At 37.0% G+C, this 72,089-nt stretch overlaps 2 protein-coding genes across 2 annotated transcripts in view; both read right to left on the reverse strand.

Moving 5' to 3' along the window:
* rp9 (RP9 pre-mRNA splicing factor) overlaps positions 1 to 2,517 on the reverse strand; it is an 18,041-nt gene extending 15,524 nt beyond the window's left edge. The window contains exons 1-2 of the mRNA XM_056480323.1: positions 2,253 to 2,517; positions 2,065 to 2,095 (exon numbers count right to left, since the gene is read on the reverse strand). Of these exons, the coding sequence (XP_056336298.1) occupies positions 2,065 to 2,095; positions 2,253 to 2,401 (180 nt within the window). The 5' untranslated portion in view covers positions 2,402 to 2,517. The remainder of the gene's footprint in view (positions 1 to 2,064; positions 2,096 to 2,252) is intronic.
* A 4,177-nt stretch (positions 2,518 to 6,694) lies between these two features.
* Positions 6,695 to 45,648, reverse strand: c19h18orf21 (chromosome 19 C18orf21 homolog). The gene is made up of 5 exons (XM_056480431.1): positions 45,427 to 45,648; positions 35,429 to 35,448; positions 33,190 to 33,389; positions 9,966 to 10,147; positions 6,695 to 8,209 (listed from the first exon to the last, which is right to left on the reverse strand). The coding sequence occupies exons 1-5, from the start codon at positions 45,498 to 45,500 to the stop codon at positions 8,059 to 8,061; spliced, it is 627 nt and encodes a 208-aa protein (XP_056336406.1). The 5' UTR covers positions 45,501 to 45,648; the 3' UTR covers positions 6,695 to 8,058.
* Between the last annotated feature and the right edge of the window lie 26,441 nt (positions 45,649 to 72,089).

Below are 72,089 nucleotides of genomic sequence, written 5' to 3' on the forward strand. Positions count from 1 at the left end.
GAAAAATTTTAACCAACAATTGCACCAGTTTTTGCACATTTGTATAGTTTTTAGTTTGTAAATTAATAGCTTTAAACTTTTAAAGCATTTATGAAGTGAGCCTCACACAGGTGAGGGGGCTTGACAATCCACCATTAGAAACACTCTCTTTCTATTTATAAACATGTCCCTGTGTTGAGCTTCTTTCCGAGAGTCATGTTTTTTCTGAATGCTACCTTAATGTACAAGTAGCTCAAACTCGTTTATTTAGAGGCAGAAACAGGTGGATGTGCAACAAATTTAATCATAAAGTAAACACGAAACAAAAGTTTCCATATAGAGCTCGACAGTTATGGGACTCCATATCGGAGACAACAGTTGTTAAACACTCGCTCCAATTGGCTTGCTGCTCTCCCCACTCTCTGCAATGCTACCAAGCCGATCAATAACAGAGCTTGTGTCGTCGCAACTTGTAGTTACATTTTTTGAGAGGTGCGCGACAGCGAGGGGTATATGACCATGCGAAGGCTGCGCCGGACCATGACACAGAAGTATAAATCAGCCTTAACTCTAGCACTTAATTCTCTGAGAACTAAGAGTTCCTTTATATAATTAGCACTTCATGTTTATATTGCCTCCTCTTGTTGAATCGCTGAATGCCTCCTCAATTGTAAAATGCTTTAAACAAAGTGTCTGCTGAATGACTACATGTAAATGTAATCTCTGTGGACACCAGTGTGTCTTTCCTCAATTAATCACTTTTTTAATAAATCATTTGAGAAAATGATTAAATTATTTATTTATAAATGCCATTCATAATCTCTAACATTCACGTGACATTCACTTTGAACAAATTGTTTGATTCAGAATTGTTAAAAATAAGATGATTAAAAATTGTTTGTGCAGAAGCATATTATACAGTGCTAGGCATGGGACGATAACCATTTTAAGGTATATCGCGGTTTGGAAAAGTCAAGGTTTCAAAAAAACACCAAATTTTTCTGTAATACCATTCTTAAGGTGTGTGTAGGATTTTTTTTTTCCTTTTTTTTTTTTTTAGCACAACAGTATATTCAGCAGAAATAATATCCAAAGATGCTGTTTTAAATAGTAAAGAAGTCTGTGTTTTGGAAACTAATAAACACAGCAGAAGTCAATGATTCATTTGAATTATTTAGCCTGACATGTTTACTGCTCGGCAACGCAGTAGGTTGTGCTGTCGCCTCACAGCAAGAAGGTCGCTTCGAGCCTCGGCTGGGTCAGTTGGTGTTTCTGTGTGGAGTTTGCATGTTGTCCCTGTGTTCGCGTGGGTTTCCTTCGGGTGCTCCAGTTTCCCCCACAGTCCAAAGACATGCGGTACAGGTGAATTGGGTAGGCTAAATTGTCCGTAGTGTATGAGTGTGAGTGAGTGTGTATGGATGTTTCCCAGAGATGGGCTGCGGCTCGAAGGGCATCCGCTGTGTAAAAATGTGCTGGATAAGTTGGCAGTTCATTCCGCTGTAGCGACCCCGGATTAATAAAAGGACTAAACCAAAAAGAAAATGAATGAATGAATGTTTACTGCTCCAAAATATTTTAAATCTTTCAAAAAATAAAATATATTGTTTTCAAAGGGGAAAAAGGTTTTTGTTTTTTTTTACCCAGACATTTTAAAAGGATATATTTTAGAGTAGTAATTAATACAGTGAAACCGTGATATTTTTATCCAAGAATCTTATACCATCAGAAACTTATACCGGCCCATGCCTATACATTGAACTAATAGGCATGTTTAAAAAAAACAACAGAAGACTAGAGGACCATATGCACAGTATTACAAAATTTTGATATGATATTGCTGATCTGGCATGCGTAACATTGCGATTTAAGTTTTTTGTTCCTGAATGAATATGTTTTGAATTATCTTGTGTTGCTTAGTTTTCTAAACGAGTCAGACATCTTAAACAAATCATCTGAATGAATGAATAATGAATCACTCATAAACTATATATCGATTTTTAGTAAATATCGCACACCCCAGTGTTGTAAGAGGTTTAAATTATCATTAACTTTAATTAATGACAACACTTGAAGAGATAACCAAACCTTTATAAAACCAGGAGGAGCATTTTCATAGCTGAAAGGGAAAGGGAAAAAATAATCAGAGTTATACAAGAGAAAACAAGTAAAACTTGTGTCATAACAGAACATTTGAGCAGTTTAGATCGTAAAAAGCTCTTTTCATAAGCATTACTGATGATGCCAAACTAATATGGTAAAAGTAAGTTACTCACAAAGTCTCCACATGCTTGAGTTTCTGCACCTCATGGATCAGTTTTTTGGTTTGGTGCTTGTATTTGTCTTCATCTTGTTTTGTCTCCTTGTGTTTCTTTCGTTCACGTTTGTCCTCGCTGTGCTCTCGTCTTCGTTTGCGGTCCGACATTGTACATTTATTGAGGGTTGCTACTTTTGAATGTATAACCACATCTTAGGTTGAAAAACTTAGGATTTTGTATAGTTGTGACTGCAAAGGCACATATGAAAGTCCGTTTGACCACTTCCGGGTGGCGGGGAACGTTGCTAATGTCAAAATAAGAGTCCGCTAAACACTCGCATATAAAATCTAAACATTTAAAAGAACATGAAGATACACTGAGTGTGTATGGATATTTCCCAGTAATGGGTTGCAGCTGGAAGGGTATCCGCTGTGTAAAATAAATGCTGGATAAATAAAACAATGCGACCCCTCACGAATAAAAGGATAAAGCCGAATGGAAATGAAATGAAATAAAGATATATTGTGATGTGACATACAAAAATGTTTCAATAAAAACATTCAGTGTTCAAGAGCTCTTTGACTTCATCGAACATTCTAAAGAGAAAAAGGTTTAACCACGTTTAACATTCATAAATGTAAGTTTACTCGTTAAAATCATTTTGTTGACTGAAATAAGGTTGTACATACACTGTAAACAATTCCGGGTCCCACAAAATTTTTGTGCTGTTCTATCGCAAGACATTTGACTTAATTGTTTTTACAAATGTAAGTGAATAGAACTTAAAACAATGAAGTTGTCCACCCAGAAAACTCAAGAATTGTGTTGATTCAGCTCATTTTAAATAAGTAGTTTGAACAAGTAGCAAAAATCATTTTTTTATTTAGTATAGGCAGTGTTAGAGACTTTTATTTTATTGATTTTTTTACATGATTCTTTTTTTTACATGCATAATTGTAAATGTTCAATATTTTAATTTACAGCAACATTTTACATGTATGTCGTCAATGTTTATTAAGCAAAATATCCTAATTATACGAAGCCAGAAGGAAAGTAAAACTAGAAAAGTAAAGTTTGTCGATGGCTTGAGAAAGCCTCGTCTGAATGTTGAAGTAGCTTTAAAAATTAAATAATTGAAGTAGTTTTGAAGAAGTTTGAAACAGTTGGCATAGACAGAGAACTACATATACGTTAGCACAGGGATGTCAAAGTCAAATATCACAGAGGGCCAAAAAAACAAATTTGCTACAAGCCGAGGGCCGGACTGGTTAAATTTTTATTAAAACATATCGAAATTATTGCATATAACCTATTGAACCAAGATCTAACACAGTGCATATTATTTAATGCTTAAATGAATAAAGCACTATTTTCTTGGCTCCGTCAGTAATTTCAAGAGATAACATTTTAAACAGGCAAATAGCAAAAAAGTAAATGTCCTTCAAAAACAAAATATGTTCCTTAATATCAAGATAAATGCATAAATGAAATTGCATGCATTATAAACGGAAAATGCACTATTGTGCTGCTCTATGATCCTACCAATCACTGCTTTCAAATAATAAAATGAAAAAATAAAATAATAAATCAAATCCGTTGTATTCTTTCTCATGGCTCTTATCTGCAATTTTCCATTCAACTGAAAAATGCATATAAATAAATAAAACAATACAATAAACTACAAAAATCTAAGGCACACATACAAAACAATACTTACTTCAAAGAAAAATCACGTCTTGTAGAATTTTAAATTTTTTTTAATTTTACTGAATTAAAAACTGAAAATGCATTACTGCTCTGTGACGCTCACTTGTCTGAGGCTGAGGCTGAGACTGATACTTGGTGGTGTCTCATCTTTTGTACAAGTTCATCAATGTTCGGGGTCAGGATCTATGCTGAGGAAATCCTCAGGATTGAGTGAAGGTGCTCGTCGGAAAGACGGCTCCTGTGTGATGTTTTGTTTAGGTTCATTAAAGAGAACAGTTGTTCACACAGGTATGTGCTGCCAAACATAAAGAACGTCTGAGCAGCTTGGATGCGCAGCTGGGGCATTGTGTCACTGCGGTCAAGTCAGCCGCGGTTCGGAAAAACACAAGCCAGCCGCGATTTATATTTCGGTGCGCGCGTATTATTATGAATACGGTAATGTCAGCAGCCACACAGAGAGCGCTCCATAGAACACCTATTTCGCCCAGAATAGAAAGATTATAACGAAATATCAGTTTCTCCCTCTTTCCTACCACGTATGCTTTATTAAACAATTTATTAGCTCTTTATTTGACAGTGTTGTTATTCTAAGAAATGGGTTTCTGGGCTATTCTGTAATTTCTTTAAGTTTATCTTTTTGCTGAGGCCCGCTTGCTGCGCTGTAGTGAGTGCGCGGGCTACCGTTGCATTGTGGGGAATGTAGTGTTGGTGCGTGCAAAACACCAGCAGGCGGCTGCGGCCTGCGGGCAAGTTTCAATAGTAATTAAATATCATCCAGGGGGCCATAGATAATTCATTCGCGGGCCGGATGTGGCCCGCGGGCCTTGACTTTGACATATGTGCGTTAGCAGGTTTCTAGTATGGATTGGCATGTTTCTTGCTAGGTGGTTGCTAGGGTGTTCTGAGTGGTTACTAAGGTGTTGCTAGGGTGTTCTGAGCCATTGCTAAGGTGTTGCTAGGGGGTTGCTAGGGTGTTTTGACTGTTAAGGTGTTGCTAGGCAGTTGCTTTGGTGTTCTGAGTGGTTGCTGAGCGGTTTCTAAGGCATTGCTAGGGTGTTCCAGGTAGTTGTTAAGGTGTTGCTAGGTGGTTGTAAGGTATTCTGAGTGGTTGCTAGGTTGACCACTGAGCGGTTGCTAAGGCATTGCTAGACGTTTGCTAGGTTGTTCTGAGTGGTTGCTAAGGCATTGATAGGTGGTTGCTAGGGTGTTCTGAGTGGTTGATAAGCGGTTGCTAAGATTTTGCTAGGTGGTTGCTAGGGTGTTCTGAGTGGTTGCTAAGCGGTTGCTAAGATTTTGCTAGGTGGTTGCTAGGGTGTTCTGAGTGGTTGCTTAGGTGTTGCTAGGATGTTCTGAGTGATTGCTAAGGTGTAGCTAGGCAGTTGCTAAGGCATTGCTAGGTGGTTGCAAAGATGTTACTAGGTGGTTGCTAGGGTGTTCTGAGTGGTTGTTAAGCAGTTGCTAAAATATTGCTGGGTGGTTGCTAGGCAGTTGCTATGGTGTTCTGATTGGTTGCTAAGGTGTTGCTAGGCGATTTCTCAGGCATTGCTAGGTGGTTGCTAAGATGCTGCTAGGTGGTTGCTATGATGTTCTGAGTGGTTGCTAAGGCGTTGCTAGGGTGTTTTAAGCAGTTGCCAAGGTGTTACTAGGCGGTTGTTAAGGTGTTCTGATTGGTTGCTAGGTGGTCGCTAAGGTGTTCTGATTGGTTGCTAGGTGGTTGCTAAGGTGTTCTAGGTCATCGCTAAGGTGTTGCTAGAGTGTGTTGAATGGTTTCTAGGCAGTTGCTAAGGTGTTGCTAGGTTCTTCTGAGTGATTGCTAAGGTGTTGCTATGGTGTTCTGAGTGGTTGCTAAGACATTGCTAGGCGGTTGCTAGGGTGTTCTGAGTGGTTGCTAAGCAGTTGCTAAGGCATTGCTAGGTGGTGGCTAAGCTGGTGCTAGGCGGTTGCTAGTGTGTTCTGATTGGTTGCTAGGTGGTTGCTAAGTGGTTGCTAGGCGGTTGCTAATGTGTTGGTAGGCAGTTGCTAAGGTGTTCTGAGTGGTTGCTAAGCAGTTGCTAACATAAATTACCATGGTTCTAGCATGAATTAGCATGTTTCTAGCATAAATTAGAATGCTATTAGCATGGTTCCAGTATGAATTAGCATGTCGCTAGCATGTTTCCATATTGTTATTATGAATTGGTTTGTTGTTAGTATGTCCAATGTAAAGTCAATGGCAGTTTTTTATAATGGAAGTCTATGGGACAGTTGCTAGGGTGCTGTAAGTGGTTGCTAGGGTGTGGTTAGTAAGTTGAAAGATTGGTAATCTGAGTTAAATGAGTCCAACTTTGAGTCTTTATGACAGTCTGGCGCAAAGTTATGGGGTCATAAAATTTGATCCAATGTTAAGTCAATGGGACTTTGGTGAATTTTCCGGGTCAGTTTTTTGGAAAACCATAAGTGAGATCAGTTGGAAAAGATATATCAACCTGAGTCAGACCAGTTTGGAGGTTTGGTGTTAGTTTGGTGGTTGTAGTATGAACACTCTAGGAGGAGATGCATATAGAAATTAGTCTCAGAATAGACAAGAATAATAAGTTTATGTAGTATAACAGTATGTTGGCTTTCTCAATCCACCATAATAAATGAATAAAAATTCTCCATATGGAATATATGGTATAATCAAATATACAGTATAATAAATACACAGTAAATCTAGGAAATCATCAAAATCTATACATAGATGTCATTTAAGAGAACCAAGTAAACAGACAGACTTAATTAATTGACCTTTTTTATTGCAAAAAAGAGAAAAAAGACAAGTATAACCATCTCGATTTTGGTCTTCACTATATAGTTTGAAGGTCAATAGGCCATCAAATGTAAACAACCCTCCACATATTTGTTTATGAATATTAAAAAATAAGAAAGTCAGGTGTAAATACAATCCTTCTTTTAATATCAGTGATCCAAATGTAAGAGTTGTGGATACAAATGTGTGAATTCAAAACATAAAATAAAGATGAAACACACCACATATAAAAGTGAATCTTTCTGGTAGAAAAATGAATGTGCAGTATTGTGAAAAATAATCAGCAAATAACATGTAAAAAGTCACAGCATGGTTCTGTAGCACAAGTTACACTCTACTGTACAAAAGGATGTTTTTTAGGACACTTACACAGTCGAAAAAGAGGGAATCGGTAAGCTTTTTCAAATAAATCTAAAGGGGTGAATTTATTTGATCAAAAATACAGTAAAATGGTTAAATTGTGAAATATTGCAGTATAGTAATGGTTTACATTTTTATTTATTGCTGGAATTTAAAGCTGAATTTTCAACATCACTTAGCCAGTACTCAGTGCCATTTTTAATGACATTCTTTTTTCATTTTGGATTAGAAATCAATTATTATTTGTACTAAATTATTAATAATAACTCATCACAATTACTATTTGCAGTACATCATTAGCAATGACTCTTCAAATGATCAAAATCTAATTCACAGTTCAGTAGAAATTATTATTTTTGGGGATTTTATGATGAAAAAACAACATTTATTTGAATGATCTGATCCTTTTTCTTGCATTATGCATGTCTTACAGTGTCCTGGATTAATAAAAGACAGTACAAGTGTAATAATACTCGCATTTATAGTTTAAGATATGAAGAATGATAATAATATAATATTCTTTTTCAGAGCAGATCATCATATTAGAATTATTTCTGAAAGATCACGTGACGCTGAAGACTACAGTACTGATACAGTATACCTTATAAACCTGTAAACCATATTATTCAGTAAGAAATCAGTTATTTTAAATTGTAATAATACACCAAAATATTACAGCTTTTCTATATTTTTTATCAAATAAATGCAGTTTTGGATGGTGAGCAGAATAGATTTCTTTTAAACATGGAAAAAACTATCCCACACCTCTGAATGGCAGTGTAAAAGTCCACAAGGATCCACAAACAGATGAAAGGAAAGGAGACGTTCTGTTCCAGATGATCCAGTCTCTAATGACTCCTCCACTAGATGGCATTGTAACCCATGAAGTGAAGTGATCAACCTCTGAATTTCAGCAGCTTCCCTCAAAGTAAACCAGTCTTTCTTTTTTCAGCGGCAGCTTTGAGGTCTTCAGAGAGAAGACAGAAAGTCTTTTAGTCCACCTTTCTTGCCCTGCTGTTTGTTTTCCAGCGTGAGGATCTTCTTTAGACGAGCAAAAGGTGATGATTTCACACTGCTGGACTTTGATGATGACGATGAGCTGGTGTTTGAAGATGCTGACCTGCACCCAAAAAAAAAGTAATGTTGTTACAATACTGGAATTTCCAACGTTGACATAACATCTTAAAAATACTGATGCTAGACACCATTATGCACCAGGAGGATATATTGCATTAATTATAATTACAATATTTATAAACTTCTTAATTTATTATAAACAAAAGTAAAAATCTCAATCAAGGTCCAGTATCCTCTTAAGGCCCAAGCTGTTTTTTTTACATGCATTTTTTATTTCTCTTTGCTATTTGGGCTTATTGGAACCTAATTAGAGTATCATCTAAGTATGATCTTTTGATATGATGTACTTTTAGAGAAAAATGATGTCCATATATGTGGACTCGTGGACTGTTTTTAATGCATATATAACATTTAACTTTTTTTAACTTGCTTTGATTATCAGAGAGTAAAAATAAAATTTGTTCCCATTTTGGACAGTTAAAAATAGAGTTTGGGACGTTTCATATGCTGCAAAACAGTTGCAGGATGACACTGTATGTCTGTAACAAAATATAAAACATTCAAAGTACTTTAAATAGCCACTTATGAGCTGTCCACGTATGTGGCCACTAAGCCCTAGGAGAGCATTCAGGATATTTACTACCAGCATTTTAATCTGCCCAGCTATTTAAATAAATAATTTAATTAATTAATTAATAATAAAAAAAAAATCAAACATAATATAAATGTTAATCAAATAAAATGCCAAAAACAAAACAAACAAATCTAAAAAATTCAATTCAATTCAATTATTACGCTAATTATTTTCTTTATTCTCCATTTCCACCTGGGGATACTCTTCCCGAGGCCCTCAGACTATGCAGAGTCACAAATTCAATCCAAGACCAACGACGAGATGATCCCAAGGTTTCCATATCCTGGACCTGGCCGAATCCTGAGCAGCTACTGTGATGGTCATGGAAGAGTGGAGAACATGAGACTGATTCCTGTGACGCTCCAGAGACAGACGAGTCTTCGCGGAGGCCTGCTTCCAGCCTCCGCCACTGAGACTGCAGCTCTGCACAAGACGTTTGGCCAGCGGAGAAATTAAAATGGTCGTGCCCAACTGAGCCTGGTTTCTCTCAAGGTTTTTTTTCTTCACTTCCGCCTTTAGTGAAGTTTTTTTTCCCTCTCCGCTGTCGCCACTGGCTTGCATGGTTCGGGATCTGTAGAGCTGCGCATCGTTGGATTTGCTCTTCAGTGTTTGGACTCTCAGTAGTGATTATTAAACCACACTGAACTGAGCTCAACTGAACTGAACTTAAACACTACAAACTGAACTACACTGTTCCTATTTACTGTGACCTTTTATGTGAAGCTGCTTTGACACAATCTACATTGTATAAGCGCTATACAAATAAAGGTGAATTGAATTGAATTGAATTGATGTTTAACAGAGCAAGCACATTTTCACAGTATTTCCTATAATATTTTTTCTTCTGGAGAAAGTTCTATTTGTTTTATTTCTGCTAGGACAAAATTATTAGCAATATAACAATATACCCCCTTTAGCAATATTTATTTCGATAGTCTACAGAACAAACCATTCTTATACGATGATTTGGTTAATTACCCTAACCTGCCTAATTAACCCAATATTTAAATGTCACTTTAAGCTGTATAGAAGTGTCTTGAAAAATATCTAGTAAAATATTATTTACTGTCATCATGGCAAAGATAAAATAAATCAGTTATTAGAAATGAGTTATTAAAACTGTTGTGTTTAGAAATGTGTTGAAAAAAATCTTCTTTCCGTTTACCTCGGTGTGCTGCTGGGTGTTCTGTTCGCTACAGATTTGGGAGTGGCCCAGTTGACTGTCTGTGGTGTTCTGTGTTTGCTTGCGCTTCCAGGCGTACTTCTGTGTTTTGACAGGGACACCAGAAGCTCCCGGTTCATTCCAGGTTGTCTGGACACTTTATTACAGGTGTGACAGGTTGCCATCTAAAAAAAGAAAGCAGCTTGGTTAAAAATTAAATTAAGTCAAAATTATTGGCCCCCTTAAAAAATAAATATATCATAAATTAATATGTTCACAGTTGAAGTCAGAATTATTAGCCCTCCTTTCCCCCCCCAATTTTTGTTTAGCTGAGATTTTTTCGTCACATTTCTAAACATAATAGTTTTCAATTTTTAATAACTGATTTCTTTTATTTTTGTCATGATGGCAGTAAATATTTTACTAGATATTTTTCAAGACACTTCTATACAGCTTAAAGTGACATTTAAAGGCTGAACTAGGTTAATTAGGTTAACTAGGCAGGGTAGGGTAATTAGGCAAGTTATTGTATAACGATGGTTTGTTCTGTAGACTATCAAAAAAAAAATGCTTTAAGGGGATAATAATTTTGACCATAAAATGGTTAATAAAAAATTTAAAACTGCTTTTATTCCAGCCGAAATAAAACAAATAAGACATTCTCCAGATGAAAAAATATTATCGGACATACTCTGAAAATTTCCTTGCTCTGTTAAACATCATTTAGGAAATATGTAAAAAAATAATAATAATAAATAAATAAATAAATCAAAGGGGGGCTAATAATTTTGACTTCAACTGTATATATGTCATTGTTTTAATTTGATTGTTTTTGAACAAACAGTTTTTGTCCAATGACTTGCATAATTAGTTTCCTAGTTAACCTAAATAACCTAGTTAAGTCTTTAAATTGCACTTTAAGTGCTTTTATTCTAGTATCTTGCAAAATTACTAATATTACATACTGCCATAGTAGCACAGAAAATACACATTTATTAAAATGTTTAAGAATTAGTTGTAAAACAAATCTCTTTTAAACACCACCTGGTAAATATTTGAAAAAGAATGAAAAATTCCCATCATGGAAGAAAAAAATACTACACTAATACATAAAAATGATACAATTGTAACATTTTAAAAGTGTAAATTTCACACAAAAAACACGCAAATAATAGAACACGCAAACTATTAAAATGTGAAGAAAAGACAAAGGATGTCTGACATCAGATTAATTGACAACATCAGATGTAAAACAGGAATTTAAAACATGGAACTGAATTAACTTTGATGGTCTTAATCTTTCTGAATGAATAGTGTTGACAGAGAATAGTGTGTCAAATTTCCATCTCTCAGCTAACAGAATGAGTGGTTTGCCCAATCCATCCACGTCAACTATACAGCCCCACACAAAAGCCAAATACAACAGCAACACAATTCATTCTTCAACGCTAGTAAAACCAACATGTACGTTTTTTATGTGGTTAAACTTCCGTCCAAACTAGTTTTTCTTGATAGTCATGACTGTGAAAACACTCATCTGAAGTATTTCACACACTCTATGTGAACGTGAGCTCTATATAAAGCAAAGCACAGGCCAAAAGAACACTCAACACATGCCTGAAGGCCAGAAACTGACAAAAGCCACAACTAAATAAAGCTGACCAACCACTGCCTCTTACAAACTTCAGCTTCAATAACAAATGAACACTTATAATCACCAACAAAAAATAAATAATAATAATAAATAAATTCAATTAATAAATCAAACAATTAATAAATTAAACAAATCAAAACTGACAGACATTTTCCATATATAAAAACAAGTCAATAAAGAATACTACTTCTCTTTTGAACTAGTCAAATAAACGTGTAAAATATATCACAACAGCAGTGAAACAATCAGCATAATACATCACATCTTAAAAATAATACAACAGAAAATATTGTTGATCATTTTTGAAAATATTACCGTATTTTTGATCAATAAATGTAGACTTTTTACATCTTACAGACACCAAAAAATCTGAATATCTAAACGTATGATCAGAAAGAACTGCGCCAAGTAAGTCATTTAACATAACTCATTCTGTTTGGACTCACCGACACGAAGGCAGCCATAGTTTGTTGATGTAAAAAGAGGCTAAGTTGAAATGTAGATGATTTGAGATGATCCAGGCATGTGTGTGTGTCTGTGTGAAAGCAGCTGTGTTTACTACAACAGCCTTCATGTCTGGAGATATAAAGAGCAGGAAGAGCCAATCAGCTGCAGTGAGAGGTGGAGTCTGCATGAATGACTCTGGACTCTAATTGGCTACTGAAGGAACAATGTGTAACATCTGAACAATTATTTATGGAATGTCTCAGGAGCCTGGAAGAGCTCTTTCAAAAATTGACATGACTATTAGTAAATAAGGGGATAAACAATTTAATAATGCTGCATATTTTGTACCTAATATTTAATGTGAATTGAGAACTGAGAACAAATAATTTATATGATCATTAATTTATAAGATCATTATGATTTATATTAGATATGCCATAAATTTCATTATAATTATTTTCTTTTCAATCAAGAAACCACTAAGTGCTTGTTCCTGAATTTAAATTTTGTAGTTATGTTTGTGTAATCTTTATTTGTTTGTTTGTTTGGGGTGGGTTTGTTGTTTGTTTGGGTTTGTTGGTTGTTTGTTTGTTTGTTTGTTTGGGTTGATTGAGTTGGTTGGTTGCTTGTTTGTTTGGGTTGCTTGTTTTTTGTTTGTTTGCTTGCTTGGGTTGTTTGTTAGGGTTGGTTGCTTGTTTGTTAGGGTTGTTTGTTTTTTGTTTGTTCATTTGCTTGACTTGTCTGTTTGGGTTGGTTGGTTGCTTGTTTGTTTGGGTTTGTTGTTTGGGTTGGTTGGTTGTTTGCTTATTTTAGGTTGTTTTTTGTTTGTTCATTTGCTTGGGTTGTCTGTTTGGGTTGGTTGGTTGTTTGAGTTGGTTGTTTGTTTGGGTTGGTTGCTTGTTTGTTTGTTTGAGTTGTTTGTTTTTTTGTTCATTTGCTTGGGTTGTCTACTTGGGTTGGTTGTTTGTTTGTTTGTTTGGGTCTTTGGTTGTTTGCTTGGTTGGGTAGATTGTTTGTTTGCTTGGGTTGTTTGGGTTGGTTGGTTAAGTTGGTTGCTTGTTTGTTTGAGTTTGTTGTTTGTTTGGGTTGTTTGTTTTTAGTTTGTTCATTTGCTTGGGTTGTCTGTTTGGGTTGGTTAGTTGTTTGAGTTAGTTGCTTGTTTGTTAGTGTTTGTTGGTTGTTTGTTTGGGTTGGTTGTTTGTTTGTTTGGGTTGGTTGCTTGTTTGTTAGCTTAGGTTGTCTGTTTGGGTTGGTTGGGTTTTGGTTGTTTGGGTTGATTGTTTGTTTGCTTGGGTTGTTTGTTTTGGTTGGTTGGTTAAGTTGGTTGCTTGTTCATTTGTTTGAGTTTGTTGGTTGTTTGTTAGATTGGGTTGTTTGTTTTTGGTTTGCTCATTTGCGTGGGTTGTCTGTTTGGGCTGGTTAGTTGTTTGAGTTGGTTGCTTGTTTGTTAGGGTTTGTTGGTTGTTTGTTTGGGATGGTTGCTTGTTTGTTTTTTGTTTGTTCATTTGCTTGGGTTGTCTGTTTGGGTTTGTTGGTTGTTTGTTTGGGTTGGTTGTTGTTTGTTTGGGTTGTTTGATTTTTGTTTGTTCGTTTGCTTGGGTTGGTTGGTTGTTTGGGTTTGTTGGTTGTTTGTTTGTTTCGGTTGATTGTTTGCTTGGGTTGGTCATTTGAGTTGGTTGGTTGTTTGGATTGTTTGTTTGCTTGGGTTGGTTAGTTGTTTGGGTTGGTTGTTTGTTTGGGACTATTGGTTGTTTGTTTGTTTGCTTGCTTGGGTTGTTTGTTTGTTTTTTTGTTTGTTTGGGATGATTGCTTGGGTTTTTTGTTTGTTTTGGTAGGTTGGTGACATTTCCTTCTGAATTTAAAAATTAAAATGTCGTTAAAAAGCATTTTTGCCTTAAAATAAATAAAAGGTGCCATGCTTTAGACATGTTTCTGTTCATTTTTTACAAACAAAATTAGCATTTTACCTTTATGAAAGTTAAAAAAATTAAAGAATAACCCTGATTTTAATCTCAAAAAATACAACTTTTGTTATTCTGATTTTTATGTCCTAAAAAAAGCTCTAAAATCACCATGTTTATTCAAAATGTATAGCCCATTATAGAATAAAGACCAGACCTATTAAATCTAATGAGGTATATTTAAAATATATAAATAAATGCATGAATCCTTGGCATTCGACCACAATGCTGACCAAACTAAACAAAGAGCTTCAGAAGAACATGAGATCAAGATTACAGATAAAATAGAAAACACCACGACTAAATATTAGTTAACCACAGCTATATAAAAGTTGTCCAGTTGTCCATATAAAGACAGCTGAGTCTGTCGTATCCTTTAATCTCCATCATACAGCTCAGGCCCAAAATAGATTTTATCCATGATCAAAATCTGCCCATTAAGCAGGGTCATAAACACAATACTCAAAACAGAGACATTCAACAAAGCTGGCAAAGAAATGAATCCTTAGGATAAACACAGTGAATAATAAGCAACGATTCAGACGGGGATGAGAGATGGACATAGTTTCTTCTGCTTTGATGTTAAAAGCTTATCTAACTAAATTAAAGTATGATGAAACGTTGGTGTATTTCACAAAAAAATAAAAATAAATCAAGCTGGTTAATTCACAGTGTCAATTTCTTCTGACATCTGTTGGTTAAGGAATTCTTGCTGGGTAAACATATTTTAAGAATTGAAAATGTGAGAGCAATAATTCATATTTATAATGGCGAAAACCCCAAAGCTCCATTCTGAGAAGTTGAAGTAATTAGTTTGCTGATGTCAAGAGAGCAGTAACTAATAGAAAAAGCAACACTGAGAGAGGATGACTGCATATAGATTAATCCAGTGAATGTAATAATTGTTCGGGGTTTTTTTTCCTTACTTAAACCTTCCAATCTGCCCAAATGAACATGTACGTTGTGGTCTAAAAGTTTGAGAACATTTTCCCATTTAACAGTGACAAGGTCATTCAAAGATAAAGGGCACCTATGATGCATAATCAACTTTTGGAAGCTGTTTTAACAGAACTGTGTGTAGGAATAGTGTGTCCATAGCATATTGGAGTCATTTAAACACAAGTCTCTGTTTTAACATTTCCTGACATTAAATTAGGAACCAAATCCCAGTGATTTTGAGGCTCGCCGCAGTGTGATGAATAGGAGTGCGTTTTCCCCACCCACTGAGTTGACTGACAGGAGCGTATTAACATGCCTCCATAGTAACACGTATACGTATATCCACAGAATAGGATTTGCTAAGAAACTAGCATTAAAAGATCTGTTCCAACTCTCTGTGATCAGCTGCCCCTCAAGATGTGTTTTACAAGTTTAAAACATTTTTTAAAACAGTGCATGTTTGCAATAATAAGACGTAATTTTTTATTATTGTTTTATTCTAAATAGTTGATTGCTAAATAAACTGTTAATTATTGTTTTTATTTTCCATCACTACTACGATGTCATTTGTATTAATATGTTATGTGTCATGGATTGGTCAGGCTCTCACGACCCCCACTCACGAAGATCACCATCACCTGACTTCTAATGAGCACACAGCTGCATCACATTCACGAGCACCAGATATAAGCACAGCACTCCAGTCGCTCATTGTCCGGGCTCGTCTCGACGAAAGCGGACAACTGAGCGACCACTCAGCGTAGTCATCCTCAGCTAAACAAACGATTTACTTACCTGTTCTCTTTGTATTCCTCCTAGTCTTCCTGGTCCTCCCGAATCGTCCTGTCTTCCAGTCCTTCCAAGTCTGTGTCATCCTCTGTCAGCTGTATCTGGTGTGTGCTGTCCATCCTCGTGTATTCCTGTTACCCAGCCACGGAGGAAAAGACCCCAACATCATTCCTGATCCTCCTGGCTATCCTTCATGTGCTCCTTGTTGTCATTCAATAAACACCCTAACGTTTCCTTACCTCTGTCTCCTGTCCGCTTCATAACAGAAGCCCGGACCCATAACGACGACAACATGAGCACCCTCGATCACTTTCAAGAGCTGGTGGACCAGTTGAAGCGGATTCTACAGCCACCAGCTCCACTTTCCAACGCACCACCAGCACCGAGCACTTCCGCCTCCACAGTTTCTTCTTCGGCCCTTCCTTCCAGTCCCATGGCCCGACCAGCGCCCTACTCAGGCGGAGCGGGGGAGTGCAATGGTTTTCTGTTACAATGTTCCCTCATATTCGAAATGCAACCTTCTCTATATCCCACAGATAAGTCAAAGATCGCCTACATCGTATCACTACTCTCTGGACCTGCACTTAAATGGGCTGAGACGATCTGGAACCAAGCCGGGCCGGTCATGAATTCCATCACTACCTTCACGGAGTATTTCAAAGAGGTGTTTGGACGTTCTGATGGGGAAGTAGCCGCTGGAGAGCAGCTGTATCATCTAAAGCAAGGTACTCTATCTACACAGGAATATGCTCTCCGGTTTCGCACTCTAGCAGCTGCAAGTGGATGGAATGAGAGATCGTTGTTGACCACGTACCGGCTCGGCTTGGAACCCACTCTCCGAATCCAGCTGGCCACATTAGATGATACAATGGGTCTGGAGAGATTCATCCAACATTCTCTCCGATGTTCCGATCGTCTCCGTTCCTATCAACAGGACACCATCACCCCCTCGTCTGCACTCCTCCAATCGCCTGAGTCAACAGCCTCTCCAGAACCAGAACCCATGATAATAGAGTCTGGAAGACTGACATCAGCGGAACGACAGAGGAGGCTGACCCGGGGTCTGTGTCTATACTGCGGTGTCAGTGGACACACCCGTATGGAGTGTCCCCTTCGTCCCATTCGGACTTCAGTGAGTGTATTCAGTACGAATATTGAACAATGTAAACCACTTACTACCACCGTACAAATAACTACTGCCTCTATTTCTCTCCTTGTCACAGCCCTCATCGACTCCGGGTCAGCAGGGAACTTCATCTCCCAATCCCTCTGTCGTCAACTCCACCTCCGTACTGAGGCGTCCTCGCATATATACCAGATACAACCGATAACCCAGTGCACTCGATCTTCGACCCGTATCCATCGACAATGCGAAGACATCCTTCTTCAAGTGGGGCTGTTACATCAAGAGAGGATTCAATTTCTGGTTCTGGAGGGTGCAAATATGGACATCATTCTAGGGCGCCCGTGGCTGGTGAAGCACGATCCCATCATCTCTTGGGGCACAGGAGAGATAAAGAAATGGGGATCTGGATGTACACCTACCTGTTTTCCAAATCTCCCTCTTCAAGGTCGGAACCCCCATTTCTTTGTTTGCAACATCGGTCGAGAGCCCTCCTGAGAAGCAGTCTATCCACATTCCTAAGGAGTACAGCTCCTTTCATGATGTCTTCTGCCCCAAGAGAGCTTCCCAGCTACCGCCGCATCGGCCATGGGACTGCGCGATCGACCTAGTTCCAGATGCCCAGTTGCCAAGAGGTAGGATCTACCCGCTCTCGCTTCCAGAGAATCAGGCAATGGAAGATTACATAAGGGAGGCTCTGAGTCAGGGGTACATACGTCACTCAAAATCACCAGCCGCCTCAAGCTTCTTCTTTGTGGCCAAGAAGGACGGAGGGCTGCGTCCATGCATCGACTACAGGGTCCTAAATAACGGTACAGTAAAATACCGATATCCCCTTCCTCTGGTACCAGCCGCTTTGGAACAGCTCCGAGAAGCTAAAGTCTTCACTAAATTGGACCTCCGCAGCGCGTATAATCTGATAAGAATACGTGAGGGGGACCAATGGAAGACAGCATTCGTGACCCCTACTGGCCACTATGAATATGAGGTCATGCCTTACGGTCTGGTCAACGCCCCCTCCGTATTCCAAAACTTCATTCATGAAGTCCTCCGGGAGTTTCTTCACCACTTTGTAATAGTGTACATAGATGACATCCTCATTTACTCCCGGAGTGAGGCCGAACATCGCCAACACGTTGCGGAGGTCCTACACACATTGAGAGAACATCACCTCTACCTCAAAGCGGAGAAATGCTCATTCCACCAGAAGTCGATTCATTTCTTGGGATACATCATTGATCAAACCGGTATACGTATGGATGGGAAGAAAATTGAGGCTGTTCTATCCTGGTCAGAACCCACTTCCATTAAGGAGCTCCAGAGGTTTCTTGGGTTTGCTAACTTTTATAGACGGTTTATCAAGGACTACAGCAGGATTACATCACCTCTCACTAATCTCCTCAAGGGTAAACCCAAAGGACTGGAGTGGACCAAAGAAGCAGCCGCAGCCTTCCGCCTTCTTAAGAAGGAGTTCACAAGGGCCCCACTCCTGACTCATCCTGACCCAAATCTTCCTTTCGTGGTGGAAGTGGACGCATCCACCACCGGCGTCGGGGCAGTATTATCTCAACATCATGATACACCGCCCCGACTGCATCCCTGTGCCTATTTCTCTCGGAAGTTGAGCCCGGCGGAGCAGAATTACAGCATAGGAGACAGGGAGCTGCTAGCAATCAAGCTAGCCTTGGAGGAGTGGCGTCACTGGTTGGAGGGAGCCAAACATCCGTTCCAGGTGATCACAGATCACAAAAACCTCCAATATATCAAAGAGGCCAAGAGACTATGTCCACGTCAAGCCAGATGGTCACTTTTCTTCTCACGTTTTGATTTCTCCATTTCCTATCGTCCAGGACCCAAGAATCTAAGAGCAGACGCTCTCTCTCGTTTACACGAGCATCACGATCATGAAGAACTCCCAACGAAGATTCTTCCCGAACACATCTCCATTTGTCCGATCACCTGGAACGCTCCTCCAGTCGTTGCCACTCCGGAAGCCCCTGCTCCGCCGGGATGCCCTCCTCATCGGCAGTTCATACCACCTGAACACCGGGTAGATCTGATCCACTCCTTACATACCTCGCTAGGCACTGGACATCCAGGGATCAACAATACTCTCTCGCTAGTATCCCAACGATTCTGGTGGCCAAACATGGCAAGGGATGTGAGGCAATATGTTCAGGGCTGTAAGGACTGTGCCCAATCCAAGAGCCCACGTCATCTACCCGCTGGAAAGCTCCATCCCTTGCCGATTCCGAACCGTCCCTGGTCACACCTAGGAGTGGACTTTATCACTGATCTCCCTTCGTCAGAAGGTAATACCTGTATTCTAGTCATAGTAGATAGATTCTCAAAGTTTGTCAAACTAATCCCTCTGAAAGGTCTTCCCACAGCCTTTGAAACAGCCGACAATATCTTTAATCAAGTCTTCAGGTCATTTGGTATTCCAGAAGATATTGTGTCGGACAGAGGTCCACAGTTCATCTCACGTCTATGGAAAGCCTTCTTCAAGCTCCTAGGTGTGGCCGTCAGCCTCTCTTCTGGATATCATCCCCAAACCAACGGGCAGACAGAGAGGAAGATTCAGGAGGTGGGACGGTTCCTGAGGACCTTCTGCAGTGGTCACCAGAGCTCCTGGAGCCAGTATTTGGGCTGGGCAGAATATGCCCAAAATTCACTGCGGCAACCCTCCACCGGACTCACGCCATTCCAGTGCGTCCTGGGCTTCCAACCACCGCTCTTTCCCTGGGATGGCGAACCATCTGATGTCCCCGCAGTGGATCACTGGTTCCGGGAGAGCGAGAGAGTCTGGGACGAGGCTCATCAACATCTGCAGAGGGCAGTCCGTCGAAGCAAGGTAACCGCCGATAGAAGAAGGTCTGAAGAACCCAGATACACACCCGGACAAAAGGTGTGGCTATCCACCCGGGACATACGCATGCGACTGCCCTCTCGCAAGTTAAGTCCCCGATTTGTTGGTCCCTTCACCATCGTGGAACAGGTTAACCCCGTCACCTACAAACTACAATTACCCTCTCACTACCGTATTCACCCTACATTCCACGTATCACTCCTGAAACCCTATCACGATCCTGTTCTTCCCTCCACAGAGCCTGACCACGAAGAGGAACCCCCTCCTCCACTGCTCCTAGAAGAAGGAGCCGTCTACGCAGTGAAGGAGATCTTGCGTTCCCGACGTCGTGGTGGCCAGTTGGAGTACCTGGTGGACTGGGAAGGGTACGGCCCCGAAGAAAGGACATGGGTTCCCAGAGCTGATATTCTCGATCCTAGTCTCATGGTGGAGTTTCATGAGAGCCACCCTGAGTTCCCAGCGCCTAGAGGCAGAGGGAGACCACCACGGCGTCGGAGGTGTCGGCCCTCAGGAGCGGGCCCTGGGGAGGGGGGTACTGTCATGGATTGGTCAGGCTCTCACGACCCCCACTCACGAAGATCACCATCACCTGACTTCTAATGAGCACACAGCTGCATCACATTCACGAGCACCAGATATAAGCACAGCACTCCAGTCGCTCATTGTCCGGGCTCGTCTCGACGAAAGCGGACAACTGAGCGACCACTCAGCGTAGTCATCCTCAGCTAAACAAACGATTTACTTACCTGTTCTCTTTGTATTCCTCCTAGTCTTCCTGGTCCTCCCGAATCGTCCTGTCTTCCAGTCCTTCCAAGTCTGTGTCATCCTCTGTCAGCTGTATCTGGTGTGTGCTGTCCATCCTCGTGTATTCCTGTTACCCAGCCACGGAGGAAAAGACCCCAACATCATTCCTGATCCTCCTGGCTATCCTTCATGTGCTCCTTGTTGTCATTCAATAAACACCCTAACGTTTCCTTACCTCTGTCTCCTGTCCGCTTCATAACATTATGTTTAAATGTAAACATCACAATTGTTTTGGCAATACAAATGTCATTTTTGTCATGCCAATAAAGCAAGTTTGAGAGAAAGAGACAGAGAATAAAATCTTTATATTGTTTCATTCTATAAAGCTCAGACAATTATTTTTTTATTTTAAATAAAACATTGTCATTTAGAGCATTTTTATTTATTTATTATTTTTTTTAGAAAATGACAGTTGGTCAAAATTTTCCCATTGTTGTGATAGAAAATGCCACCAACTATAGCTATTGTAACTTTGCAGAACAGTGGTATTGTGTTGTCTAAAAATAAATATAAACATATGTAAATGAAAACATTGCATCTTTTTTTATTGCATGCAAAAAGTCTCTTAGGCAGTGAGCGGATACGTACTGCAGCTGCACTTCAGGCTTCCCAAATTTGAAATCCGATCTTTCCTTTTTACATCAGTTACAATACAGTGTTTCCTCAAAATTTGTGGCAGTTATGTTCTAAAAATAATCTGCAATAGGCGAAATAATGTAATGGTGCCCTACAGCCCCGTAACATCCACCTTTTTTTTAGCATGTCCAGAAATTCAACTTTTTGTCCTATGGTTAGCTACTTCCTCTGCCTTTTGAGTGCTACCGCAGGTGCCTTTGACTGTGCAGAACGTTTCGTCAACATTGTGGGGAGAAAACTTGCAAACATACAGTACAGAACTCCAGAGTAACACTGTAGCAGTCAGGACGCAGAACACAATGTGCTAATCAGGACGCAGAAAAAAATGCGATGTAGAAAAAAGCATGTCAAATTGCACAAGAAAAAAAAATCAGCAAAACTGCGAGACCATGAAAGGTGAACTGTGTTATAGCGAGGGATCGTTGTATTGCATTTTAAATGTCATCACAAGCCTTCAAATTACAGATTACTCCATATTATCTATAGATAGCTCATACATAATATCTAACTGATATGAGATGAACAGAAGGGTTTAAGTGTTCTATTAATAGTCCAAAATCCTGAAATACCCTCAGCCCAGAAGCTACAAGCCGGACTAGACTGTCGGTCTGGTCTGACCTTGTGCTGAGTCTCTAGATGCCACAGCTGCCCTTGATATGCAAGCCTGACCAAGTAATATAGTGTGTGTGTGTGTGTGAGAGAGAGAGAGAGAGAGAGAGAGAGTTTAGCTATTGATATGTGGAGGCCCATCTGCTTTCCAGAGCGATCGATAGATCTGTGGTTCACCCTTCCCCTTTGACCAAATATGGAAATAGCTGCATCACTGATTCTTTCCCTGAGGGGAAAACAGGATGTCACACACATCAAGCATAACCTGCATCAAGCGCTGGCTGGAAAAAGCCAAGGCTGCTGGCACAGATGCTTCGCAAAATGTTGAAAGATCCGCAAGCACCATCTGAGCTTTCAGTTGGAGGTGTGAAAACTTTCCAACCCGGAGGTGACAACAACATATAGAGTGGAAATGCATGTGCGCTACAAATTTGCATATTATTTATCTTACTTTTGACGTGAAATTAGAGCATTGCAAATCACGGTGTGTTGCAAATATACGCAGCCTAAAAATCTTTTAACAAACATTCGGCGGTGCACTACTCCAAATGGATTTTCAATCTGTGACCCACAAAGCCTTTAGAACCAGAAAATGAATTAAGAAAATCATTCAACTTTCTGACAGAAATAAAAAGCAGCAAGAATAAGATGCGTTCCTAAAATACATGAAAGATTTAGCAAATTCATAATCATTCATTTTCCGTCAGCTTAGTGTCTATTCCAGCATATGTTTTACGCAGCGGATGCCCTTCCAGCTGCAACTCAGTACTGGGAAACACTCATACACACACACACTCATACACACACACACACACACACACACACACACACACACACACACACACACACACACACACACACACACACACACACGCACACACACACACGCACACACACACACACACACACACACACACACACACACACACACACACACACACACGTTATTTTATTCTCCTATAGCGCATGTCTTTGGACTGTGGGGAAAACTGGAGCACCCGGAGGAAACCCACACCAACATGGGGAGAACATGCAAACTCCAAACAGAAATGCCAACTGGCCCAGCCGGGACTCGAACCAGTGGCCTTCTTGCTGTGAGGGGACAGTGCCCCGGTCATAATGATTTGCAAGCTAATTCAGTGAAATAAATGAAACTGTGGTGTAATAGAATTTCCATTACATTAAATGACAAAACCTAACTTAGTATGACAGTACCAATGATATAACAGAAGGGTTTAAAAATCTATATTTGGTGAAATGAACATGATTTTTCAACCACAACAAACACAAACATTTGTTATACTAGAAATGTCATTTACTGGAAAAAAATATGTAAACACTTTTAATTAAAACTCAGAAATAATGTTATAAAACCTTTACAGACTAAAACACATATGACCATTTTATTCAAATCCATGGCTAATAAATGCAGTAAATTCTGAGAATTTAAGAGGTCTCCTAGTTTTGTTTTTCCTTCGCTGTATATTTAAACATGGTTTTTTGTTTGTTTGTCTAAAAACGCAAATCAACAACACTGACTGACAAAATGGAAGAACAGAACTTATATTTTGACACGTGCATTAAATATGTTTTCTACACAGTAAAAATGCTGGGTTCCACACAATCGATTTGTGTTGGGACATCATGAAAAAATTAAGTTAACTCAGTTCTTACAAATTTAGGTGGATTGAATATAAAACAATTAAAGGTGCAGTAGGTGATCTGCTAAAATGCTAACTGGCCAGCATAATACTGTATCTTTGAAACACATCCCTCCCCTGCCATCCAAAGCCACGCCTGAAACACGAACTTGCGCACCAGATGACAGCAGACAACCCACTAGTTCATGTCATGCACCAGCTAGAAATGTAGTTAGTGGTTGGCTGGCAGCGAGCAGAAATTACACTTATTACTAAGCCATACTTACATGCTATTTCAGACCGAACATTCAGAGTATTATGGTGAACAATATAGGGAGCGTCACAGGTTGTCACCTTTCAAAAATGAACCAATGTGAATATAAAAGCAACTTTCCCTCAGTAAAGCAGGCTAGGCAGAATAGCACTGTTTACTGATGTTTTGTTGTTAAACTAATTACAAATCTACATTATCGATGCTGTTAAATGTCCCTTATGAAACTGAAAATAGTCACATCAATCATTCGCCGGAAGATTTCAGTGGCTGAACAACACTTCTGTGCATATAACCCATTCATAAGACAACAAAATCAGCTTTGCATAACTAAAATACTTAAAACATAACAGTAACAGTCTAAAAGAAATACTTCAGCCATGACGTCATCCTTCCTTCAGCATGCAAAAGTAACTCCAATATTCATTCAGGATTTTAAAACGTTGATTCAGCATTTGATTTTACCGCGACTGTGATTGTCTCATGTGCACATGAACTTGTGGTGCAATGGCGGATCTGCGTGAAGAGAGATGTGCAGTTGTACAAATCTACATTTGCTGACAGAGCGTTTGGGCTACTTAACAGAATTATGGGAAATGTCAGCCCGCACTATTTAATTGGATGAACATTTTTTCGTTTTATGCCTTATCCAGAATATAAAAATACATTTAGATCATTTACGTTAATCATTACTATTGGAATGTGAAGAGACTTTCAACCAGCACAACAAAAAAAGTTTCTGAAGACAATCACCTACTGCACCTTTAAGTTATACCCCCCAAAAAATCAAGAATTGTGTCGTTTCATCTCAATATGAATAAGTAGTTTGAACAAACAGCAAATGTCATATTTTAATTGTATGTAAAAAAAAAACAACATTTTTGAACACACCAAAATAAGTAGTCTCATGTTTAAAGCAACTTTAACCCACACACTAGGACTAATTTCATAACGTTTATTCTTTGTATATAGATTACATTTATCTAGTCATTTGTTAATAATGTAAATGCTATTATAGTTTAAAAAAAGGGTTTCTGTTGTATTTCTTTAAAATCTGTTTACTATTATTTTGTGCTCACCCATTGCCAGCTGAGCACTTCAAATACATTTGTTTATATTAGTAGTAAGTACAGGTAATAGTGATGCTGAAGACTTTACTTCATGTTTTTTTATTTTAGACTAAAAAATCCATTCACATAGTCAGGTTTTACCAAATCCACATACTGCATACTGTATTTGCAAAGATTAAATAGGCATTAATCCAACGAAGATATAAAAGGCTACTTAAAATAACTCGCTAAAGACCATGGCAGAGCTGTCACAAGCCACAGCATGTCAAGAATTTCACTGCGAGAGACTGACTGGCTCTGACTGACTGACAAATTCAAGACTGAGAGTTTCAAGAGCCCTAATTCAACAGGGGCCATGAGCTGGACTCAACTCATTTACACTCACTGACACAACCAGTCAAGGGTATAGGAAGGAATCCTAAAGGTAATTTCAATACCCTTTTAAGACAGAACATTTTAAGACCCCATGGCTACTTCAAGTTCTAATCAGTATCAAACCTTTACCTTAATAAACAGTTGTAGTTAAATAAATCAATGGAGCACAACCATGCAACAGAACTCAGATAAGCTCGGAAGAAACAAAGCTTGAGAGAATAAATTATGAAGTTGTTTTCAGCGACAGACTTCAGCCATTGTTTAAACTTACATTTTCCCATTTTGCCTTTATTATAACCTTAAAATATGGCATTAACATAGAATGACAGATCCTCCAATTTAAAATAGACATGAGGCTATTTTTAAGCTCTACTGGATCTGACGAACCATGCTGACAAACAGAGATATATGTTTTTCCATGACCTCCACAAAAGAGTTGAGAGATTGCATTGAAAATGTTCTAAATGCTTTTTTGCTCTCAATGCTAACACTAAAGTAGGATGGGAAAATAAGACAGGCTTAATACAAATGAACTCTACTGACATTGGCTCCCTATCAAGTTCATTATTGGCTCCTGCCAGAATCTTCCTCTCCCGCAGAGAAGCAAATGCCAGCAATGTGTGCAGAATCTAACAGTCTTACGCCTACCAGTCAACAGAGTCTCAGATACAGATACAGTGTGTGTCCGTGTACAGAAGCACGTATAGCTACAGAGCGGTGCTACTGAGGGTCAAGGCAACGTGAAAAGCTTAACATAGTTATGATCATATCTCCTCAGTTGATTAATTACATTAAGAGTTGCATACATTTTTGTATTAAGTTAAAAAAAAATTTAAATATGCAACTGAGGCCTTATTTAGATAAATATTTGCTAATTTGCATATATTTATAGCACAAACTTGGAAGCGTTGAATGAAGTCAATGTTATGTGTCCACGAGACTCACTAAAGGACACCCCAACCATCTGTATATGCAACCTGCCATTCACTTGGACTACAACTCCTATGATACAGCATTCACTACAGCTGTTAACAATTTGAACATTACACACACTACATAAACCCTCAAGTCAAACTCTCACATTGCGAATTCTTGTATTACTGTGTGAATTTCTGAGTGTTTCTTTGTTTTGATTCCTGTACTGTTCTCAAGTTGTGTCCCATGTTGCTAAAAACACTATTAGGACACATATATTTCACAAAAAAGTGAAAACTGGTTGTTTTTGCATTATTTCAAGCAAATTCATTCTTACAGTTTGAATTTTTTTTTTGTAGCTACGTCACAGCGATTAGATCCTTGTGTGAATTTTAGCAAGTAGACTGGATGTCTGTAAATTACCGAGAAATGTGAAGGGCTTTTTTTCTCCCATACGGCGTCCGGTATCAAACATTCTATTAAAACAACACTCTTCCAGCAGTTCCTCGCATCCAATATCTCGTTTGTCATGGGGGCATGCATGAAAATGTTCCTGAATGAAAGTGTAAGTGCCAAATTGCAGTTAAAGTTTGCTAATTAATAATTTGGCAAATAATTTGATTACTGATGTCCATGTAAACATAGTTACTGTCTTTCTTCCCTGTGTGTTGCTTTGCCTTTGTGAAAACTGAAACTTCCATTTTTATGCAAACCCTTCACTCTTTGGCCACTTGACACTCCCACCCAAACAAAGCTGGACTCAACCACTTTCCTGACTTCTTTCAAACTAGAGGTGTGAAAACACCCTGCTGAGACAGGGGGGTTTCATGGCCCTTTAATAAACATTGCATTGGAAACTTCAACTCCGTTGTACGCACCCCTTATAACAGACAGGTACAAAATTATCGTTTGTGTTTTTTTTGGCATATTCAGAGTTTTTACAGCAGGAATTTTGGGAATATATTTTTAAATCGCTCCACAATTTAGAAAACACAGTGAACAGACTTAATTTTTTTTTTTTTTTTTTTTGCTGAATAAAATGTATATAATCAACCAAATTATGCATTAGCAATTTCCTCTGTAAAATTTGAAGTGGATATTCAAGGCTTGGTACAGGACAAAAATATTGAATTTGGAGAAAACAGCCAAATAAAAAATATGTATTGTAACTGAAGACTTGAGACACAAATTGCTTAATAGCAACAAAATAAACACTGAAACATTTTTGGATGTTTTTTAACATTAAACTGAAAGAAAAACTTTACAAAAAGCCCAAAATATCAAAATTGTCAAATGCATGGCTCACACTTTACTGTAAAGTTCCATTAGTTAATGTACTTACTAACATGAACTAAGAATGAACAATACTTATATTATACAGTATTTATTAATTGCAGTTAACATTTCTAATGCATTATTCAAATTCAACATTGTGTATCTGACATTAGTTAATACACTGAGACAAGGATTAACAATGAATGACTGTATTTTCTTTAACTAACATTAACAATTAACACTATCAACTACTGGCCTATTACCTGCCAATTAAGATATTTCTGTTTATTAGTACTTTTCAAGTATGATCTTGATCTTAGGGCTGGGCCGATAAACAATATTATATTGAATCGCGATAAAATTTGTCAACAACAATGATAAGCTCTGGACTGATCCAAGAGCCAATCACACAGCAGAAATGTGCAACAATGGGAATCTAAAATTGTGTTGATATCAGAGATGTACCAAATTTTCAGCCACTGAAAAATTATCGGCCAAAAATGTTATGCCATTTAATGGACCCTCTAATTTTTGTGGCTTCAGTCATTGTTGGGGTACTCTTTTTTAATCTGGAAGGTTTACCAACCTGTATCGAAATCTATATCGTTATTATTTAATATGGAAAACAATTATCGAGACTGCATTTTTTGCCATATCACCCAGCCCTACTTCTTCTACATCTCTACTCCTACACAACACATGAACCCAACTACTACCTTACTAACTATTAGTTTATCATTTATTGAGCTAAACGTCTCTAATAGCGAGAAATGAACCTTAAAATAAAAGTGTGACCCAAATAAGAATAGTGTAATAAATGTATTGTTCATTTTAGTAAATATTAACTAATGGAAACTTGTAACGTGTGTTACCAGTGGATGAAACATTTTGTCCTGCGGTGTCTTGCTTAATTTCTAAAACGAAGCACATGCACAGATCCTGTCATGCTTTAGAATGAGTCTTTTAAAATGGGAACTTTTCCGCTCTAAATCATTTTCCTGGCTTTCGGATCAAAGTCATCGGAGGCTAAATGAATCGCTATAAAAAGAGCGTTTCGGTGTCTGAGAGATGTCTTTCTGCCAGACGACTGAGAATTATCGTGTGATGGTCTATTAACATAGCTTCTAAAAATAAAAAAAATCATACTCCTGGCTGAACTTCCGAACATTTGCATCATGAATTAAGATGCGTCTTAAAAACAAGATTTCATTTGTGTCCCACAGTCTATAAAGAGTGCATTAGTAAGAGTAGGCTTTATATTGAAGTAGAAGTCAATGGGGACTGCTTTTAGGGAAACATCAATGATCCTGTCTGTGTCCTTTGAAACAATAGCAGCCAAAATAGTTAATTTTTAAATTAACGTTAAATTACAACACACTACGTTTTCATTGCATCCCTCAGATTTGTTAAAAATAGAGAAAATGCGTTGCTTATAAACATAAAGAAGGAAAAAAGCTTTAAAATCAGAAATGTTAAGTGCTGTTGGCTCATGGGATGTCCAGTCTGAGTCTGACCTGGGTCACATCCTGATCTAATTCACCCTCACTCACCCATATTTCCCTGTCTCTAATGGCATCTTTACAATAAATACATTTAAAAAAAATAATAATAAAATAAAAATCACAATATAAAAATATGAAGGCTTACATCTTAAACGTGCTTGATGTAATGTTCAGAAATGTATATTAAATATATTTTCAATATGGCTGGGCAATATGACAGTATATATCATATGTAAATAAGTGGGTGTGGCTAACTCACATGCAGCGAGACTTATGTTTACATATTTCCATTTTTTATATTTAAGGGTTTTCCCTGTTATGTAAGTGGTGTTTATTTTATACTTGTGAACATATATTAATATAGGAAAGTTTATAATATTAAGGTTTGTCCACTGTAAACAGTGAAGTGTGACATTTAGTAGTATTTGTTGTTTTTTTGAAAAGCAACACAGAAAAGCAACAACAACTATAAAGACAGAAAAGGCGAACAAAACAAAAAAAAGACTAAAGACAGAAAAAAAAAAGATTTTAAAACCATTGTTCCATCAGTTCCTCCAGTTTTATACATGGGTTAACAATGTTACACATATATTACTAGGCCAGTTTGCACAGCAATATGGTGATCTTGCAAACAATGACAGGGTCATACCTTTAAACTATTATCCTTGACATTTGACGGATATTTAAAAAGGGTTTCAAGGTGGCTTCGAAGCCAATAATGCTATCAGAAAGATTGTGTCTAAGGGCCTACTCACACTATCCAAACCGTGCCCAGGCACGTTTCCCGGATCGTTTAAGAAGTGTGAGTGCTCTGAATCGGGCTCAGGCCCAGTTCACTTGTCCGGCCCTGGCCTGGTAGGAAGAGGCGTGTCAGAGCGCGGTTCACTTGGGATTTGGTGCGATACGCTTGTATTGTGAGTGCAAAGCGTGCCAGAGCCCGAAACTGAAGATGAGACGTGACTATTACAGGACTGTTTCATATGGATTTATTAATCATTCTTACTGTTCAATGAACACAAACTGTCGTAGACTATTAAAGACGCAAACCGCTCACTGCACCTTCAGCTAACCTTCTAATTCCTACAGCACGAGGACTTTATGATTGTTTATGAGCGTCAAAAGTCGCGGATCTGTTCGGCGAAAAATTTCTAAAACAATATAATTTAAGAAATCACTGTGCTGAGCGAAAGCGCTTACTGAACAGCGCATCTTCGATGACGTAAGCATGCCCAAGCACAAATGTAATGTACATGCGTGCCGTCGGGGGAGACGGGAGGGGGGGACAAGCGTGCTTTGGCCTGGTTCAAGGCAACTGTACATAGCGTGAGTATGCCCTAAGACTCTCTAAATGTAAAGTGCTAGAGAATTCTAAAAAGCCAGAATTTAAAAAGTGGTTTTGATGCCTTTTTCCATAGACAAAGAATAATTTTTTAGCTATTAGTATTTGTTGTTATGGTAAGATTAACCAAGTTCAAATTTCATTTACTATATTTATCTAGGCCCAATCCAATGGGAAATTGTAATGAAATAAGATAATTTTCATTATCTGAAGTATTTAAGTTGCTTATTATATAAAGCCTTTTTTTCCGGAAAACTAGGCTGCCTATTTAAATCATTGTGAAATGTACTGCTAACATGAAATATAATTAAACATATTTGAGTTTTTTTCGTACAGCACACCCCTAACTGCATTGATAACTTCTACTGTGAGTTTATAACTATTGTACAAAGCTGTTGAATGCTTGATTCTGATTGCTTGCTAAAAATACTGAGGTATTTTCAGCTAAACTAACAGTGAAAGAAGCTCCAAGCAGGATTTGGCTGCTTACAGTTATGTACTATGCCAAATTATTTACAACAGACTATTTATATATCTTAGCTAGAAATTACATTATAATGTCTATAAAAAGAACACATAAATCCAAATGTGCACACACACAGTACAGACAAAAGGAAACACACTCACACAGTAATGTGTTGTCATCAGTGTTTGGCAACTACATGAAGAAAACTGCAACTGAAAAGCTAATTTCTCGGTAGCATGATAGTATTATTATTAGCAGCGATGATGATACTGCTGAAAATTTGTAATCAGGTAATAATCAAATAATCAATCAATCCATCCATTTCTTTCATAACTGCACTTGTCCCATTTATTAGCTTTAAAATTGATCTATTAAATCATAATAATCATGCTTTCACAGAATATCTGATAACATCACACTGCCTTATACCATGACTTCATCTCCACATTGGGTGTGCATTACTTTAAAATAACTCAACAGCTTATTGTCAAGTCCTGCTTAAACATTCTGGAGTTTGGAGTCTGTATGATTTTACTTTAATTTTAATTTGCAGTTGTAAATGCATTCATTTATTTATTTACTGTACATTTTATTTATATTTTATTTTCAGACAATAATGTAACATAACACTTGTCTTTTGCATAATGACAGTACATAATATTTTACTAGTTATGTTACAAGTATAGGTGGGCATAGATAAATTTTTTTTAATCTAGATTAATCTACATTAATCTCGGAATTAATCTAGATTAAAACAGCTCATTTGGATTCTGCCGAAGGCATTCAGAATATGTGTGCTACCCAACTAATGAGTCTTTGAGAACGGGTTTCTCAAGCCAGGTGGCACATTAGACCAGGGGCTCATCTCCTGTTTCCAAAATGCATCACAAACTGCTTGAGAAACTGTTCTACTATGATAATTTGTGATGAAAATAAATGATGTTCAATAAGATGTACTTGTGTTTACTAACTGTTTATTCAGTTAAGCATAATTTTGAACCGTAGGCCCACATAAACTCACAACAGCGATTTCTGATGACCTTAATCCGACTGAAGTCATAACTGAACTAGACAGAAATGGAATTAAGACTTGTGGAGTATGCATATAATTAGTGGCATTGTTGAAGTAAACACCGCAATCAAACTATTACCATCATGTAGGACTTTTCGCCATATTTTCCGACAAGATCCACACACCTGGCTGTCAGTAAAGCACCGCACACACACACACATTCACATTGCGAAATGTGGAATTTTTTTTTCTTTCCATTTGGTGTGCGTTATTAAATTCCATAACACTCTCACCAGTCCTTACACCTTATTTGCGTCTAATACGCCAGTTGGTCACGGGGGAATGAAATGATCATAAGTTAAAGTGAACGTTCCGAACTGCAGTTAAAGTCAGGCATCCTGTGGATTTGATTCAGAAGGGCCCTTTTTGTCAGACGGCTCACCGGTCAGGCATACATCCGCGCTAAAATGTCAAGGTGAAAGTCATCATAGCTTGTGCAGAATAGATCCAGCTCCCAACCCAACTTTGAGAATAAATTAACGGCGATATTATTTTTAGCGTACGATAAGATTCTCTATCGCAGCACGTTACGCCGATAACGGTCCACCACTAGTTGCAAGATATTAGTATTCAGCTTAAAGTGCAATATAAAGTCTTTACTAAGTTATTTAGGTTAACTTGGCAAGTTATGTGAATTAGATAATTCATTGATTTTATATGTATCTAATCAGGAAAAAAAATTATTTAGGCATCAAATAATACTGACAATTTCTAAAATATTTAAAAATCTTATGATTCCAGCCAAGCAAAAATAAATAAGACTTTCTCCAGAAGAAAAAATATAATAGGAAATACCGTGGAAATCCCACACCCAGCACACTACCTGTTTGAACTGTTACCGTCTGGTCGGCGCTTCAGAGCACCAAGCACAAAAACAGCCAGACACAGGAAAAGTTTCTTTCCTCAGGCTGTCTACCTTATGAACAGTTAAATATTCCCCTACTGTGCAATAAATATGTGCAATACTTTCTCATACGCACTTGTACACAGCACCTTATATCAATATACAATGCAATACCTTCTACATTCGCACTTGTACACAGCACCTTATAACCTGTATATTTATAACAATCTGTACATACAACTCAACATCCAGGTTTCTTCACTAACTGCATCTGTTTAATGTTCATCATTTTTATTATTATTATGTTATTTTTTCAGATTTATTTGTGTTGTCACTTGTCACTTTATGTACACTGGAAGCTTCTTTAGCCAAAACAAATTCCTTGTGTGTGTGAAGCACACTTGGCAATAAAATTCTGATTCTGAAATAAATCCTTGCTCTGTTAAACATCACTTGGGAAATATTTTATAAATATGAATCCTTTGGTCTTCAACTCAACGTTAAAATGGTGCATGTTATTTCAGATTTCCATTCATACATCTAATCTAATCTTAAATACCCGCACTTATGATACTGAGGGCAGAAAATAAACTGAAGTGGACATAAAACAGGTGGCCTTGACCTCACCAGAGCATTGGAGGCTCTTTTAAACTTTTGCAGGACTGCAGTCTGTTCAGCGCTGAGTCTCTTTCCTGCAGACTCTCTCTTCAGAAGTCGTCTAATCCCCGCCGTGGGCTTTCGCTTGGGCCGCAGACGCACGTGATGATTGCCCAGTGTCCGCCACTCGAAACAGAAGGGGCAGATTATAGACTGCGGCAGGGCAGCGGCTGAAACAGAGGGAGAAATATAGATAAGGTTTTTGGCATGGCAACTGGTTAAAATAAAGCAGGTGATGCTGTGCTCTATTCTGAGGAGGGTTTGGCATTTTGGACTTTGGAAAACAGCTTTTGTAATATGTGGTCATCCTACCCCGCTGTCGGGCTGTCTTTGAGGTTTGTAAAGGCCGTAGAAATGGATTCTAGTTTTACATCAGGAATTGTGGTTGGACTTAATGGATTTAGCGAGGGGCACCCTACCTTTTAAAACCAACTTTCTTTTGTGTTGCTGACAAGGTCTTGTATAGACAATAAACATTGGCAATTGTTACCTGCATCCACATGTTAGGGCTGTTCTATATAACAGAATGGTGAGAAAGTTGCAAGCATAAGCACAATGTTTACCATATTTCATGTTGGGCCTACAATCATTAGTTTTTTATATTTCATTATTTCATATTTCTGCATTCTTAAACATTTGACTTGACATCTAAATGAGGTTTCTTAATATATATGTAGTTTATTGCCATATCGGCAACCTACGGCTATTTCATGGCAAGATCAATGAATAATAACCTAATACATAATACAAATAATACATACTAGTAACTTCAATAACAACCTCATATTTCAATAAGAGTTTATACAAAATAAACAAATTAATATAAATAAAAACATATTACAAAACTTTACAGTAAAAGCATGAGATAATATTTTGCGCTTCAATTTTTTGATAAATAATTAAAATTAGATCATTAAAGTTAGAAAAATTTTGATCGATGTTTATAGCATGATTTAGCCAACAACTAACATTTTATCATGTTGTTAGCATGGTTTCAACATGATTCTCGCACTGCTAGCATGATTTATTGGATGGATGAATGGATGTTTATAGCATAATTTAGCCAACTGCTAACATTATAGCAGTTTGCTAGCATGGGTCTAACATGATTACCACACTGCTAGCATAATTTATCAGATGAATGGATGTTTATAGCATAATTTAGCCAACTGCTAAAATTATAGCAGTTTGCTAGCATGGGTCTAACATGATTACCACACTGCTAGTACAATTTATCAGATGAATGGATGTTTATAGCATGATTTAGTCAACTGCTAACATTACAGCAGGTTGCTAGCATGCTTCTAACATGACTACCACACTGCTAGCATGATTTATCATGCGGATGGATGAATGTTTATAGCATGATTTAACCAACAGCTAACATTTTACTATGTTGCTAGCATGGTTCTAATACAATTACCACACTGCTAGCATGATTTAGAATATGAAAATGGGTGTTTATACCATGATTTAACCAACAAACATTTTAACATATTTCTAGCATAGTTCTAACATGACTACCACACTGCGAGCATACTTTGGTATGTTAGCATGATTGCGGCACCATTCAAAACTATTTTTAGCATTGATAGAAGGGTGTTTAGCATGATTTAATCAATTGCTACAGCTTAACATGCTGCTAGCATGGTTCTAATATGATTATCACTTCTAGCATGATTTATGAGATGGATGGATGTTTATAGCATGATTTAGCCAACTGCTAATGTTTAACCATGTTGCTAGCATGGTTCTAACTTGATTATTACACTGCTAGCATGATGTAGTATGCTAGCATGACTGTAGCACCATTTAAAACTATTTGTAGCAGTTTTGTTCTTGCATGATTCAGATGGATGTTTATGATTTAGCCAACAGATAACATTTTAGCATGTCGCTTGCATGGTTCTAACATTATTAACACACTGCTAGCATGATTTATCATGTAGATGGATGGACGGACAAACGAACGGAGAGATAGATAGATAGATTGACTGAATGACAATCAGACAGACAGACAGAGAGATAAATTAGACAGACTGACAGACATACAGGCAGATAAATTGATAGATAGAATGGCAATCAGACAGACAGACAGACAGACAGACAGACAGACAGACAGACAGACAGACAATCAGACAGACAGATAGACAGACGGACAGATAAAATAATGTTTAAATATATTAATATAAATAAAGCTATAACTTGCCAGTGCTCTGATGCCTCTGCCTGTAAGAAAAACAAAAAAAAGAGTTAAGCTGTAAATCTCAGACTAAAATAGTTATACTCAAATATTGCAGCATATGAATAATTCACAATCTTGGCATTGGTCTTGTGCCCCATCTAAAAGTAAGCCTGCGGTTTGTTTATATCTTATAGATTCATACATGCAGGGCAGATACTCTGCAACAGTGTGTGAATAACAGAAAACGCTGCAGTCTGGTATACACTCAGTCTAATAGCAATCAATGCACTCAGTAAGAATTACAGCATGACTCCTTAAAAATACTGAGGTCAAAATGCTGTCGGTGCTTGAACTTATGACCGTGACTCCCCCGGGGCTTTCATTTCCCTCTCGAGACTTTGAGTGTCCTTGCTAATTTTAGGAGATGGTGTTGTTCTGCCAGCCTCCTTTGTCTAAGCTTCATAATCCTGTCTAAAATTAGTTCCCATTGCTAAAAGCTGCCTGTTGTTATTGTGTGGCACGTGTATGCTAACGGGGGCAGTTTAATTCTCATCATGCATTGCTCCATCATCTGCAAGTGTTTGTAATGCCACAGCGGATGTTTCCCAGCGTGTCCCACAGAGCCAGGGCAGACCTCTTGTTCCCATTGAGAGGACATTGAGCTGTTATCTGGGTGGTGATGAAGTGTGAAGGGAAATAATTCCAGCCTGCTATGAAGTCTGATAAATGGCCTCCAAACATCCTAACACTTTACAAACAAAGTTATGCATTTGTTTAGCAAAAAAATAAATAAAAAATAAGTAATATATATCGATATATGTTTCCCCTTACCCCTACCCCTCGTTTCACGTGAAGGGTTGGGGTGTCCCAATTCTCTTTATCTTGAAGGCGTAGGGCTAAGCAAAAGGGCTAGATACCCCTTGAAACCGAGATTTTTCCCGACCACACTCGAAACCAAGGGGTACGAAAGTTTCCCAGAATACACCAGCTACAACGGCAGCATGGCTGCACACGCAAGAAAACAGATACACTAATTAGTATTTTTTTTTTTACATTTTGTCATTCGAATTTTTCACAACAAACAAGCACATGTTTCAAAACATTTATAACTGCGTTCGTGTTTTACTGCCATGCCTTTTTTTTAAATAAACATTACGGTTAATTTTGCCAATCGACAACCGCCGCTCGTTAACTGAATATTAACTGTTAACTGGTCAGATTAGTATTAAAATATAATTTAATAAATAAAAAATTATTGACGTGTCTATTTATTGTGACATATTAAATATTGCATTTTAAAATACTGATTTATTACATGCGAACAGCAGCATACAGAACATAACAGAGCATGTTCACGCACCTGCAGCATTTCCAACAACATAGGAAAAACAGAATAAACAAAATAAAAAGAATAAAATAAATAGTCCTGCCCTTAATATTTTTCATTAATGACAAATTTAGATTACAAAACTAAAACACTGACTGAATCCTTTTTAAAAACCGGCATAGGCTGTTTATTCCAATCATTAATCCAATCCATTCTTCCGTCAAAAAATAAAAAAATACAAAAATCAGGCTACCTCCATATGCATTTAATTAATGCTGCGCTGTTATTATTATATCACAAAACATCTGTCAACATTTTTAATAGAAGTCATTAGTTTAAAGATTATGTCTTACGATTACGACTTATTTCCTCTGTCTCACTCGCGGTTCATGTGTGCGCATGCTGCGTGTGATAATAGACAATGACAACGAACCTTAAGGCTCATATGTTGATTTTTTGTAAAGTATAGGCTACTATAGCAATTTAGTTGTTTACATATGATATTGCATTAATTTGCATACATGTTTTATAAGCTATAAAATGAGAGCCTCAGTTTAGTGCAGTTATTCATTATGCAAACATCTAAAAAAAATCTTATGTAGGCTATTTTAAAAATTGATATTATATAAGAACTATTAATAACTGTAATTTTCCAAATGGAAAAAAGATTTGTTTGTTGATTGTACACCAAATCACCAGGAGCCTATTCGTTGAGTTTATGATCCAGGACAGAAGCGGTCAGCGCTGGTTTGGTATCAACTCGTCTGTGTCAAACTGTGACCAGCAATATCCTTCTTTCACCTTGCTTCTTTGGCATAATACATCTGTATGCACGTGTTACCATCTCACGAGTTAACATATATGTGTTGCAGTTGCATATTTTTGGGGGCCGATCACAGCGAATGTGCTTTTTCTTTCCAAAAACGGGAGGCACACCACACCGCCTTTTTGTTGACAAGAAAAAAAAGAAGCGTGGTGCTCTTTTTAATGTCACTAGGAAATGACTGAATCAGCTGTGTATTGTGTGCGAGTGTTGCTGTCGATGTTGTTATAATCGTAACATTTAATAAACTTGTGATATTCAAGATTTGTAAAGACTTTTATTTCAACTGGGAGCACAGATCGTGCAACTGCAAAACATGAGGTGTGCAAGGTGCATAAGCAGCGTGTAAAACACACGCGGCCGTTTGTAAACCATTAAAAAGAAGCACCTCTCCAAAAATATATTAAATAATATTTTTTAATAGTTTAACTGATACCATTAACCGGTTACAAACGCAACGGTTAGCGGTTAATTGGGTATTTTGAGCATCCCTATCCCCCTATCTATAATCCCTTTTAATAACTCCTGTATAGTACTCCCACAAGATTCTGTCACTCGATGACACTCGAATCTCCAGTCAAAAAAAGTCTAGTGGCTGGAAATGACCTTTTTACAGTGTCAGAGCATCCACTGCGTAAAACATATGCTGAATAAGTTGGCAGTTCATTCCGCTGTGGCGACCCCAGATTAATAAAGGGATTAAGCCGAAAAGAAAATGAATGAATGAATGAATGAAATTTTTTCTATAATTTTCTTTACTTAATTATTTAACTTGTTTTAGTGTTGTCTAAAAGTATCATCTTATTATTGTCTTTTGCAAACAAAAACTTTGTTTTTATTGCATTAAAAGGTTACAATTTTTTATTTTCTTATTTATTTTCTTTTTTTAATTTATACTTTTTGACTAACACTCATTTCATTTTTTTTGTTATTTCTCTGAGCTTTTCTGAAAAGTCAGAAAATATGCACTAGTTTTTTTTTTTTTTTTTAATTGTCAGTTTTATCACAACTTTGATGAAAGGTTTTGATTGACTTCAAATGCTGATTACTGTATTTTGTTGAACTACCAAAAAGCTTGATTTTTAAAATACAGCTTTTTTGCAAAAGAAAAAAAACAGACTTTATTTCAGGGCTGCACAATAAATTTCTTCAGCATCAATTTTGCTATGTGTAAATTCGCAATAGTCACGTCACAGAATAAGAGTTTCAGGTAAGATTTCAAGTGCATTTAAACCATTTGTGTTGGTTTAAACGATAACAATAGCAGTTTTATTAAAGATTAATTGTGTTTAACTTTTTTTAACCAATGAAGACTATGCAGCGTTATTTACATTTAATTGTTCAATTTATACTCTAATACAGATAGGAGCATAAAAGTTTGTTTTTTTTTTTAAATCAATAAAACGCTGTGTGTTTCATTTATGCAGATTAACTGTCCTATTAAATCATTAATTACTAATTAAACTAAGTCATCTGGTGAAATTATATTAATTTCAAAATATATAATTGTAGAAAAAAAAAAACACTTTTTTTCCAATATCATGCAGTCCTACTATATTTACTTTATTTACAATTAGTTTATCTTCTATTTTGGATCATGCTTAAGATCACTGTTTTCTTCCTTATAAATTAATTAATTCTGTGTAATTTATGAAATGCTTACTGCTACTTCCAACTAAGCCAATGGCTATGATTCCCCCTTGTGGAAATCTTATTTAAATAAATGTACCTATTTAATAATGCAGCTCCTTTTAAGTGCTCTCACAACCAGGATAAGAAAAAAGCCCTTGTAATTTAATTTACAATGTGCTGTCAAGGCATGATTATTATCAACAAAGACTCTAAACCTCTGCGATTAAAATCAAGAAAGAGAATAATGCCCCATTACAGTCTTCTTTAGACAACTCCAAACCGGACACAACAGCTTATGTTTACCGACAGAAGCAAAACGTGCCTTATGATGACACCTGTGGAAGATATAGACAGTCAGCCTTCCATTTAAGAGGCTTAACACAAGAGATTTATAACAAGAATGCAACCTCTGCGCACTTTCTTAAAAAGGTCTCATGGCAAGCATTCTTTCAGATGACGGGTTCCAGTAAGCTACGCACAGAACCGCCGTGAGTCATTACAAATGTACCCTGTGCTCTTCCAACACAACAAGCAACTAATGCTCAAAACATGCAGTGCATGAAATCTGAACATGGGCCGGGGAGACATTTAATCCAAGGAAAACATGCCACAACTCAAGGCTGTGTGTTATTTATCTTCACTCACTCTGCTGTGAGAACACAGTCAATATCTAATACACTTAAAGCACTCCCAAGTACTTATGAAATGTGCTTGAGTGTAAAATTGAGTCGATTAGGAAACGATTCATAGTCATACACATCGAAAAAAAATCTGTTAATAAACGCTTTCCGTATTTTGTATTTCACAAGTATTTTCTATTTATTTACTCTTGTGAATTGCATTACGGAACCTTGATCTCTGCTCTGTTGTCTTTTGATGTTGAAAATTGAACTGTACAGTTTAATAAAGTGACTTTTATTGACATTATATTAGCTTGAAATAATATAATGTATGAGAAATAATATATAAAGAAATAAGTCTTTATTAGGTACACCTGTCCAACTGCTCATTAATGCAAATTTCTAATCAGCCAATCACATGGCAGTAACTCAATGCATTTAGGCATGTAGACATGGTCAAGACGATCTGCTGCAGTTCAAACCGAATATCAGAATGGGGAAGAAAGGTGATTTAAGTGACTTTAACCATGACATGGTTGTTGGTGCCAGACGAGCTGGTCTGAGTATTTCAGAAACTGCTGATCTACTGGGGTTTTCACGCACAACCATCTCTAGTGTTTACAGAGAATAGTCTGAAAAAGAGAAAATATTCAGTGAGTGGCAGTTCTGTGGGACATTTTCAAATGTCTTGATGCCAGAGGAGGTCAGTTGAGGTCAGAAGAGGTCAGTTGATGCCATGACCAGACTAGTTTGAGCTGATAGAAAGGCAACGGTAACTCAAATAACCACTTGTTACAAACGAGGTATGCAGAAGAGCATCTATGAACACACAACACATCCAAACTTGAGGTGGATGGGCTACAGCAACAGAAGACCACACCGGGTGGCACTCCTGTCAGTTAAGAACAGGAAACTGAGGCTACACCACAGGCTCAGCGAAATTGGACAAAAGAAGATTGGAAAAACGTTGCCTGGACTGATGAGTCTCGATTTCTGCTGCGACATTCGGATGGTAGAAGGATGGTCAGAATTTGGCTTCAACAACATGAAAGCATGGATTTATCCTGCCTTGAATCAACAATTCAGGCTGGTGGTGGTTAATGATGTAATGATGTGGGGGATGTTTTCTTGAGCCTATTTCAATTGAGCATCATGTCAAACACCACAGCCTACCTGAGTATTGTTGCTGACCATGTCCATCCCTTTATGACCACAGTTTACCCATCTTCCAGCAGGATAACGCGCCAAGTCAATAAAGCGCGAACCATCTCAGACTGGTTTCTTGAACATGACAATGAGTTCACTGTACTTAAATGGCCTCCACAGTCACCAGAGCTCAATCCAATAGAGCACCTTTGGGATGTGATGGAACATGAGATTTGCAGCATGGATGTGCAGCCGACAAATCTGCAGCAACTGTGTGATGCTGTCATGTAAATATGGACCAAAATCTCTGAGGAATATTTCCAGTACTTTGTTGAATCTATGCCACAAAGGATTAAGGCAGCTCTGAAGGCAAAAGGGGTCCAACCCGGTACTAGTAAGGTGTACCTAATAAATAGGCTAGTGAGTGTACAACAACAACTCAGACAATATATCACTTTAAGCTATTAAAAATGTTAATAAAAGTCACTTATTCAAACTTTTTACAGTTAAAAGTTGTTGGAAGAAAGATCAAGGTCTCATAATGCAATTCAAAAGCATAAATAAGGGGGAACATATATAAATAAATATATAGAAGCACAGTATTCAATATTTGTGAAAAAATGAAAATAAAAAAACTTTCCCAGTGATGGGTTGCAGCTGGAAGGGCATCCACTGAGTAAAACATATGCTAAATAAGTTGGCGGTTCATTCCGCTGTGGCGACCCCAGATTAATAAACGGACTAAGCCGAAAAGAAAATGAATGAATGAATGAAATAAAATCTATGATCAAAATTAAAGAACACTTTATGATTCCTCATAGTGATTGGTGTTAATATGTTAAGCTGATGGTTATTTACTTAAATATATGACAAACCCTGTCAGCTAAAAGTGTCTGCTTTCAATGACTTTGCAAGATAGAAACTGTTTCCCAATATGCTACTTTTAAGCATACATGCATCCTTCTGTTCTCATCCAATGCCATTATAAACCAACCGCAAGCAAAGTATCTGCCAATCTGCTCAAAATTGAGTTGAAGCAACACAATTCTTAAGGGTTTTTTGGAACAAACTTAATTGTTATGTTCAATCCACTAAAATGTATTAAAACAGTTACATTAACTTAATCGATTTGCGTTTTTTACAGTGTATCTTTCATATTTTGGTTTAGTCCATTGGCAGACTATTTTGCTTGTTTTATGAACAAACTTACTTATTTATAATATCTACTTTCTGAAAGCAAGAAAATATCTTTTTCTTGTCTAGAAAATGCTTCTTGATTTAAGAAATTTTAGATATATGGACTAGAAACAAGACAAAAACTATTAAAGAAAAACATTTGATATGTGAATGAACCATAAAAGTGTTTACGAACTGTTCTCCAATATTGACACTTCATATAAACTGCAATGCTTTTTAAGATCAAAACACTGGTTAAAAAGATTAAATCTATAAAGGTGCAATTCATATATGCAGTGGGTGATTATTAGGGATTTTTCAAATGAGATGAGAAATTGTTCCCTTCACTTTCAGTATATTAAAGGGACATGTGCTTAATAATGTTACACGTGTGATTAACCCAATACAGCGAACAAAAACTGCTAAATTACTAACACACTGTTTAGCTGATGAGATTTGAGCGCACGTGCTTATCTCATCACATTGATGGTGCTTTTCTGCTATTCACAAAAATGTAAACAAGATGCACTTGTGCACTAAAACAAGAATTTCAGCATTAAGATTAACAATTAGTATTAAGTATTAAAATAGTATAAACAGAAGAAGTATTTAAAAAAAAAACAAATAAGAAGAATTTATATTATAATTATGTTATTGATTCATTGATCTTTCATTACAATATTGAACTTTCATTAAATGATCAGTAAAAACACGTGATTTACTTTGCTATTATTTATTTGCTCTGTCATTAAACCTTGGTTGTACATAATATGTTGTAATTATTTACTACTAAAAATAAAAATAATAAAATAATTTAATTATCAATAACAATATTAATATTGGTGTGGGTTTCCTCCGAGTGCTCCGGTTTCCCCCACAAGTCCAAAGACATGTGGTATAGGTGAATTGGGTAAGCTAAATTGTCCGTAGTGTATGTGTGTGAATGGGAGTGTATGGGTGTTTCCCAGTGATGGGTTGCAGCTGGAAGGGCATCCGTTGCGTAAAACATATGCTGGATAAGTTGGCGGTTCATTCCGCTGTGGCGACCCCAGATTGATAAAGGGACTAAGACGAAAAGAAAATGAATTAACTATTAATATTATTATAAAATTATTTTTAAAAATGCAATTGTTATTGTAATTTTATTATTTGTATTATTGTCTGTAAACTATTGATTATACCATTATTATTACATAAAATTAACATTAATTTCAAATATTGAGAATTTAACAGACATGACATGTTTTACTTTATCAGCAGCTTAAATTATTAGTAATAACACAATTATTATTGCTGTTATTATTAGTAGTAGCAGTAGTGCTAATAACTAATAATATATGTTATTATTCATTTATTCTTTTTTTTTTCGGCTTAGTCCCTTTATTAATCAGAGGTCATCACAGCGGAATGAACCGCCAACTTTTCCAGCATATGTTTTACACAGCAGATGCCCTTCCAGCTGCAACCTATCACTGGGAAACACCCATACACTCATTCACACACATACACTATGGACAATTTAGCTTGCACAATTCACCTATAAAGCATGTCTTTGCACTTGTGGGGGAAACCGGAGCACCCGGAGGAAACCCACACCAACATAGGGAGAACACGCAAACTCCACACAGAAACGCCTACTAGCCCAGTCGGGACTTGAACCAGCGACCTTCTTGCTGTGAAGCGACAGCGTTACCCACTGCGCCACCATATATGTTATTTTACATATTTTAATATTAACATTCAATTATTTTGTATTAACAGTAGTAAATAATAACAATACTGTTATTATAAGTATAATTTTTGCATTATTTATAGTTTTTATTATACAAACGTTTACTGTACAATAGCAAAAACCAAGAAAGATTAATATTGCTAATATTATGCTATTTTGTCATTAAAATGGTCCTCTTGCATTTACAAAAAAAAATCCAAAAAATACAACATTAAACAATTAAAATAATATATCAAATTACTTATTCTTAACAATTTAAAATAATATCAATAGTATTTATTATAATAATATTAATAATTATCAGTATTTCTATAGGAAAATCAATAAAAATAATTTATATTATTGTTGTTTAAACCACTGATCATCATGCATATTATATTTTCATTGTAGTCAATTGTGTTTTGTCAAAGAGCAGAAACTAAATGTCGGTTTAGTTATTCTCAGACATAAACATGATCTGCACTGACAAAAAAATTAAATGTCTTCTAATAACAACAACATGAAGTACAGTGCTCAGCATATACAAGTACACGCCTCACAAATCTATCTTTTAAATTCACATTTTAATAGGAAGTTATACAATATTATATTTATGCATATACATTAGATTAGTCAGAAGCCAAACTGAAGCCAAATCTGGAGCTTATCTAACAAAATAACTTAATGTCAAAAAACTAGTACACCCAAATGTACATGTTATAGAAAAATATTAAATACAAGTTTTAAAAAAAGAGGTCAAATCAAGAGAAGCAAAAAAATTGAAAAATTTAGTTGAATTTTTGTAGGTTGTAATTTTTCCCCCAATATTTTGTTTGAATTTAATTGTATTATCTTTTTAAATTTCTAAATATGTTTGGTGACTAAAATATTATTTGGATAAATATATCGGTTTTGTTCAAATGAATCAAAATACATTACCTATATTCACTGAGAGATGGATCAAAATATTCATTTTCAAAATGGTGTGCACTCAATTATGCAGAGCACTGTATGTAACTTTAATTTTGACATTACATTACTTCATATTAACAATATTAAATAATAGCAATACTGCTGTTATTATAATTATAAGTTTTACATTATCAATACTTAATATCTGCATTATTATACAGAACATTTAAACTGCTATTATGCTTTTTTGTCATTAATATGGTGACTATACCTATTTTCATAATTATAATAATAATAAACAATAATTAAAATAACATATTAAACTATTCCACCCGAACAATATGAAACAATAGCATTTGTATTATTATAATATTAATAATTATTAGTATTTCTATAGGAAAACACATATTGTATTTTCATAGTAGTCCAATTTGTTTAGTCAAAAAGCAAAAACTAAATGTCGGTTAAACTTTTATCAGACATAAACATGATCTGCATTAAAACTTAAATGTCTTAACAATAACAGCATGGATCACGAGTTGACAGAGAGAGACGTCTGACATCTACTGGTAACTTCATGACAATACAGCAGTAAACATGGAGAAACGAATGTAAAGTACAGTTAACAGCCATGTAAAATATGAAAATTGTAAATGGAAATTAAAGTGTACTTACAGGAGAAAGCGCGACTGTTCAGGACAAATGTCTTTGTACAGTAAAGAAGCCTTCAGTAAAAAGTTGTGGGTCATCGCGTCTGCGTTTCCAGCCCAGCCTTTAAGATGAAAATTCAGCGTCGAATTTACAACACATACAACTTATTATCAGTTAACATCGGTACATTAAATAAACTGTTAAAACCACGTGCGTTATCTTTCTCCAACGTGAATGCAGGAAGTGCCCGACTCTACTTTACCCATAATTCTTCAATGCGGGCGAGGAATTATGGGAGTGTGAGTTTTGAACGACTGCAGTGATTGACCGCTAAAAAGGATATTTAACAAGTGAATGCCATTTAGGTTACTCGCACCTGCTTACTGTGTTTTGCTGATTTAATTTATTTTATATTGTATTTAGAACTATTCTGTCAATGTAATCACAGTTATTCATCTTATACCGTTTTAGTGCAGACCATCATAATACATGTAGGATATGCAACTGTTAAAAATAGCCTAAATATGATATAACTTTAACTCCAATATGCAAGGGTTATTGTGTGAGGGGTCCTAATGCGGTTTTACTTTTAAAGCATAAGTAAAACACAATAAAATAATTGATTTCATCAGCAGATTTTACAGGACATATGAAAGACAAGATCTTTAATAATAATAATAATAATAATAATAATAATAATAATAATAATAATAATAATAATAATAATAATAATAATAATAATATAACATAGCCTACATAATAAAATTTGAATGTAAGTTTTAAACAACATTATATCAAACTAACTTATATTGCATACCTTGTGTATATTACATTACATAAAATTATATAATAATAATAATTCTTGTGCTATCGTAGAGAAAATTAAAACAGACATTTCAAGGTCAAGATTTTTAATAAAAAAATAATAACAATAAATCATAAAGCATACAACATTATATTTGTTTAATTAAATTGTTAATAATAATTAATGGTTTGTTGTTGAAATTGTCATGATTATTACTTAAATAGTCAATATTAATAGGGAAATTCAATGTAACCACAGTCAAAATTAAAATCTAAAATTCCCAAATATATTTATCATGTAAATATATTTACAATACCAATTTGATAGTAAAATATTGTTAATAATACTCTTAAAATGCTGTATTTTTGACAAACTATTTTTAAATAATAATTTTTTTTAAGGATTTTTAAAAAGATAAACAGAACAAGATAAAAATCAAATATTGGTTCAAACTGTAGACACGATAAAATAACTGAAACAGAAACAGAAAAAGACTATAATACCAATAAAGACAACAATAATGATGGTTATATATTCATTGTCATCATTATTACCATTAAAAAATAAACGACCAATAATTATGATACATTAATTTGTATAATATAATATAATATAATATAATATAATATAATATAATATAATATAATATAATATAATATAATATAATATATGAGTAATATCACACAAGTAGCAGTGCAATATGGCTGTTTTACAGCACTGGTGGAGGCGTGCATTGTTTTATTTAATGTTCTTAATGTTCTAATATTGCATAATATCTCAAGGCTATCAGCCAATCAGATTCGAGAACCAGTGAGAACTGTTGTATATAATATAATATAATATAATATAATATAATATAATATAATATAATATAATATAATATAATATAATATAATATAATATAATATGGGCAACATGATGGCGCAGTAGGTAGCACGATCGCTGGTTCGAGCCTTGGCTGGGTCAGTTGGCGTTTCTGTGTGGAGTTCGCATGTTCTCCCCGTGTTCGCGTGAGTTTTCTCCGGGTGCTCCGGTTTCCCCCACAAGTCAAAATACGTGGTGAATTGGGTATGCTAAAATTGAGTGTGTGTGTATGGGAGTTTCCAGTGATGGGTTGCGGCTGGAAGGGCATCTGCTGCGTAAAACATATACTGAATAATTTGTCGGTTCATTCCGCTCTGGCGAACCCAGATTAATAAAGAGACTAATCCGAAAAGAAAATGAATAATTAATATAAAAAACTTAATTTTGTTATTAATAATTAGATTTTTGTTACTCTAAAACAAATTCAAACTGTAATGTCAAACACTCAAAAGAAACAAGAAAGAATCTGTTATGGCAGAACGCAAGACTGTTTCTAACATTTTTCCCTCAATTACTGTCGAGGGACTTTAATAGCCCATTTAACATTACTCGAAATCTGGACTCCTCCTGTTGCGGCGTCGCTTCGACAGATCACCATCATTATCATCATCATCATCATCATCATCACGGACTCAAATGGCCCGCGGCGCTGCGTCGATGAAATTGGATATTTAAGGCAGAGCAGAAAGCAGTTCACGTTCACTCTCAGCGGGCGCGCGGCCAGAGAGGCAGAGGCAGAAAGACGCGCGCTCCGTAACTCACCGACAAATAATATGACACTACAGCGCTGTGAACGAGGCTTCACATAACGTGACCGGGAAGAAAACAAGGTACGGGGACTCTGAACGGGCTTTCGTTCACCGCGGAGATTTTCTGAAGAAGAAACGGTTGATGACCGAGTGCGTCCCCGGTGCGTCACCTTTCACGGGAGCGCGTGTCACTGAACTCCGGCTGCAGGTAGGCGCATACAGCACTTTTTTGTGTCCTTGTAAACGTTTATTTCAAATTGTGTTGATTGTAAATAGTCATTTGTTGTTTATTAATCGTTACCATCATTCTTTCTTTACATTATTCCTTCTTTATTGTTATAACAGACGATGACTGGCTATTATTTATGTAGATTTTGGCGGCAACTATAGCCACTGTTTTCCAACAAAATGGCTTGTTTACTGTATGAATTCGTTGTTGTTATTTTCTGTAGGTGTCATTATAAAACACAATAGATGTGTTATAATGAACACTTCTTGGTTATCCTTCTGTCCTTGAACGTGTTATTTGCATATGAGGCAGACATTTGGCAGGGACTTTGCTTATTGGAGCTCAAAATATTGCATGTCAGTGTCAATGACTGCAAAACTATACAGGAGGGTTTTGCTTCCTCGTGTTGTTCTGGCTCGATCAACCGTGCTTTTTTTAAGTGAGCCCGCTTGTAAGGACGAATAAAGCCTTTTGCCTTTCACAGGTCCAAAATCTTGAGGGGGATGAAGTGTGCTGTCAGCATATTGGAAACGCTAAACCGGCTTGTAGGAGGCAGGGAGCTGAGTGAGTCTCTCAACGAATATGTAATGCAACACCAACTCTGATTCTGCTGAGACCTGCGAATGAAAGCTCAGGAGGTGCAGAGATCCATGTGAGCCGCTCTGTTAAAACTTGCAGGCAGGGCTCTTATACTTCTGTCACTGCACCCGAATGTAGATGTAAAGCACCAGTCTCACATTCGCTGGCAAAACGACAGATGGATATGAGAGCTGGAAGTGAGTTGGCACCGTTATGCTGTATGTCCTCGTTTTACTTGTCATGTCATGCAGAAACAAATTTAAAAACCTCTAGATAGTTGCACTTTTAGATGGTGATTTTGTCTTGTTTACTTTTGACAATGAATAAAAATAGTGCAGACAATTTAATGAAACCCTGTATTGGAATCAAAAACATTTCTTTGCTCTGTTCAATGCGTCAGTCTGTCAGCGGGACAAGAATAGAACAGAGTGTGGAAAGAACATTTCTTTCATTGCAGAGTTTGGAATAGACTTTTAAATATGGCTTAAACAAACTTACATAAGTAAATTCTTTAAGAAAATGATTATAGATTATCATATGATTATAAATTATTTTATATCAGCCAAGCAAAAAAATATTGTAGAAAGAAAGAGCATATTATCTTGATGAAAACAATATGAATTCATTCATTCATTTTCTTTTCGGCTTAGTCTCTTTATTAATCTGGGGTTGCCACAGCAGAACAAACTGCCAACTCATCCAGCCTATGTTTTACGCAGCGGATGCCCTTCCAGCTGCAACCCAGTACTGGAAAACACCCATACACTCTTATTCACACACATACACTGTGGACCAATTTAGTTTACCGCATATATTTGGGCTTGTGGTGGAAACCGTAGCACCCGATGAAAACCCACGTGAACATGGGGAGAACATGCAAACTCCTCACAGAAATGCCAACTGACCCAACTGAGGCTCGAACCAGCGACCTTCTTGCTGTGAGATGATCCTGCTACCCACTGCTCCACCATGATGCCCACAATATAAATTTGAATAGCAAATTATTAGATTTTTTTTTTATTCCAAAAGAAAAGTTTTTGTTTGTCATTTAACAGTTAATTTTGCTCTTGAAAAAACAGATTGGGGCATTTTATTTACTTTACTATGACAGGGTAATATATTGAGAGAGGGGGGAGGGGTGTAATGGGAAAGGTCTATGAGTCCCTACTTGAATTCTGGATACCCACGGTTCAGTTGAATCTATATTCATTCATTCATTCATCCAGTACTGGGAACCGCCCATATACATTCATCACACACATTCAACACACAATACACTATGGCCAATTTAGTTCAATTAACCTATAGAACATGTCCTTGGACTGTGGCGGAAACCGGAGCACCCAAGCAAAACATGAGGAGAACATGCAAACTCCACGCAGAAATGCCAACTGGTCAAGCTAGGACTCGAAACAGGCTCATTCTGAAAATGTACCCCTATTTACATTTATGGAGAGCGACAAATATGTCCCAGGAGCTACTTTTTTGCAGTTTTTGTTTTCGCGAATCCACCAGAGGTCACCAGAGAGGCCAGTGTTTATGCTTTCTGAGATCTCAAATTTCTCTCGCGAGTGCCATTCGTGTCTGCTCTTCTTGAATAAATCCACCAGAGGCCACTGTTGACTGACCGACTGATCGCTACTGAAAGCACACCCACATCCCAAGCCCAACCACAGTGTTTTCAAAAGCAATCCAGAAAAGAAAAGCCACATTTTCAAATCTTACCACATTCTCACTCTGTTATTTTATTGTTTATTTATTTTTTGGCTTTTGTTTTTGTTTCCCCCTTTTACTTTGCCGTCGCGTTTGTTGTAAAGACGAAATGCAGACAAACGTTCCCCTCGCAACATAATTTGCGATCTCCAGAAATGTAGACAAAGGTAAGTTTTTAGAATGAGTGTACGTTGACCACACCCTCAAACATTATGCAATTCTGAGTGTGCCTCACACAGGTGAGTGGGCTTGACAAACACCTGTAGAAATATTCTTCTCTCTATAAAAAAAACTCCTCACTCCTGACTCTAGCACTTAATTCTCTGAGCACTAACAGTTCCTTTTTATAATTAGCACTTCTTGTGTATATTGCCTCTTCTTGTGAATCGCTGAATCCCTCTTCAATTGTAAGTCGCTGTGGACAAAAGCGTCTGGTAAATGTAAATGTATATCAATATTCACATTTGATTATTCGCCCAACCTTGTTTGCTTGTTTTTAAATTGTGGGTGAAATCTGAGCAGCTGATGAACCCCACGCAAACATGCCAATTACATGCAAACTACAAACAGAAAACCATAATGGCTCAGCCTGACCTCGAAACAGGGAACTTCATGCTATTAGTCGTTTAGCCTAACATTTTCTGTAAACTGTAAAAATGATGTTTGTTTGTTGTTTGTTCAAACTACTTAGTTAAAATAAGCAGAAACAACACAATTCTTGAGGTTTTGTTGGGACAACTTGATTGTTTATATTCAATCAACTTAAATTTTGTTAAAACTAATAAGTGAACTTAATTCTTTCATGTTGCCCCAACACAAATCGATAGTGTGGAACTGAGCATTTTGTACAGTGTATTTAACAAAACACCAATCATAGTTTTCATCAAGTTTAATCAAAGTTTTGCTAATTTAATCTTACTTTACTCTCAATGTTAAACGGAAGCTTTCCACTGGAATTTGCTCTGTGGTGCTACTATGAACCAGTAAACAACGCCTACATTAATTTGATTGGTCATATCAATCATTTTGGTTTACATTGAGATGTCATTGACGTTATTGTTTAAAGGATCCTAATTGCTGATCTGGCCTTGACCCCTGAACCAAATGTTTTGTAAAGAAGAAAATAAATTCTTCAGACCTTTTAGTATGTATCTCAAGGGACAACACTGCCTACTGTGAGATGAAAGAGAAAACTGCAGCGAGTAACATCCATGCAGCTGTATAGATGCTATGAAGGGTGGAGTGGGCCACTGAAAAGGAAAACAACACTCATGATACTATTTATTTTACACAAGTAGACTCTTCAAAACCACTAGACAGAACATCGCAGAGGAAGGTAATTAATTGCACACTATTATTCTGCAGCAAGAAAAACCTATTAAACTGCATCTAGCACAGTTACTCAACTATTCTTGAACCACGAGATGCAGTCTTGCCCAGGATAATCAGATTGTAGCTAATAGGTTTTTTTTTACATTGTTTTCAATGAAGTGTTGAAGTTTGGCTCTACAAAGATGTCAAGTGTATGTACTAGAAAGAGGCTACAAGTGTTTTCCACAGTATGCTTGTTAACCTTCATAAATCATTCAGGGTCATTTTTATCATGTATAAAAATGTCCTAAAAATGAAACAAAATAGGGCTGCATGATATTGGAAAAATCTGACATTGTAACAATTTGTTTTATATAAACAATACTTTGAATTTTTGGTCACTTTATTTTAAGGTTTGTTTCTTGCTCTTGGCACACCATTTCGACTTTTGCTTTAATCGACACCTAATTTGCTCCTCATTAATAGTTATTAAGGTAGTTAAGGTATTGGGTATAAGAATGTAGAATAAGTTTATACAAAATATAGATGCCCAAAGTATAGGGCCCGCAGGCCAAAGGTGGGCCCATGGTATTTTGATTTGGCCCACCATTCCATCCGAAAAGAGAGGTAGAATGATGGGAAGGTGGTTGGGCCGAATGCCTTAGACAGAGTAGGCATGGGCCGGTATAGATTCTGGCGGTATGATAACCTTGGATTAAAATGTCACGGTTTTATGGTATTGTGATTACTGCTCTAAAATATGTTCTTTTTAAATATCTGGGTAAAAAACAAGAAACTTTTACCCCCTTTGAACCAAAATTTTTTAATGTTTAAGATAAAATATTTGGAACAGTTACATGTCAGGTTGAATAATTCAAATGAATCATTGACTTCATTAGTTTCAAAAACACTGATTTCTTTACAATTTAAACGACATCTTAGGATATCTTTTCGCTGGAGATAGTTTTCCTAAAAACACAAAAAAAGTTAAAAAAGCCACAGCTTACTTATACTGTAGAAACGGAATAGCAGGAAAACTATGGAGGTTTTAAAATCTTCACTTTTGCAAACCGCGGTGTAACCTTGAAAACGGTTGTTTTGTTAGAAAACCTTTTAGTAATTTTGTGAATAATGTGTAGATATGGAGGTTTTGAAGTTTGGACTGTTTAGGGCAATCATCATTACTTATAAATTTAAAGGAACTGGATTAAATTCCATTCATTCCATCCATGATTTGTTCAAAACATATGTAGCATATATATATAATCTCTGTTGATTCAAAGTGCTTATTTTATCCTCATTTGGATAAAAGCCTCTGCTAAATGAATAATGTAAATATTTATATATTATTTTATTATTATTTTTGTATCCCATATGTTATTTGCAATGGACAAGTTCAAAATTAAAAAGGAACATTCATTTTATTAAATAAAATTGGTATGTTTATTCGTACCTTCTAAACACAATTCAACACTTTTGTTTTATTTATTCATTTGAAATAGGTAATCAACAAAATATAGTTTTGGTTGAAAAATATTATAAAAATAATGACTGTGTCCCAAATGGATGTATAACAGAAAAGTAGTTCAGATTCTGAATACGTTATGAGGGTTAAGTTTGATCAAAAATCCATAATACTACTAAAAAAGCAATGCAAATTCTGATAAGCGTCCGCACATCACCAAAGCAATGCGCAATTTCACATCGTTTCATTCAGCTCCTGTGAACAAATTGATTTAAAAGAACCCAGTTTACTAAGATTAAAACAGAATGTGTCCAATGTGGTGGCCCCTGCAAATTAATTCCCCCAGGCGGCCCCTGCGCTTCCCCTGGCCGATTGTTCATGGATCTGATTGAAGTGCAGTTCCTGTCACTAGACATTGCAGATGGCTGAGCCTGGTACAGAAGAAGGATGTTTGTTGGGCTGCGGATTGCAGTGGGCTTGTTGAAAACTGGACATCCATTGTTTGGCACACAGGAAGGACTATAAGACCATTTGTTGTGGGACCAAGCACAATGGACCCTCATACTGACCCCAAGGTCATTGCCCACACTCTCGGGCACAGATCCATGTTGGCTTTATAACACAGGAAAAGGTCTTTAAAGCGTATCTCTGCAGAGTTATTCACATCGATATCCTTCTAAACGCTTCTCCGTGGGATTTGCCTATTGTTTCGGTGGGTACAGTACACCATTGTGGTCTTTGAAGGAGGCAATAGGCAATTACAAGGCTGAACACGTATATAAATTCATTCTGTGCCGTCATTGTGTAAGCGGCACTCATTAGCTTACATCAATTCTTTAATTACAATTTTCATTAATTGCATGCAGCTTCCTCAGCAAACCATGAATCTCCATTTAAATCCATTTCAATGAGGCGCTGATAAAAAGCAATTCAGGTAAGCAAAGGAACAAATGTCTAAATAGCTGACCTACTTTTTCTTAATATAACTCAGGCTTATTGTGTAGCAAAAGTCTGATTTTAATTCACCAGTCTAGTTTTTGACATTAACATTGGCAAAATCCACACTCTTAAAAAATAGTGAAACATAAAGGACCATGTTTGGTTGTGAGAATCTTTCTTTCATTCATGCATTCATTCATTCATTTTCCTGCAGCCTAAAGCTGATTTATACTTCTGCATCGAGTGATTGGTGTGACCCACGGTGCCTGCCTTGTGCATAGTTGTGCATTTATATTTCTGTGTACTGTTTGTGTCGCTCTGCAATAACACCTCTGAAACGCTAGCCGACAGTAGGTTTTATGTTCCGTGTTGAGTTTCATCACAGGTATTTCATTTTTTTCTAAGCGCTCACAGCAAGAAGGTAGCTGGTTCGAGCCTCGGCTGGGTCAGTTGGCATTTTCTGTGTGGAGTTTGCACCCCAGATTAATAAAGGGACTAAGCCAAAAAGAAAATAAGTGAATCAATGAATAAACACAAAACAAAAGTTTCCATCTGGAGCTCCTTCACGATACGGGACACCGGTAAACAATCACTTCATCTGGCTTGTGGTTCAGCATCGCACATACTCGTCACTGCTACCAAGCCGACCAATCACAGAGCTTGCGCTACATGTTATTGAGACGTGTTGTTACATTTTTTGAGAGGTGCACGTCAGCGTCAGCCATGGCAAGGGCTATGCAACCACCTGAAGGATGTGACAGACCATGGGCATGCGCTCGACGCAGAAGTACAAATTAGCGTTTAGTCTTTATTTCAGAGGTTGCAATAGTGGAATGAACCGCCAACTATTCCAGCATATGTTTTACGCAGCGGATGCCCTTCCAGCTGCAACCCAGTACTGAGAAACACCCATACACACTCATTCACACACATACACTATGGTCAGTTTAGTTTATTTAATTCACCTGTACCGCATGTCTTTAGACTGTGGGGGAAACCGGAGCACCCAGAGGAAACCCATGCAGAACATGCAAACTCTACAAATGCCAACTGGCCCAGCCAAGACTTGAACCAGTGACCTTCCGCCAGATTCACACAGGGCTTCAGGTTCAACACTTGACAGAGGAAGTTGGGTCTGACACGATTGTCATAGAAGCATCAGCGAAGAAAATTAGTCTGAGCTGGTGTATTTGCATAAAGCGATCTGATTGGCTGACGCTTCCGTTGGTGCTTGAAAAGTTGAGAAATTCCTAACTTCTGCAGTGAGTAACACCGCTGAAGCGGCGCCCATGGATCCACAATGCAGTTCGGTAATGCCTGACGTCACCCATTCAAAGTGAATGGGAAGCGCTGACACCCCTTGTGAATGGGGCATTCTTGCTATGAGGCAACAGTGCTGGTATACAGGGTTCCACACAATTCCTTCATGTTGTCCCAACACAAATCGAGTAAGTTAACTTTATCGTTTTTACAAGTTTAAGTGGATTCAACAACAAAAAAACAACTAGGTTGTCCCAAAAACAACTTTAGAATTGTGTTGTTTCAACCCATTTTAAATAAGTAGTTTGAACAAGCAGCAAAAGTAATTTTTCGATTGAATAGTTCGTAAAAGAACTGCTATGTTTCTTAGTGTAAAGAACATTTTAATAATCTAAAGAACCGTTTTACACCACCTGAACCTTTTGTCCAATGGAAAGCTCTGTAAATGTTAAACTTTCTTTGTACAACCATCAATGGCCATGTTTTTTTTCTTTTTCTGGATTCAATAGGGATATTATACATTCATTTTAGTACTTTTTGTCTCTACAATACCCGACCTCATTCTTCAGAACACGTCCGGACTCTCTCTGGTCTGTATTATCTGATCAGGTCCGGGCTGAATTTCACCAGTTTGTCAGCACGTACGTTTTTCCTGCCGGCTCTTCTTTCAGATCACCTTGCCAGGTCGTCCTTGGACCGACTGCTAAAGCGTCACGTAGTGCGTCTCCCTGCAGTTTCAGAAGTAGGTTGGACCCACTTTCACACTAGGAGCTGCGAGATTTCACTGATTACCGTCCTTCACTTTAATGGGAGGGAGATATAAGGTTATTGCATGGAATAAAAAGGCAAAAGAACAGAATAGATAGTTGTTCAACCAATGTGTAAAATAGGGTGACCAGATTTTTTATTATTATTATATTATAGATTTAGTATAATATTTAATATACTGCTTAGAGGGCCAGATTTAGTAACACGGGACTGTGGGAAAATAGCATGACTTGTCGCCCTACCTAAAATGATCTATCATTATTAACTAATTTACATGTATGATCATTAAATAAAACTATTAAACTAATTGTTAACAGATATAACATGTTTAAAAAAAAACTTATTTTATTTTTATAGTTGCCTGTTAAAAAGAAAAAAATAATAAAATTGACAAAAAAATAAATAAATCTAATACTTGTTTATTGTTATTTCATTATGTATGACTATTTTTATGTTATTACTCTGTAAAAAAATGAGGAGTAGAGTTTACTTGAAAAAAGCTTGGAAATTTTTTTAACTCAGAAAAGGCTAGTAAATCTTCAAAGTTTTGCCAAGTAAAAGACTAACCATAATTATTAGAACATTTAATTACAAATGTTAAGTTTACTTGGGAATTCCAAGTACATTTTATTGACTTTTTGTTTGTAAAATTTACTCAAGTTGTACCTTTAAATATATTACAATTTCATCCATTCCTTCATTCATTTACTGTTCGGCTTAGTCCCTTTATTAATCTGGGGTCGCCACAGCGGAATGAACCGCCAACTTATCCAGCATAAGTTTTACACTGCGGATGCACTTCCAGTTGCAACCCATCACTGGGAAACATCCATACACACTCATTCATCACAGAAAATTTAGCCTACCCAATTCACCTAAACACGTGTCTTTGGACTTATGGGGGAAACCGGAGCACCCGGAGGAAACCCATGCGAACATTGGGAGAACATGCAAACTCCACGCAGAACTACTAACTGACCCAGCCGAGGCTTGAACCAGCGACCTTCTTGCTGTGAGGCGATCGTGCTACCCACTGCGCCACCACGTCACCTCTATAATACTTACAGAATCATTTTTTATTCAATATTCCTAATTATCTTTTTTAGTTATCCTGAGTAAACTTCAAAATGTTAAATAAAATATTATTTCAATTAATTTATGATGCATTGCATCTGTTTCTTAATTAAAAACACTGCCAGACATTTTCATTAAGTACTTTAATTTGAGTTAAACTTTCATTCATTAATTTTCTTTTGGGCTTAGTCCCTTTATTTAATCTGGTGTTGTTGCCACAGTGGAATGAACCACCAACTTATCCAGAATATGTTTTATGCAGCGTATGCCCTTCCAGCGGCAACCTATCACAGGGAAACACCCATACACTCCTATTCACACACATATACTACGGACTTACCCAGTTCACCTATAGCACATGTTTTTGGACTTGTGGGTAAACCAGAGCACCCGGAGAAGAGTTAAACTTTACAATAAACAAATTTAAAAAAAGGTGCCATCAGAGAGAATGATGGGGTCATCTATGTTGGCATCTTCCTCCCCATGTAGTTTTCCCAACACAACCTCATTCCAATTCATATCTAATATATGTTTTGGTGAATTAGTTACTAATATTGAAATAGTTTTATTCATGTTTGTGTACATTTTCACTTTAATGGGGTCACATCAATTACTAATTTGCCACTATTTTCGCCACTATACACTTTAAGGATTCCACACAATTCATACATTTTGTCCCTGCACAAATTAAGTAAGCTTGACAAGTTTAAATGGATCTTAATCTGAAAACGTATCACTATATACATTTCTGGAGAACGCCAAATACATCCCAGGAGTTTTTTTTTTTTGCAGTTTTTGCTGTTTACGCTTTTTCAGATCCCAAATTTTCTTGCGAGTGCCATTCATTCCTGCTGTTCTCGCGTAAATCCATCAGTGGCCACTGTCGACTGACTGAATGACTGACTGACCTATCGACTGACCCACCCTCCTCCTGTCCTAAACCCAACTGACAGTTTTAAAAAGCAATCCAGAAAAAGGTTTTCAGATTTTCACATTCTCACCCTGGTATTTGCCTATATATTTTTTTTGGCTTCTGTTTTTGCCTTACCTGCTTTCTGGAACGGTTTTTCACCAGACTCGAACCCCATCATCGTGGTCAACTCCTCTCTGCATCTGCAAAACAATTTTTTGAGTGCACTTGAATTTTCCCGTTCACAATAGAAAAAAATATAAAAGAAAGTACATCATACCTCATAAAACTTCAGATAATACCACAGTATGTAAACCAACATGATAGCTCGATTTTTAACTTGTGTTCATTATTTTAAAGCAGCTCGATAGTCGTGCGTTTTTGTCACCAGCCCTTCTGTCTCAGCTACCTGTGGGATTTACATACCTGTGATAAAAATGGAAATGCTTTGCTCTGACTTTGTTCGATATCTGAGGAAGGCTCTCGGGAGACTCTCTGTCTTTGCTGGAAGGTGCCTTACGATGTCATTAACCTCACTTTAAGCAATTTGGGCCAGAGTGGCTGCGTTCCCCTGGCATGAGGGGTAGAGCCAGTCCAGTACCAGATGAAACAGGAAGGCTATTTTCAGTGTTTGTGATGGATGTGGTGTTCAAGGCATGAAAGCGTTTTTATTCTTTGTACCCTTGTCACATACTATACACACTCCATCCTAAATATCTCTCCCTCAGTTTATCTCCTTTAAGACCCATTCACACCAAGAATGATAATGATATATATATAACAATTTAACTATATTTGAGTCTATACTAGAGAACAACAATGAGCTGCTTAGTTTTGATTTTTTGCAGTGTCAAAAAATGGTAACAAAGATTATGAAACTAGCAATGGATATAGGTGCATTTTTTTTTATATATCTCCATTTTTGTGTTTTATATATCTTATATATCTAAGTTTTGCCGATATCCATTGTCTTTAAAGCATCTTCGAAAAGTGGTTTAATCGCAAGAGCCCTTTTTATTTCCACAGATTCTGATTTTGCTGTTTAATGGTTTAAGCCAGGTGGTTAATTCCTCTGTGGTGACCCCATATTAATTAAGGGACTAAGCTGAAAATAAAATAAAAAATGGTCTAAGGCAAATAAAATATATAAAATTTCTCACTTTCTTTCAAGTCACAATTCACAATATTTACAAAAACAAAACTAACTTAAGTCAACTTCAAGTTGAGCTTTATTATGTGGACATACAGCGGAACGAAATGTTGTGACTTGTAGGACCCTATTTCCAGGTAATTTTCAAACTATCTGTTCAAACGCTGTCTGTTGGTGCTCTAGATTTGCCGTTCTTTGGCGCAAACATGCATTCACAATGGTATGGACCATTACAGGGGTGGTCAAATGTATATTTACGTTATCTATTCATTTAATAATTATTATCGTTTAAGATACAGATCAGAGCAAACTATTTCTTAACTATTAAAGGGCAAACCCCTCATACATCTTGTGTTGACGTCTTTCAGGGGGGATCAAGCGTTAATTAGGGGGGTCTGACCCCCAAAACCCCCTTGTATTTTGCACACTGCACGTTTCTACATAATTAATCAAAGTCATAAATAAGAACACAACAATGGATGTAAGCAACATAGGCTCATTCTGAAAACGTTCCCCTGTATACATTTCTGGAGATCGCAAATTATGTAGCCAGCAGTACGTATGGTTGCTTTTCATCCTAAAATTGAATTCCACAGGGCGGTATGACACTGTTTCTTTTTTCGCTTACTGGCTGATCTCTTACCTACGTATGGACGGCTTTCCCGCATTTACCAGTTTGTCCGATAGCCATGCGCGTTGGTGGACTTAAGATGCAGAGAAAAGTTGACCACAACAATGGGGTTTGGGTCCAGTGAAGAACAGTTCCAGAAACTGAAGAAATCCAGTGGAAAGACAAAAAACAGAAGCCAAAAAATAAAATAAACAAGTAAATAACAGGGTGAGAATGTGATAAAATCTGAAAACGTGGTAAAAATCAGGCGAGATTCCAAAATTCTTCATTGTTATTTTAAATTATAGAATTGGGTGGATGGGTCAATCGGTGCTTTTGAAAGCACAATTGGTTGGGTTTAGGGAAGGGGGAGGGTGGGTCAGTCGATCAGTCACTCAGTCAGTCATCCAGTCAGTCAACAACGGCCTCTCGTGGATTTATGTGAGAACAGCAGCAAATGGCACTCACGAGAGAAATTTGAGATCTGAAAAAGCATACACAGCAGCCTCTGGTTAATTCACGAAAACAAAAAAAAACATAGTTCCAGTGCATATAGAGAGAGAGAGGTTTGTCAGGCTCACTCACCTCTGTGAAGCACATTGATATGGAATGATTTTAAGGAAGTGTTTGGTACAAACTGGTGCACATGTCTGTTAAAGTGTCAGAGAGATGAAAGAGTGTAGATAATGGATGAAGAATAAGATCATACTTTATAGGTACTAATAAACAGTTCATATCATAATAATATGCAGGAAATAAGCCAGTAGTTATTGCGACTTGAAATAAAGTGTCACTATATAGTGTTTCTCAACATTGTTATTGTTATAGCTGTGAACTGTCCTATTGTTTCACATTCAGCGGTGTGTTAACTGAGGGAAGTTTATTTATAAACTAATTTCAAGAGGATCACATGCTTATGACTGCTTGCAGCTGACCCCGCATTATTCAATTTATGATTCACCAATCAGACAATTACTAAGCCACTATAAATACCGCTAGTTCCATATCACAGCCATCTTCGTTTTGGAGAATCCCTCATTCCACCCCTTTCCTCCTCCTTTCCTAGATGGGTGGCACGGTGGCCCAGTGGTTAGCACTGTTGCCTCACAGCAAGAACATCACTGGTTGTAGTCCTTACCAAGCCAGCTGACGTTTGTGTGTGGAGTTTACACGTTCTCCCCGTGCTCACGTGGGTTTCCCCCGGGTTCCCCAGTTTTGTCCCACCATCTAAAAACATATTATTTAAAAAAACTAAAGTGCATTTTTTTGTTATTGTGGATGATACCGATTGTTCAGTTCTCACTGAGTTCAATTTATTGTTCATGTTATATACTTTGGTTGCATTTCTGAGTTCCAAAAATGCAACTGGTTCTGTAATAATCAACCCAGGCTTATTCTGATTATGTACCCCTAAATACATTTCTGGAGAGGGCAACCAGTGTTGTTAAAAGCAATCCAGAAAAAAAACGATTTTTACCACGTTTTACCACATTCTCGCCCTGTAATTTACTCGTTTATTTTATTTTTTGGCTTTTGTCTTACTTGCTCTCTGGAACCGTTCTGCACCAGACTCCAACGTTATCGTCATGGTTAACTCAGCTCTGCGTCTCAAGTAACATATCAAGCTACCAGACAAACTGGTTACAGTGGGAAAGCCGCCCATACGGAGGTAAGCTGTCAGCTGGTAAGCAAGAAAAGGAACGGCGTTCGTTTTAAATACGAAATACTTATCTCTGGCTACATAATTTGCAATCTCCAGAAATGTATATAGGGCTATGTTTTCAGAATGAGTTTATGTTGGTAATAATAGGTGCATACCTTAAAATCTTAACATCAATCGTTTTTTTTTAAGTATCGACAAGTATTGTACAGTGGGTAAGAATGTCAATATATCTATTGTGACAAGACATTAAATTTTTTTGCAAAGTGCATCCCAGAACACTTTTTGGAACAATGTGTTCATTGCTATCTTTATAGGTATTGACCTTGGTGTGAATGAACTCTTTACACATCTGTGTCTCTTTCTGTCTCCGCAGTCCAGCAGCTGCAGAAGAGGCAGAGATGAAGGTGACCTGTGGCTGGGCCAGGGGCTGCAACACAGGACATGGGAGCTGTCTCTCACTCCCGCTCGTGTCTTGTGTTGCAGCCAGTGGAACGGCTACACTGTCCACATCTGAATCCGACTGAGAACATTACACCCATTATCTTCTGCTGAAAGGGGAAACACAGGGCTGATGATGATGTGTAAGTTTCTAAATAAAACACATTGGGCTCTATTTTAACGATCTAGATGCAAAGTCTAAAGCGCAGGGCGCAAAAGCATTAAGGGCTTGTCCGAATCGACTTTTGCTATTTTAAGGACAGAAAAATACGCTTTTCGCCACAGCGCATGGTCTAACAGGGTTCAGTTTATTTTCTTAATGAGTTATGGCTCGTTTCCACTGACTGGTACGGTACGGTTCGGTTTGGTACGGGTCACCTTTATCAGGCTTGCGTTTCCACTAACAAGGGTACCCTTTTGGTGGGCGTGGTGTATGACAGAAAGTTTCAGTCGACGTCATTCTCGCTCGAGGAAATGTCTACAATAAAGCTGTACAGGTCGCTCACATATCATATGAAAAGCACTTCTCACAAAACAGATGCTTTACAAACATAAATACTTGTGTAGAAATGTTTATTATTAACTTTTCTATGAACATGAGTTGATTATAACTGCAGATCAATGACCGTGCGAAACAGCCTACTGTAACGTCTGTAATTATATTAAATAACTAAATAAATGAACATACTGTATATAAACACATACAGCCCCTTACAGTCTCCGATATGTTACCAACTACAGAAGAACTACATATAGCAGACATTTCGCCCGTATTTAGGTGTAAAATCAACACAAAATATAGCCTACAGTCAGTGAAAACCTCTTATCTGTGTCTGTAATCTTCAGCAGCACATGTAGCCTCTGTTAAAGAGTAATTCCCTCATTCCCGGTTCATATTAGTCCAAAATGTGAAGATAATAAGTCAGTTATACATGGCATTTTGTTCGCGTTTGCTGTAAAAATAATGTGCTCCTTTTTTTCCGGTTTCTCCTTTGTTTCTTCACGCTTCACTCTCGCGTTTGTCAGTCTCTGACAGGATCGGGTTTCAAAAGCACATCAATAATCAAGCGCAGGTTATTATCATCAGCTCAAGATGTTTGTTATTTCAGATATAATGTTAGACGCACGCGAGTGCTAGCAAGAAAGCGAAACCGCTCGCGCCTCAGACTGGCTCATAAAAAACTACGCGGCACAGGGTAAATCTGTTCTTCTTCTTGGCTTTGTGGCTGTTCATCCAGACGACGACAAGGTTTGTTTGAGCCCAGGTCGACCATGGCTCATTATTATATGTATTTATAATTCCGCTTTAATCTCTCGCTGTGTCTTTCAAACATGGCGGGTTTTTTGTTTTCATTCTGGCTTGTTGCGTAAGCGAATGACGTATCTCTGTAAACCAATAGCGTTCAGCTACGCGTGTGGCTCCGCCTTTTGGTACCCTTTCTCGTGTTTGGTACCCTTTCGAAAGGGTGCCGAAAAAGTGGTACGGTACGGTTCGGTTCGGTACGCTTTTTGACAGTGGAAACGGCCATAAAAGCGTACCAAACCAAACCGAACTGTACCGTACCATTCAGTGGAAACGGGCCATTATAGGTGTGTTTTAAAAATAAACCAATCAGAGTCTCATCTCTCAATCCCTTAAAGAGTCAGTTGTTTCGCTCCATGGCAAATTTTCTATTTACATGGCGGACTTTGTAAGTGAAAAACTGAACGCTTCACTAGAAAGAAAACAGTTAAACAGACCATCTGCAAGGTGAAGATAAAGAATGAACCTCCTCCAATCGGCCTTAACTTTCACTTTCTCTTTCTTTCGTAGATAAGGAAATGGTGTTGAACGCACAGACATCCATTAGCCTACGTAATTAAATTTGTTCAAAACTATTCAAAACTATTTATAAATTCAGTTCTAATTTCCAGCAAACGAATGACCAAAAAAATGAACAATAATAATGAATTGTGGTCAAACAGTTATATCCAACACACATGCTATGCCCCATATGGTCCAAAACCTGACAGGTGGACAAATCTAAGCTTGTTTTTAATAAAACAAATATAAATATGCATATAATAAATAATACTAATAATAATAATAACATTATACAAAAGCAAATTGTCACAAATAAACTAAAAAAGCCCCCCCGAGATGAAGGCATGGAGGCAGTGGTTTTTATATTTATGTAGAAAGTAATAATTTTTGCAATATTTTAATCCTTGAATTCTTCTTTTTGTGTAAAGATATTAGAGTATTGCTGTACATCCTGTGTGTATTAAGCAAAGTGTAAGCTAGGTGCACAACTGTAACACACCTCTTTTCTAAACCGAAACACCCATGAGTCCACAAAGTGGCGCAAATGGATTTGCTGTTTAAACAATGTGGCGGAAATAGCAACACGTCATGGAAACACATCTTGCCCCTTATTGTGCCAGGTGTATAATAGAGCCCATTAAAGCATTCACAGCTCATTTTATAAGTGCAAAGCAAAGGTTTTAGAAAGTAAAATTCAGTTTTAATAAAATTCAATATATAGTTAAAAGCACCTCTTCTGTGATTAACGTCACATTTCAGGCTAAAAAAATCATACTGATATTTTTGAAATGTATATAGTTAAAAGCAGTATTACAACTGAGAAAAAAATGGTTTGTAAAAGTGTAGTTTAAAAAGTGCTTTATTGTTTGTTGTTGAAAATAAAGGTGATGAAGAGGTTTTGCTAAGTAATACATATTTATACTTTTATTCAGCAAGAATGTATTCAGTTTATCGAATGTGACCCTAACATTCATAATGTTACAAAAGATTTCCTTTTGAGTAAATGCTGCTCTTTTGAACTTTACATTTTTCAAGAATCTAAAAAATTGTAACTGTATAAATAAAAAAATTGTAAAATGTATAAATAAAATGTTTTTCTTTTAAAACTATTATTTTAAACTGAGTTGTCATTATATTTCACAACAGCTGGTTTACTGCTGTTCATTTTCTCATGTTTTATAATATTTTTATGTGCAGCACTCTTCAAAAGTTTGTTTTGAAAGAAATGATAGGTGCAGTATGTAAGTTTGACCCCAGTGGTTGAACTAGGTATTGCACTCCTGGATCAAAACACACACAAGCGCAGGTTGCCAAATTAAGGTCCAACATGATCGAGCCTAAAGGCTTATTTAAATCCTGTTCTATGTAAAAGCAATGGCACACAATAGGAGGAATATTTTCCATATTTCGTTCTAACCAACTCCTCGAATTGATATTTTAGAAACGGCTTTTATTTCTAGCAGCTGAACAACATAAAACTGATAATGATCACCTCAGGTACACCTCATGTGCTTCATTCAGTGTTAAATGCTAACAAAGTGAGTTTGAATGCCATTTTACATGACATTTATTGCCATATACTGAGAGCAGCAGCAGATAGTTCACCTCAGATCTTAATAATAATCACTCAATATTAATAAAACAAACCTTTTGAAATTGAACTTCAGAACCAACACATAGTGATTCAGCATGTACATTTATTAATGTTATGGAGGTTTAATATGTATTAATTAGAGTATAAGCCTTACCATTTCATGATTGAGTGCATATTCTGTGCCTCTAAATGGTTGTATTTAAATTTCTGTCATGTTTCGTCTGGTGCAAACAGCCAAATTGCTTATCACTGCAAATCTTGTCATGTAGCATGTTGTTAGGACACGGGGTTACAATGTAACCTGCTCACCTAATGTTTACGCTCGTAATATTTATATTATTTGCTAATTAACCTCATGTGGATATCTGCGTCTCATTTCAGATTCTGCTACTGTCCACTGGAGGCCGCATTGCGGTCACGGGCGCATGCTTTAAGAGCCTTTCTGACTGAATGAATGAAATACTCAGTTTTCCAACAAGGCAACCCGAGGTGCTGAAATATAATTGGTTAAAATGGCAGTGGGCGGGTTAAAATAACCAAAACAAGACAAAGGCACGGAAAACACATTTTCAAAGCAGAATTTCTGACTTCAGCATTGTTTTTCAGATTAAGAATGTTTACTTAGCATGTTTCTTAAATATCTGCAAACATATTATGGTATCTTTATGCTTTAGAATAGTCAAAAACTTACATACAGCACCTTTAATATTGAAAATTTAATTGGTCAAATGTGACACTAACATTAATAATGTATTATTTATATAAACTGTAATGCACTATATAACATACATAATGTAATGCACAATGTATTTATCATCTATTTCATGTTAATGCTGTTCTTTTGAACATCATACTTCAATAATAATGAAAAACGTGGCACTAGAAAGCTGTTTCTTACACACAAATTATACAACATACAACATTATAATATTTCAGAATATTTTCTTTGGTTGATTTGTGACTAGTGACAAGAAAACCATGATGCTATTCTTAAAAACAACAACAACAGCAACAAAACAATCACTTTTTATATAATATAACATATTTATCAAACTCCTAAGCAACTCCTTTTATGTCTTGGAAATCACTATGCCATTGTGCATGCTGAAATAAAAAAAAAACTTTACAAATGCAAAGATTTCAGAGCAATGCATGGGATGATGCTAACACTGATGCACCTGTGTTTAGTTTAGAAAAGGCTTAAAATGCACACTCTTTCTGTCTGGAGCTTTATTACTGGTCTTTTATCTCTCTCAAGGTTGTGTATGAATACCTCAGATAAAGCAGCCTGAGTTTACTCCACACACACATACATATATACACATACACACACACATAAAGAAGAGAAAGCTGCTTCAGTGTAAATATTCGGATCATGTTGCCGCTGCCAACTGAGAGCCGCCTGAGCTGAAGAAAGGCAAGCGGTGCTGCCCATTTAAACTTGTGAAATGAAGCAGTTTTCTGTCAGCGGTGTCACTTGATTGGAATTTAAATCCAGCAGAGGCCTGGAAAGAATTGTTTGCATCAGACACATTGTGAAGAGCATGACACGAGTGCCTTTGCTTTTATATACAATGGGCATAAAGGGAGGAGATTTCTCGCATAGCTGCATTATACAACAAACCGTCCTCTCAGTAACCTAGCTACACTTAACACTCTCGAACATGTTATGAAACCAAACACTGGCAGAAAATAAAAAATCAATTTTATAAGTAAAGGTGTCAGGTTTACAACATTTCTGAAGGATAGGGCAGTGAGTCGGTGGATTATTGTAGTAAAATAAACACCCAGTGTCATTAGAAAAAGCACAATGAATAGCAAACATTCACAAAAAAAGAACAGAGACATGCACTGCATTCCAAACACACACATACACACAAAAAAAATCTTGGACAAGGTACTGGAAATATTCCTCAGAATATATAAATATTCCGTTTGGTCCATATTGACATGATTGCATCACGCAGTTGCTGCAGATTTGTCGGCTGCACATCCATGATGCGAATCTCCCGTTCCACCACATCTACCACATCCCAAAGGTGCTCTATTGGATTGTGTCCTGGTGAATGTGGAGGCCATTTGAGTATAGTGAACTCATTGTCATGTTCAAGAAACCAGTCTGAGATGATTTGTGTTTTATGACATAGTGCTTTATCCTGCTGGAAGAAGCCATCAGAAGATGGGTACACTGGGGTCATAAAGGGATGGACATGGTCAGAACAATACTCTGGTAGGCTGTGGCGTTGACACGATGCTCAATTGGTACTAATGGGCCCAAAGTGTGCCAAGAAAATATCCCCCACACCATTACACCATCACCACCAGCCAATTGTTGACAAAAGGCAGGATGGATCCATGCTTTCATGTGGTTGACGCCAAATTCTGACCCTATACCATCCGAATGTCACAGCAGAAATCGAGACTCATCAGACCAGTTTTCCAATTTTGTATTGTCCAATTTTGGTGAGCCTGTGTGAATTGTAGTCTCAGTTTCCTGTTCTTAGCTGACAGGAGTGGCACCCGGTGTGGTCTTCTCCTGCTGCAGCCCATCCGCCTCAAGGTTGGACGTGTTGTGCGTTCAGAAATGCTCTTCTGCATATCTTGGTTCTAGCGAGTGGTTATTTGAGCTACTGTTGCCTTTCTATGAGCTCGAACCAGTCTGGCCATTCTCCTCTGACCTCTGGCATTAACAAGGCATTTGCGCCCACAGAACTGTCACTCACTAGATATTTTCTCTTTTCCAGACTATTCTCTGTAAACCGTAGGGATGGTTTACAGTAAAATTCCCAGTAGATCAGCAGTTTCTGAAATACTCAGACCAGTCCGTCTGGCACAAACAACCATACCATGTTCAAAGTCACTTAAATCACCTTTCTTCCCCATTCTGATGCTCGGTTTGAACTGCAGCAGATCATCTTGACCATGTCTACATGCCTAAATGAATTGAGTTGCTGCCATGTGATTGGCTGATTAGAAATTTGCGTTAACGAGCAGCTGGACAGGTGTACCTAATAAAATGGCCTGTAAGTGCTTGTCATCTTTTGAGTGTATGGAAGGGCTGATTTATATGCCCTAGGTTTGCAGCGTCCGTCCGTCCGTCCGTCCGTCCGTCCATCTATCTATCTATCTATCTATCTATCTATCTATCTATCTATCTATCTATCTATCCATCTCTGTCTGTTTGTTTTTCTCCATCAGGCACTCTAAAAACGTCAGCTTTTCGGCACAACACAAGCCATCAGCCGCGGGCGAGACAAAAGCCACATGTGACAAGCAGTGATCTGCATATCAAAGACGTTGTTTCTGTTCATTGTGAATTGTGAATGTGCCTCTTTGCACCTGGCAGTTGACAGTACATCGAGTCAGAATGCTTTACTGTGACAGAGCGTGTAAGTAATGGGAACAACAGTTGGTTTTGTCATGCTCGCTCGTTTGATTACCCTTGCAGCATGGACCGGAAAACAAAGCGCTCTCATTGGTAGAGTCAGGCATCTGGATCGCTGCCATGCCCCTTAAGGTTTGTACTTAACCCGAGTCTCTGTAGCTGCGTTTCATCAAACTGTGTCCAGGTGCTGGCGTGAATGCACAAATTGCAGGCTTTGCTCAGCGCATCTATTAATCAAGCTCTTATCAGCAATGTTCATTCGGATCTATTTACACATTCAAGGTCGGTACAGTATTGCATGTTAAGCTAAAGACCTTGAGAAGGAGATCAGCTTTTCAAAATAGCTCAGGTTTAGAATACTAGACCAAAATGTGCTTAATGAGACAGAAATAGAAACTAGTCATTAATTTACTTACGCTTAGGTCATTCATGAATATTTAGGTCACTTTTTTAGGTAAACCGTTAAAGATTTTCTGCTAAAACCATGGTTCTTGGTGAACTGAACATTTTTTTCTTACACTAATACCTATAATATACAGTTTGGAGTCACATGAGAGACATCAACATGGTACTTATTTGTACTTACATGTATGCTGGATGCATGGATGTACAGTCTATAAATAGAATTACATTCAGAATCTTAAAGGGGTCATGAAATGAGAAACAAAAGTTTTCTTGATCTTTTGATATATGAGGACTCAAAGTTCTATATAAAAACATCCTGTAAGTTTTAGAGCTCAAAACCTTGTGGTTCCTCTGAAATCACCCTATATTAAAAGATGTCTGCATTACGACAGATGCTAAAATTATCTGCTCTATGATGTAATAGGGTGTATAAGCTCCACCTCCGCAGAAGATCCACTCCAACTTCTACTTCACTGCCTGTTTAGCACTGTTCACATGTAAAACTGTCAGCCAATCAGAGCAGTGGGTTTACTTTAGTGTTTACAATCAGCCATTCCATGACTAAAATGACAAAACTCACTAAATATTCATCATTATTGAAACTAATTTATGACATATAAATGATTAACAGTAATTTATAAATTCACACAAGTATTACAATTCTGCCATTATTTGCACACCTTTATGTTGTTGCAAAGACAAAAAAGAGATTTTGTGAATTACAGTTGTGTAAATGTAAATAGTGTGTGAGAAATGCACCAAAGCCACTGAGAAAAACTGAAAAACAATCTCACAACAATAAATGTCTCAAAATGACAACAGATTTCATAAACCAATAATGTAACAATATGAGGCTACAGATGGCAGTTTCATTCATTCATTTATTTTTTCGGCTTAGTCCTATTATTAATCAGGGGTCGCCACAGAAGAATGAACCGCCAACTTATCCAGCATATCTTTATGCAGCGGATGCCCTACCAGCTGCAACCCATCACTGGGAAACACCCACACTGACATATACTATGGACAATTTAGCTTACCCAATTCACCTGCACCGCATGTCTTTTGCACTTGTGAAATCGGAGCACCCGGAGGAAACCCACGTGAACACGGGGAGAACATGCAAACTCCACACAGAAATGCCAACTGTCCCAATCGAGGCTTGAACCAGCGACCTTCTTGCTGCGAAGAGTTGCATACATTTTTGTATTAAGTTAAAAAAATATTTAAATATGCAACTGAGGCCTTATTTAGATAAATATTTGCTAATTTGCATATATTTATAGCACAAACTTGGGAGCGTTAAATGAAGTCAATGTTATGTGTCCACGAGACTCACTAAAGGACACCCCAACCATCTGTATATGCAACCTGCTATTCACTTGGACTACAACTCCTATGATACAGCATTCACTACAGCTGTTAACAATTTGAACATTACACACACTACATAAACCCTCAAGTCAAACTCTCACATTGCAAATTCTTGTATTACTGTGTGAATTTCTGAGTGTTTCTTTGTTTTGATTCCTGTACTGTTCTCAAGTTGTGTCCCATTGCTAAAAACACTATTAGGACACATATATTTCACAAAAAAGTGAAAACTGGTTGTTTTTGCATTATTTCAAGCAAATTCATTCTTACAGTTTGAATTTTTTTTTGAGCTACGTCACAGCGATTAGATCTTGTGTGAATTTTAGCAAGTAGACTGGATGTCTGTAAATTACGAGAAATGTGAAGGGCTTTTTTTCTCCCATACGGCGTCGTGCGGTATCAAACATTCTATTAAAACAACACTCTTCCAGCAGTTCCTCGCATCCAATATCTCGTTTGTCATGAGGGGCATGCATGAAAATGTTCCTGAATGAAAGTGTAAGTGCCAAATTACAGTTAAAGTTTGTTGCAAATTAATAATTTGGCAAATAATTTGATTACTGATGTCCATGTAAACATAGTCACTGTCTTTTTCCCTGTGTGTTGCTTTGCCTCTGTGAAAACTGAAACTCCCTTTTTATGCAAACCCTTCACTCTTTGGCCACTTGACACTCCCACCCAAACAAAGCTGGACTCAACCACTTTCCTGACTTCTTTCAAACTAGAGGTGTGAAAACACCCTGCTGAGTAAGGGGGGTTTCATGGCCCTTTAATAAACATTGCATTTAAACTTTAACTCCATTGTACGCACCCCTCATAACAGACAGGTAGTATTATCGTTTTGGTTTTTTTGGCATATTAAGAGTTTTTACAGCAGGAATTTTGAGAATATATTTTTAAATCGCTCCACAATTTAGAAAACACAGTGAACAGACTTTAATTTTTTTTTTTTGCTGAATAAAATGTATATAATCAACCAAATTATGCATTAGCAATTTCCTCTGTAAAATTTGAAGTGGACATTTAGGCTTGGTACAGGACTAAAATATTGAATTTGAAGAAAACAGCCAAATAAAAAATATGTATTGTAACTGAAGACTTGAGACACAAATTGCTTAAGAGCAACAAAATAAACACTGAAACATTTTTGGATGTTTTTAACATTAAACTGAAAGAAAAACTTTACAAAAAGCCCTAAATATCAAAATTGTCAAATGCATGGCTCACACTTTACTGTAAAGTTCCATTAGTTAATGTACTTACTAACATGAACTAAGAATGAACAATACTTATATTATACAGTATTTATTAATTGCAGTTAACATTTCTAATGCATTATTCAAATTCAACATTGTGCATCTACATTAGTTAATACACGAGACAAGGAACAAAAATGGATGACTGTATTTTCATTAACTAACATTAACAATTAACACTATCAACACCTGCTTATTACCTCAATTAAGATATTTCTGTTTATTAGTACTTATCAAGTATGATCTTGATCTTAGGGCTGGGCCGATAAACAATTTTATTGAATCGCGATAAAATTTGTCAATAACAATGATAAGCTCTGGACTGATCAAAGCCAATCACAC

This window comes from Danio aesculapii, chromosome 19, assembly GCF_903798145.1.
Source record: "Danio aesculapii chromosome 19, fDanAes4.1, whole genome shotgun sequence".
NCBI classification, from domain to species: Eukaryota; Metazoa; Chordata; class Actinopteri; order Cypriniformes; family Danionidae; genus Danio; species Danio aesculapii.

Coding starts and splice junctions, on each gene's coding strand:
- c19h18orf21 (XM_056480431.1), bottom strand. CDS start 45,500: ATGACCCACAACTTTTTACTGAAGGCTTCTTTACTGTACAAAGACATT. Junction 35,449..45,426: donor GAACAGTCGCGCTTTCTCCT/GTAAGTACACTT, acceptor TTTTTCTTACAG/GCAGAGGCATCAGAGCACTG. Junction 8,210..9,965: donor ACACCCAGCAGCACACCGAG/GTAAACGGAAAG, acceptor TTTTGGGTGCAG/GTCAGCATCTTCAAACACCA.